This window comes from Aethalodelphis obliquidens, unplaced genomic scaffold, assembly GCF_003676395.1.
Source record: "Aethalodelphis obliquidens isolate GAN/ISIS:26980383/991018 unplaced genomic scaffold, ASM367639v1 scaffold15, whole genome shotgun sequence".
Taxonomy (NCBI): Eukaryota; Metazoa; Chordata; class Mammalia; order Artiodactyla; family Delphinidae; genus Aethalodelphis; species Aethalodelphis obliquidens.
The window spans coordinates 34,310,850-34,382,938 of NW_020837959.1; positions in this window are offsets into that span (position 1 = coordinate 34,310,850).

Sequence of the window (72,089 nt, forward strand, 5' to 3'; positions counted from 1 at the left end):
GCTTCTAAGGTTTTTCCCTCTTGGAATGATGCAATGTTGTAATTGGGAGTCCTTCTTGAAATGACCACTGTGTAATTCCTTCCCCTTGAGTGTGGGTTGGATCTAGTGACATGCTTCTAGCCAAAAGCATAGAGCAAAAGTGATGGGACATCACTTCCGAGAACTACATATAAAAGACTGACTTCCATGTTACTGGAATGTCCTGAGGCTCTTCTCCTTTGCTCATACTGCTAAAGCAGATTGCAGTGTTATGAGGTGCCATATGCATATGCCCATGTGGCAAAGAACTGAGGTCAGCTTCTGGCTAACAGCCAGCAATGAGCTTAGCACCTCAGTCGTGGGGAACCAAATGTCAACAAATATGTCTATGAACTTGGGAAATGTGTTCTTTCACAGTGAAGACCTGAGATGCCTGCAGTCCTGGTGTATACTCTGACCACAGCTTCATGAGAGACTCTTGAGCCAGAGGTCAGAGGTGTGCTTGAATTCCTGACCTACAGAAACTATGAGATAATAAATGTTTCTTGTCTTAAGATACTATCTTTCAGGGTAATTTGTAAGCAGCAATTGATAACTAATACTAAGCTTCAGCAGCATTGAGAGGAAGGATTTACTAATTCAAGTAGTATTCTTTGGGAGACTCCTATATGTTAGGTACTCTGTACACAATAATGGACAGAACAAAGCCCTGTTGTCATCCACGTTATGGCCTGCTAATAAAGTATCAAACAATAATTATGCAAATTTTTTATAATTTAAGTTGTGCTAAGTTCAGTGAAGGAAAGGTGCAATGTGCAGGGAGTGTGTCATATAAGGGTGCCCAGTCTAGGCTGGGGAGTAAGTAGTGACTTCCCTCAAGAAATTATATTTAATGCTCTGAAAAAAGTGGGTATGAGGGTGAAAACAGCATTTTAGGTAAGGAGCGGAAAACTATCCTTATTGAGTGGAGGGGAAGCATGTGCAAAGGCCCTGAGGCTGGTGCCTAGAAAGACAAAGACTTCAACATGTTGAGCCTTGTTCTATAGAACATTAAGTACTTGGGATTGTTTCCTAAAAACAATAAGATTTTGAAGTTTGAGCAAGGGTAATAACAATCATATTTGACATTTTAGAGGGACTGCTGTTGTTACCTTGTGGAGAAAGCATGGATACTGAGAGGCCATTTAGGGAGCTGAGAGAAGATGATGATGATAGTCATCAGATGACTATGATGGGTATAGAGGTTGGAGAAGGAATAAAATACTCTATAGAAAGTAATCAGGTATAATGCAACATACCTACTTACTCTATCATCTTCTTCTGCTGGAATTTTTATTGAGAGGGTATTGATTCTATAGATCAATTGGGAAAGAACTGATATGAAAACAATATCTTCCAGTGCAGGACCATAATATTTTGTTCCATTTATTTAGGTCTCCTTCATTTCTCTCTGAAACATTGTATAGTTTTCACTGTTCAGGTGTTGTGTCTAATTTGCTAAATCTGTCCCTAAGCATTTTGAGGTTTGTGATCCTCCTGTAAATGGTATTGTTTATTGTCATTTCAATTACCAACTTCTCCTTCCTAGTTTAATAAATTGTTTTAACATGAAAAAAAAAAGGAAAGAAAGTAATCAGGTGTGATGCTGCAACATAAAATTATAAAACCTCCAGATTTTACAGAGACACAAAATGTTTACTGAATGTGAATATATTTTGTTTCATCAATCAGAAGTACTTAATGACAGCTTGTAATGTATAAAAATATTCTTCATATGTGAGGAACTAATGCATAAAGGCAAAAAGAGATTAATTCTATTTGCTACATATTTCACTAGTAAAATACTGTTTTTATTCCTCTACAAAAACGCTCATAATAACTTATTAAAGGATTCATTTCTGCCAAAGATTAGCTAATGATTTTTATATTTCTATGTTCATCCATTCAACTGTTTTCTTTTCTAACATGGCTACAAAGATTGACACAGATTGAGAAAAATATTTTTTTCAAATCCATGTAAGGAAGAGATAAGTACACAGTACATAATAGCAGAATAATTTCTCTTTTATTTTCCAACATATTTTTCCCAGAAAGATCAAATTTCAGGTAATCTATGATGTAAAATGATATAATCCCAGACATCTATCAATGGATACTTGAATGAAAATTACCTTCTACTTTAATATGAGAGATTCCAGGAGGTAATTCAGTCTAATCACTTGAAGGAACACTTTCTTTCCAAACTAACTTTGTACAAAGAGAAATATTTCATGTTACTGAATATTCCATTTATTCTATTATACAAAATATTGTATTCAGGTCAAACGATTTCTATACCACATCTTTGATGATGAGTGCATATAGCAGCAGGATTCTTTTTTAATCCTATTGTGCAATCATAAGGGTCACTTATAGGAAAATTAATAATAGCATATTTTACTCTGATATGGTCCTTTGCTTTTCATCTTCTACCCTACCTCAAGTATATAAATAACAATTATGACTTTCCTCTAGTTAGATCGTATTTTGTAAAGATCCACTTATGAAAAAGAATATACCATGAAATGCAGAGTCAGTACTGTGCTTATAAAGTATTTTAAAAATAATATGCATTCACTCCACTACAGAGGACTATGAAATTATTAGCATTCCTAATGTACATACTTTTTCTGTAGCAAGTTTTAAAAAAGTATCATAGTTAACAATTTCCTCTAAAATGATACAGGGCAGCACCTAGAAATTTGACTTTATTTTGAATTCTGTACTACTTTCAGCTCCAAATTCTATGATTCTCTTAATAAAAACACATCTTGTTTTGCCAAAGTCTCGTGGTTTCCCAGGAGTCTAGTTCCCTGCCTCCATTTAATGATTATTGGGCATAATTGTTCAGGTTTCACTGATCAGCGTCTATCACCTTGACAGCCATTTTAACCTTATTCTGATAAAGGGTAAATACCTTCTCATCATCTTTGGGTTATTACACTTGGTTCATACTCAGTGATTATTGACTCCGTACCTCCAACTCAGATTTAAATAAAAGGCCACTTATACCATATTAGACAACCCATGCTCTAATTTTATGAAAGTCATGCTTATGTCAGGAGCTGTTAAGCCATCAACCTAGACTCCAAACATCTGCTCAGAGTTAGCATTAAATAGATTCCCAGAAAACCACAGTAGAAATACAATGAAGTTGTATATGGAAAAAAATAAAAAGATTAGAGTACACTTACCATTGTAATCAACATTGAAGAAAAGCTATTTAACAATTATATGTGGAGGATTGTTCTAGCCACTACAACTTAGGGTACATAGAAATTTGGTAAATACACATTTATTGATCATCCACTGAACAATTAAATACAGATTTCTGGAAACAAGAACAAAAGATGATGAATAATTTCATTCTTCTTTCTTCAGCACCTAAGGAGTTTTCTTAAAACAAAAGCAAAACTAAAACACTGTAATAGGAATATTTGTAAACATACTTTTTACAATGTGTGATGTTGAACACCAAATTTTACTGGGTACCTTAAAGGAAACACTTATGCAATGTTTTTCATATGATAATATCATTTTGTAACACTGCCAAAAACAGTAAGGAAGTCAGTCAAATAATATCTTCTTCCTCAATGCCTAGCAGGAGATCATGCCCTCTTCTTAAAGAGAAAAGCTGTTATTGAGACGTCTGTCTTTGTCATTTACAGACTGGTCTACTGTGAATTGTTTCACAGTGGAGCTCTTACACAGAGGATAACTAACAGAGGAAAGATAAAACAGACTGCTTGTCCTAGAACTGAGTTACCCCTAAATCACTGTTGCTAATTTTGACAAATTAATCAATTACACCTTCCACTCATTGTTGTCTTAACCCTCATATCAAAATTGAGTCATGGGCATTTTTATTTCCTTTGCACAGGAAGACAACTGAAGATAACAAAACCTCAGAAATTTACCCAGATAGTAAGAGTTGAAGCCAAAATTTGACACGGGTTTATCTAGTCACTGATTATGTAAATTTGGTGAAACTATTGATTTTAAAATTAAGCCTCTAATATGTTCTCTTTCTTAAGAAAAAAAAAGCCTATTATTAACCTTACTTGTAAAAACTGAATGGTGTAAATTCTTTTATACAAGTCCTCCAAGAGACAGACTTCTGACTCAGGTTATTTATCAGAGCATTTAAAAGACATGGGTTCCATGCTTTGTGACCACCTAGAAGGGTGGGATAGGGAGGGTGAGAGGGAGGGAGACGCAAGAGGGAAGAGATATGGGAACATATGTATATGTATAACTGATTCACTTTGTTATAAAGCAGAAATTAACACACCATTGTAAAGTAATTATACTCCAATAAAGATGTTAAAAAAAATAAAATAAAGTTATTACTAAATAATGAAAAAAAAAAAGACATGGGTTAACTCAAACATTTTGACCTCTATAGAAGACATTGCTTGGGATTTTTTGGTCCTAATGGTGCTAGAAGTTTAAATCAATTTTATAGTATTTACACTTTTTTGTATAAAAGTTTAAAAAATTTTAGTTAATGTATAAGTAATTCCAATTATTATATTATGAAAAATAGTGGACAATTATACCTTACTAAGATCCATGTATTTATGGGGACATGTATATGATATAGGTGATACCACAAATCAGTGGGGAAAATAAGGGCTGCTTTTGGAAAAACTGATTTACTATCTGGAGACAAAAAATAAAGCTGGATTCCTACCTTATATTTTACAAAGATAAATGACTGAAAGATTAAAGACCAAACTATAAAATGTCAAACTCTGAGGTTAATACAAAGAAATATAAGAGATCGGTGCTGGAAGGAACTGCTTAAACTTGACATAAACAACACAGTCTATGATGTGAAAATTAGATAGACTTGATTACACTGAAATTAAAGACTTCTATTGAATAAAGAACACTATGAATAAACAAAAGAGTCAGATGGCAGGTTTGTAGATATTATATACAACAATGAAAACCCACAAGAAATTGATATCCTTTGGCTCTACCTTCAAATTATATCCGGAATCTAACCACTTCTCACCATCTCTTCTGCTAACATCAAGTTCAAGCCGTATCCTCTCTTGCCTGGATGTTACATAGCTTCTTGAATGGTCCCCCTACTTCTATACCTGCCCGCCTACTGTCTCTATTCAACAGAGCAACCAGAATGACTTTTTAAAAATCATAAGCCAGAGCATGCCATTCTTTAACTAACAATTGCCACTGTTATCCCATCTCACTCAGAATAAAAGTTGTGTCACTTCTCTTACCAGATCTCCTACTATCATTTGTCTCTTCTCTAGCTTTCATGCTCTTCCTCAAACAGTTGGCATTATGAGCCCATCTTAAGTTTCTGGTTAGCTTCTCCCTGGAATGTTTCCTCCAGATATCTTGCCAGATAATAGCCATGACTTTTTCAAGTCCTTACTTAAATGTCACCTGCTGGAAGAGTTCTATGCTAATCACCCTTCTCCCAATATCTTTATCCTGTTCTACTTTTCTCTTTTTTCTCTACTTATCACCTTCTAACATACTGTTTAATTCTCTCATTCATCATTGCCTTCTTTATTGTTTTCTACTCACTACCATCCTCCTCTACTGCCAACTAGAACATAAGCTTCAGGTTAGGATATTTTTTTTGTCATCAATCTGTTGCTCACTAGTATATTCTAAGTGTTTAAAATCAATGCCTGCAACATGGTAAGTGTCAGTAAAAATCTAATTAGTGAATGAATTAATGAATGAATATATGAAAATAAGGAAATTATAAAATAGTTCTGAAAATCAACCAGGGAAAGATGAGAAATCCAATAGCAAAATGGACATGGGTGTGAACACGTTCTTCATGGAGAGTAAATTCAAATGGTTAACAAATGTAAGAAGAGATGTTCAAGTTCACTAGAGTAATACTAATTAAAACTATTATGAAATAAAACATTCCATGAAAGAGATTGGCAAAATTAGAAATTTGGATATCACCATCGTTTGATGATGTGGAGAGGGGGATCCTCCTGCACTATTAAGGAGTGAAGCTGTTATGGCTATTTGGGGATATATTCTGGCAGTTCTTTGTTAGGTTAGTTATATTTATCATCCATGGCTCAGTGATCCCTTGGCTTGTTAGTCATCCCAGACGAGGTGCCTATGCACATATTTGTTGCAGTATTTTTGGAGCCAGCAGGAGATTGGAAGAGACCTAGTTATATATGACTAAGGAGGTGGATAAATAAAATATACAAATGCACACCATGGAATCCTATGAATTAGTTACAAGTCAGGAACTAGCTATACATCATGCAAAGAAGAGGGACTATAGAAATAAATACTGAAAACTATGAAGTAAGAACATAAATGAAATACAACTTTAGTGCATGCAAATTAAAGACGCACAATGCTTATTTTCCAAGGACATACATGTATTCAAGAATATAGATCAGCCACATTGTAGTGGTTGTCTATTAGGAAGAAAGGAAAGGTCATGGTGACCAAAACCAACTGTAACAGTATTTCCAACAGCACAAGAGCAGGATCTGGCTCCCAGGCTTCCCTCCAGGGGCATTAGCAACTTCTGTTGTTTCTCCAAGCCCTTTTGAACCTTCATTTATCAAAGTCCTCCCAACAAATTTGCAACCAAACCCCTGTATTAAATTGCTCTGTAAAACATCTAGAATGGTTTCTCTTTTCTTGACTTTATGTTAACTGGTACAATACTTGATGACATTAGTTTGTAATGACTGAAGCTTATGATTAACTCAATCTCCAAAGCTGAGAGAAAAGAAAGTAAAATGGAAATGGTAGCAGGTATAGTGCCTAAAAGAAAAAAAAATGTTGAATTAAATATATTCATAAGCTAGAACTTATTTAAATATTGATATTTCTTCACTGATATTTGGGTTTTCCGATAATTTATTATTAGATGGTAACATCTGCGTGTGTGTGTGTGTGTGTGTGTGTATGTGCATTTAGAAAAAGAGAGAAAGGGAGAGAGCATGAGAGTGAAAGAGATATAGAAGGTCAAGGAAATAAACATGGAATATTGTACCAGTAGGCAGGTTGCCCCCAAGAAAAGGGCATACTTTGGGGTGAAGCAGCTCTTTTATATGAGGGAAATTTCTGGAAAGAGGGTCAGCTGTCTGGTCTCAATGGCCAACACCTCTGGAAGCTGAAGAATAAGTGCCTTGATCCTGAGGGGGAATCTCAGCAACACATGACAGTGGACAATTAAGGTGCCACTTTTCTGTCACACTGTCCATTACAAGGGATGACAATCCGTATCCCCTCCTTTACCATCAATGCCCCACTGAGAATGAGTGTGTAGGTAGAGTGATTGTTGGAAGAGTGACCCTTTATCTTCCTATCTCCCTCCCTCCTTCCCTCCCTCCCTTCCCTCCTTAATCACATTCTTCTAAAAATTTAAGGTGGAAATTGTGTTTCTTATTGACTTCAGATAAATTATTTCCCTTCCTACTTAAAAAGATTAGAACAACACTTTAATTCTTAAATTCATTTGTTCATCTATTTATTCAAAGAAATTTTATTGATTAACTGCTGTGTGTTTAGTAGTTAAAAAATAAACCTTAATTTTACTTTTAATTTTGAAGGCATTCTTATTCAGCTAAATAGTTCTCTGGTTTTCTTTATATAAACATGTATCTTGATATCAGGATGAAATAAGCACAATATGATGACAGCCTAATGACAGAATTCCAAGAGCTGCCAAGAGGAAATGAAATGTTAGATACAAAGCATCCAAATATTATTTTTTCTTCGCATCTAGTTTGTCTTGTGAGTGAAGAGTAGTTATCTTTCAAAAAGCAATTTGTAGGCAGAGAAGTTAAAACATTCCTGTCTTTTTCCAATAAATATGAATTATGATCTTATTCAGTGGACATCTTAAACTCATGAAAAAATGTAAATGTTTCTTATTAGAGAATCATAAAATGACGACTCAAACTTCAATTACACTAATATTGACAACCAACTCTACATATTAAAGTATTTGGAATGCATATTAGTATCTCTTGACTTTTTTAATGTATACAATAGTATAAGAAATTAATATTTCGGTGTGAGATAGTACTATTTTCCATCATAGTTAACTAATGTTGAGTAAGTTACTTAATCTTTTCAGTTCTGTTTTTTCCTCTGTAAAATGGAGGTAAGCATTCCCATCAGTATGTGTAAACAATTAGATTTATCAAGGCAGATTTGTTCGATTTCTTAATCTAAAGAAACAGAATTTAAATGTCTGAAACAGTTATTTATGTATGCTTTTCAGATAAATATAGGAAGAATAAACAGTCATTGTTCTAGAAATAGAGAATTATCAACTCTTTTGTATTTAATTAAATACCAAAGGGGATGCCTTCCTTGACATCCCTAAATTGCAAAGCTGGAGGGGATGTGGATCAGAGGGATCAATGACCTCGACTTTGTCATTCTAGGACAATGATGTGCCAGAGTGTTTCTTACCAATGAGCAGCTGCAAGCACAAACAGTGAGCATGTGAAAATAATTTCTCTTAAAGTAAATTTGTTCACTTAGATTCAATAAAGGACCTAAAGACCCATGGGCATGGACATAGACACACACAAGTTCTGTCCAATACTGAAAATTCTTCCAAACCTCTATACCTAAGGTTTAAGCTTTGTGGAGCAATGGACAACCACTGCAGTATCAGTTGAAAAAAATCCCAACTACCGACTCTCCTAATTGAGCTTGGATTTGAGGGACCTGTGGCCTTCCTCAAAGACCAGTGGCTCATTCAGGAGCTAGGCTTATGTTGCCATCATAGATCACACATCATTGGCTGGTCAGATAAGGAACAGATTTCATTTTGCATTCCTTTCTTTCTACCTTCCTTCCTTTGTTCCTTCTTTCCTTTCTTCCTTTTCTTTCCTAATAACAAGTGGTGACAAAAAGAAGCAGTGAAGGTAGTGCAGTTTTTTGGCTATCACTAGAAAAATAGACACTTGTAATTGTATTTACTCTCCATATATGGTTCAATAATTGCTCAAATGCTTAGTAAATTCATGTTACATCTATATATCATGAGATGAGATCATCAACGAAATACTCCAAAATTAATCATTTCTCCAAATTTTACTTGGTTACCACTATGATTTTAAAATTACCTGTATTCAGTAAGATGTAAATTCTGTACTTTTAAGAAAATCTACCTAAAATATAGTTTGTATTTCAATTGTACCAGAATATGTGGGTGGAGAGAGGAGCAGGAGAGACAGAGAAAAGAAAATTAAAAGCATGGTTCCTGCTACCATGGCAAGGGAGACCACATTAAGGCAATTATACCTGACATTGGTTTATTTGTGTTTATGAAGCATTTTATTTTTTATTTATTTACTTTTTTAACATCTTTATTGGCATATAATTGCTATACAATGGCGTGTTAGTTTCTGCTTTATAACAAAGTGAATCAGTTATACGTATACATATATCCCCATATCTCTTCCCTCTTGCATCTCCTTCCCTCCCACACTCCCTATCCCGCCTCTCTAGGTGGTCACAGAGCACCAAACCGATCTCCCTGTGCTATGCAACTGCTTCCAACTAGCTATCATTTTTACATTTGATAGTGTACATATGTCCATGCCACTCTCTCACTTTATCCCAGCTTACCCTTCCCCCTCCCTGTGTCCTCAAGTCCATTCTCTGGTAGGTCTGCATCTTTATTCCTGTCCTGCCCCTAGGTTCTCCATGGTCATTTTTTTCTTTTTTAAGTTTCTACATAAATGTGTTAGCATATGGTATTTGTTTTTTACTTTCTGATTTACTTCACTCTGTATGACAGACTCTATGTCCATCCACCTCACCCAAATAACTCAATTTCATTTCTTTTTATGGCTCAGTAATATTCCATTGTATATATGTGCCACATCTAATTTATCAGTTCATCTGTTGATGGACACTTAGGTTGCTTTCAAGTGCTGGCTATTGTAAACAGAACTGCAGTGAACATTGTGGTACATGATTCTTTTTGAATTATGGTATTACCAGGGTATATGCCCAGTAGTGGGATTGCTGGGTGGTATGGTAGTTCTACTATTAGAATTTAAGGATCATTCATATTGTTCTCCAAAATGGCTGTATCAATTTACATTCCCAGCAACAGTGAAAAAGGGTTCCCTTTTCTCCGCACCCTCTCCAGCATTTATTGTTTGTAGATTTTTTGATGATGGCCATTCTGACCAGTATGAGATGATATCTCATTGTAGTTTTGATTTGCATTTCTCTAATGATTAATGATGTTGAGCATTCTTTCATGTATTTGCTGGCAATTTGTATATCTTCTTTGGAGAAATGTCTATGTAGGTCTTCTGCCCATTTCTGGAATGGGTTGTTTGTTTTTTTGATATTGAGCTGAAAGAGCTGTTTGTAAATTTTGGAGATTAATCCTTTGTCAGTTGCTTCATTTGCAGATATTTCCTCCCATTCTGAGGGTTGTCTTTTCATCTCGTTCATGGTTTCCTTTGTTGTGCAAAAGCTTTTATGTTTCATTGGGTCCCATTTGTTTATTTTTGTTTTTATTTCCATTTCTCTAGGAGGTGGGTCAAAAAGGATCTTGCTGTGATTTATGTCATAGAGTGTTCTGCCTATGTTTTCCTCTAAGAGTTGGATAGTGTCTGGCCTTACACTTAGGTCTTTAATCCATTTTGAGCTTATTTTTGTGTATGGTGTTAGGGAGTGTTCTAAATTCATTCTTTTACATATAGCTGTCCAGTTTTCCTAACAACACTTATTGAAGAGACAGTCTTTTCTCCATTGCATATTCTTCCCTCCTTTATCAAAACTAAGGTGACCATATGTGCATGGGTTTATCTCTGGGCTTTCTATCTTGTTCTATTGATCTATGTTTCTGGTTTTGTTCCAGTACCATACTGTCTTGATTACTGTAGCTTTGTAGTGTAGTCTGAAGTCAGGGAGCCTGATTCCTCCACTCCGTTTTTCTTTCTCAAGATTGCTTAGGCTATTCGGGGTCTTTTGTGCTTCCATACAAATTGTGAAGTATTTTGTTTTAGTTCTGTGAAAAATGCCATTGGTAGTTTGATAGGGACTGCATTGAAACTATAGATTCCTTTGGGTAGTATAGTCATTTTCACGATATCGAATCTTCCAATCCAAGAGTGTTGTATATCTCTCCAGCTGTTTGTATCATCTTTCATTTCTTTCATCAGTGTCTTATACATTTTTGCATGCAGGTCTTTTCTCTCCTTAGGTAGGTTTATTCCTAGGTATTTTATTCTTTTTGCACAATGGTAAATGGGAGTGTTTCCTTAATTACTCTTTCAGATTTTTCATCATTAGTATATAGAAATGCCAGCAATTTCTGTGCATTAATTTTGTATCCTGGAACTTTACCAAATTCATTGATTAGCTCTAGTAGTTTTCTGGTAGCATCTTTAGGATTCTCTATGTATAGTATCATGTCATCTGCAGACATTGAGAGCATTACTTCTTTTTTTCCGATTTGAATTCCTCTTATTTCTTTTTCATCTTTGATTACTGTGGCTAAAACTTCCAAAACTGTGTTGAATAATAGTTGTGAGAGTGGAAAACTTTGTCTTTTTCCAGATCTTAGAGGAAATGTTTTCAGTTTTACAGCATTGAGAACAATGTTGGCTGTGGGTTTTTCATATATGGTCTTTATTATGTTGAGGAAATTTCCCTCTATGCCTACTTTCTGGAGGATTTTTATCATAAATAAGTGTTGAATTTTGTCAAAAGCTTCTGCATCTCTTGAGATGTTCATATGTTTTTTTCTCTTTCAGTTTGTTAATATGGTTTATCACATTGATTGATATGCATATATTGAAGAGTCCTTGCATTCCTGAGAGAAACCCCACTTGATCATGGTGTATGATCCTTTTAATGTGCTGTTGGATTCTGTTTGCTAGTATTATGATGAGGATTTTTGCATCTATGTTTATCAGTGGTATTGGCCTGTTGTTTTCTTTCCTTGTGACACCTTTGTCTGGTTTGGTATCAGGGTGATGGTGGCCTCATAGAATGAGTTTGGGTGTGTTCCTCCCTCTGATATAGTTTAGAAGAATTTGAAGAGGATAGGTGTTAGCTCTTCTCTAAATATTTGATAGAATTTGACTGTGAAGCCATTGGTCCTGGGCTTTTGTTTGTTGGAAGGTTTTTAATCACAGTCTCAATTTCAGTTCTTGTGATTGGTCAGTTTATATTTTCTTTATCTTCCTCATTCAGTCTCGGAAAGTTGTACTTTTCTAAGAATTTGTCCATTCCTTCTAGGGTTTCCATTTTCTTGCCATATATTTTCTTGTTGTACTGTCTCATGATCCTTTGAGTTTCTTCAGTGTCAGTTGTTACTTCTCCTTTTTCATTTGTAATGCTAGTGATTTGAGTCTTCACCCTTTTTTTCCTGATGAGTCTGGGTAATAGTTTATCAATTTTGTTTACCTTCTCAAAGAACCATCTTTTAGTTTTATTGATCTTTGCTATTGTTTCCTTCATTTCTTTTGCATTTATTTCTGATCTTATCTTTATGATTTCTTTCCTTCTGCTAACTTTGGTTTTTTTGTTCTTCTTTCCCTAATTGCTTTAGATGTAAGGTTAGGTTTTTTATTTGTGATGTGTCTTATTTATGGAGCTGGAATTATATTGCTATAAACTTCCCTCTTAGAACAGTTTTTGCTGCATGCCATAGGTTTTGGGTCACCTTGTTTTCATTGTCCTTTGTTTCTATGTATTTTTTGATTTCCTCTTTGATTTCTTCAGTGATTTCTTGGTTATTTAATAGTGTATTATTTAGCCTCCATGCGTTTGTATTACTTACAGATTTTTTCGTGTAATTGATATTTAATCTCATAGCTTTGTGGTTGGAAAGGATATTTGATATGATTTCAATTTTCTGAAATTTGCCAAGGCTTGTTTTGTGACCCAAGATATGATCTATCCTGGAGAATGTTCCATGAGCACTTGAGAAGAGAGTGTATTATCTTGTTTTGGGATGGAGTGTCCTATAAATATAAATTAAGTCCATGTTGTTTAATGTATCATTAAAGCTTGGTTTCCTTATTTATTTTCATTTTGTATGATCTGTCCATTGGTGAAACTGGGGTGTTAAAGTCCCCTCCTATGATTGTGTTACTTTCAATTTCCCCTTTTATGGCTGTTACCATTTGCCTTATGTTTTGTGGTGCTCCTATGTTGGGTGCATAAACATTTACAACTGTTATATCTTCTTCTTGGATGGATCCCTTGATAATTTTGCAGTGTTCTTTGTGTCTTGTAATAGTCTTTATTTTGAAGTCTATTTTCTCTGATATGAGTACTGCTACTCCAGCTTTCTTTTGATTTCCATTTGCATGGAATATTTCTTTCTATCCCCTCAGTTTCAGTCTGTATGTGTCCCTAGGCCTGAATTAGTCTCTTGTAGACAGCATATATACAGGTCTTAGTTTTGTATCCATTCACCAAGTCTATGTCTTTTGGTTGGAGCATTTAACCCATTTACATTTAATGTAGTTATAGATGTGTATGTTCCTATTACCTTTTCCTTAATTGTTTTGTGTTTGTTATTGTAGGTCGTTTCCTTCTCTTGCTATTCCTGCCTAGGTAAGTTCCTTTAGCATTTGTTGTAAAGCTGGTTTGGTGGTGCTGAATTCTCTTAGCTTCTGCTTGTCTGTAAAGTTTTTATTTACTTCTTTGAAGCTGAGTCAGATCCTTGCTGGGTTGAGTAACCTTGGATGTAAGTTTTTCCCTTTCATCACTTTAAAGATGTAATGCCAGTCCCTTTTGCCTTGCAGAGTTTCTGCTGAAACATCAGCTGTTAACCTTATGGGGATTGCCTTGAATGTTATTTGTTGTTTTGCACTTGCTGCTTTTTGTATATTTTCTTTGTATTTCATTTTGAATAGTTTGATTAATATGTGTCTTGGTGTGTTTCTCCTTGGATTTATCCTGTATGGGACTCTCTGCCCTTCCTGGACTTGACTATTTCCTTCCCCATATTAGGGAAATTTTCACCTATAATCCCTTCAAATTTTTCTCAGTCACTTTCTTTTTCTCTTCTTCTTCTTGGACCTCTATAATTTGAATGTTGTTGTGTTTAATGCTGTCCCAGAGGTCTCTGACACTGTGTTCAATTGTTTTCATTCTTTTCTCTTTAATCTGCTCTGCAGTAGTTATTTCCACTATTTTATCTTCCAGGTCAATTATCCATTCTTCTGCCTCAGTTATTCTGCTATTGATTCCTTCTAGAGAATTTTTAATTTCATTTATTTTGTTTTTCATCATTGTTGTTTGCTCTTTAGTACTTCTAGGTTCTTGTTAATGGTTTCTTGTATTTTCTTCATTCTATTTTCAAGATTTTGAATCATCTTTACTATCATTCCTCTGAATTCTTTTTCAGTTTGACTGCTATTTACTCTTCATCTCTTTGGTGGGTTTTTACCGTGCTGCTTCATCTGCTGTGTGTTTCTCTGTCTTCTTATTTTGCTTAGCTTACTGTTTTTGTGGTTTCCTTTCACAGGCTGCCCGTTCGTAGTTCCCGTTGTTTTTGTTGTCTGCTCCCAGTGGCTAAGGTTGGTTTAGTGGGTTGTGTAGGCGTCCTGGTGGAGGGGACTGGTACCTGTGTTCTGGTGGATGAGGCTAGATTTTGTCTTTTGGTGGGCAGGAATGCGTCCAGTGGTGTGTTTTGGTATGTCTGTTACATTATTACGATTTTAGGAAGCCTCTCTGCTAATGGGTGGGGTTGTGTTCCTGTCTTGCTAGTTGTTTGGCATAGTGGTCAAGCACTGGAGCTTGCTGGTCATTGAGTGGAGCTGGGTGTTAGTTTTGAAATGGAGTTCTCTGCAAGAGCTTTTGCCCCTTGATATTACGTGAAGCTGGGAGGTCTCTGGTGAACAAATGTCCTGAACTCAGCTCTCTCATCTCAGAGGCATATTCCTGACACCCAGCCAGAGCACGAAGACCCTGTCAGCCACATGGCTCAGAAGATAAGGGAGAAAAAGAGGAAGAAAGAAAGAAAATATATAACAAAGTTATTAAAATAAAAAAATTAAAAGTAAAACATTAAAAACTAAAAAGAAAAAGGAAAAAATAAAAGAAGAAGAAGAAAGAAGAGAGCAACTAAACTAAAAAACATATCCACCAATGATAACAAGCACTAAAACTATACTAAAAAAAAACCAGACAGGCAGGATCCTCAGCCAAGTAGTAAAAGCAAAGCTATACAGACAAAATCACACAAAGAACCATGCACAGAAACACTCAAAAAAAGAGAAAAAGGGGAATAATTATATATCTATACATTAAAAAAAAGAAAACAGCAACCAAAGCAATAAACATATCTACCAGTGATAATAAACTCTAAATGCTAAACTAAGATAATCATAAAACCTGAAACAAATTAGATGCAGAAAGCAAACTCCAAGTCTACAGTTGCTCCCAAAGTCCATTGCCTCAATTTTTGGATAATTCGTTGTCTATTCAAGTATTCCAGAGATACTGGGTACATCAAGTTGATTGTGGAGATTTAATCTGAGGTTTCTGAGGCTGCTGGGAGAAATTTTCCTTTCTTTTCTTTGTTTGCACAGCTCCTGGGGTTCAGCTTTGGTTTTGGCCTTGCCTCTGCGTGTAGGTCACCTGAGGGTGTCTATTCCCTGCCCAGACAGGACAGGATTAAAGTAGCAGCTGCTTAGGTGCCTCTGGCTCACTCAGGCTGTGGCAAGGGAGGGGTATGGAATGTGGGGTGAGCCTGCAGCAGCAGAGGCTGGTGTGACGTTGCACCAGCCTGAGCCATACTGTGCATTCTCGTGGGGAAGTTGTCCCTGGATCAAGGGACCCTGGCAGTGGTGGGCTGTACAGGCTCCCGGGAGGGGACGTGTGGATAGTGACACATGCTTGCACAGAGGCTTCTTGGTGGCTGCAGCAGCCTTAGTGTCACAGGCCTGTCTCTGGTCTCCGCATTGATGGCCATGGCTTGTGCCAGTATTTGGAGCTCATTTAGGCAGTGCTCTGAATCCCCTCTCCTCGCGCATCCCGAAACAATGGTCTCTTGCCTCTTTGGCAGGTCCAGACATGTTCCTGGACTCCCTCCCTGCTAACTGTGACACACTAGTCCCTTCAGGCTGTTTTCATGCAGCCAACTCCAGTCCTCTCCCTGAGATCTGACCTCCGAAGCCCGAGACCCAGCTCCCAGCCCCTGCCCGCCCTGGCAGGTGAGCAGTCAAGCCTCGCAGGCTGGTGAGTGCTGGTTGGCACAGATCCTCTGTGTGGGAATCTCTCCTCTTGGCCCTCTGCAGCCCTATTGCTGCACTCTCCTGCATGCCTCCAAAGCTTCTCCCATGCCAACCCCCATTTCTGCCAGTGAAGGGGCGTCATAGCGTGTGGAAACTTTTCCTCCTTCACAGCCCCCTCCCACTGGTGCAGGTCTGGTCCCTATTCCTTTGTCTCTGTTTTTTCTTTTTTCTTTTGCCCTACCCAGGTAAGTGTGGAGTTTCTTTTCTTTGGGGAGGTCTGAGGTCTTCTGCCAGCATTCAGTATGTATACGGTAGGAGTTGTTTATATATTTCTGATGTATTTGTGTGGAGGAAGGTGATCTCCACGTCTTACTCCTCATTCATCTTGCAGGTCTCCCCTCACCTAGTGTAATTGATTTGCAGGTCTCATCTTGCAGGTCTCCCCTCGCCTAGTGTAATTGATACAATTGCCTAATGGTAGCCTAGTTTGTACGCTAATGAAAGAATCTTTATAACATTTTTATGGGGGAGTAAGACGTGGAGATCACCTTCCTCCCCATTAATACATCAGAAATACATCAACATCTCCTACCGTATACTTACTGAATGCTGGCAGAAGACCTCAGACCTCCCAAAAGGCAAGAAACTCCCCACATACCTGGGTAGGGCTAAAGAGAAAAACAGAGACAAAGGAATAGGGACGGGAACTACACCAGTGGGAGGGAGCTGTGAAGGAGGAAAGGTTTCCACACATTAGGAAGGCCATTCTCAGGTGGAGACTGTGGGTGGTGGAGGAGGGAAGCTTCGGAGCCGCGAAGGAGAATGCAGCAACAGAGGTGCAGAGGACAAAGCAGAGAGATTCCCACAGAGAGGATCGGTGCCGACCAGCACTCATCAACCCGAGAGACTTGTCTGCTCATCCGTCGGGATGGATGGGGGCTGGGATGTGAGGCTCGGGCTTCATAGATTGGATCCCAGGAAGAGGACGGGGTTGGCTGCGTGAACACAGCCTGCAGGGGATTTGTGCGCCACAGCTAGCCAGGAGGGAGTCCGGGGAAAAGTCTGAAATGGCCGAAGAGGCAAGAGAATTTTTCTTGCCTCTTTGTTTCCTGGTGCGCGAGGAGAGGGGATTCAGAGCACCGCTTAAAGGAGCTCCAGAGAAGGGCGCAAGCCGCGGCTATCAGCACGAACCCCAGAGACCGGCATGAGATGCTAAGGCTGCTGCTGCAGCCACCAAGAAGCCTGTGTGGGGGCACAGGTCACTATCCACACCTCCCCTGCTGGGATCCTGTGCAGCCCGCCACTGCCAGTGTCCCGTGATTCAGGGACAACTTCCCCAGAAGAACACATGGAGCACTTCAGGTTGTTGCAACATCACTCCAAGCTCTGCCGCTGCAGGCTCACCCCTCATTCTGTGCCCCTCCCTCACCCTGGCCTGAGTGAGCCAGAGTCCCTGAATAAGCTGCTCCTTTAACTCTGTCCTGTCTGAGGAAAGAACAGATGCCCTCAGGTGAACTACACACAGAGGCAGGGTCAAATCCAAAACTGAATCCCAGGAGCTGTGCAAATAAAGAAGAGAAAGGGAAATTTCTCCAGCAGCCTCAGGAGCAGCGGATTAAATCTCCAAAATCAACTTGATGTACCCCACATTTGTGGAATACCTGAATAGACAATGAATCATCCCAAATTTAGGAGGTTGAATTTTGGAACAATGATATATATATTTTTTGCCCTTTTTGTGAGTGTGTATGTGTATGCTTCTGTGTGTGATTTTTCTCTGTATAGCTGTGCTTTTACCATTTGTCCTAGAGTTCGGTCTGTCCATTTTTTTTTCTTGGGGGATTTTTTAGTATAGTTTTAGTGCTTATTATCATTGGTGGATTTGTTTTTTGTTTGGTTGCTTTTTTCTTTCCTTCTTTCTTTCTTTTTTTTATTACTTTAAAATTTATTTTTAATAATTATTTTGTATTTAATAATCTTTTTAAATTTTATCTGATTTTTTCTTTCTTTCTTTATATATTCCCTTTTATTCTGAGCCGTGTGGATAACAGGACTTTGGTGCTGTTATCAGGGCAGGCATCAGGGCTGTGCCTCTGAGTTAGGAGAGAAAAGTTCAGGACATTTGTTTACAAGAGACCTCCCAGATCCATGTAATATCAAATGGTGAAAATCTCCCAGAGATATCCATCTCAATGCAAAGACCCAGCTCCACTCAATGACCAGCAAACTACAGTGCTGGACACGCATGACAAACAGCTAGCAAGACAGGAACACAACCCCACCCATTAGCAGAGAGTCTGTCTAAAATCATAATAAGGCCACAGATACCCCAAAGCACACCACCAGATGAGGACCTGCCCACAGAAAGAAAAGATCCAGCCTCATCCACCAGAACACAGGCACTAGTCCCCTCCACCAGGAAACCTACACAACCCACTGAACCAATCTAAGCCACTGAGGCCTGACATGAAAAACATCAGGAACTACGAATCTGCAGCCTGCAAAAAGGAGACCCCAAACACAGTAAGTTAAGCAAAATGAGAAGACAGAGAAACACACAGCAGATGAAGCAGCAAATAAGCCCCACCTCCAGACCTTACAAATGAAGAGGAAATAAGCAGTCTACCTGAAAAGAATTCAGATTAATGATAGTAAAGACGATCCAAAATCTTGGAAATAGAATAGAGAAAATACAAGAAATGCTTAACAAAGACCTAGAAGAACTAAAGAGCAAACAAACAGTGATGAAAAACACAATAAATGAAATTAAAAATCCTCTAGAAGGGATCAATAGCAGAATAACTGAAGCATAAGAATGGATAAGTGCCCTGGAATATAAAATAGTGGAAATAACTACTGCAGAACAGAATAAAAAAAAAAGAATGAAAAGAATTGAGGACAGTCTCAGAGACCTCTGGGACAACATTAAACGCATCAACATTTGAATTATATGGGCCTCAGAAGAAGAAGAGAAACAGAAAGGGACTGAAAAAATATTTGAAGAGATTATAATTGTAAACTTCCCTAATATGGGGAACAAAATAGTTAATCAAGTCCAGGAAGCAGAGAGTCCTAAGGATAAATCCAAGGAGAAACACACCAAGACATATATTAACCAAACTATCAAAAATTAAATACAATGAAAAAATAATAAAAACAGCAAGGGAAAAACAACAAATAACACATAAGGGAATCCCCATAAGGTTAACAGCTTATCTTTCAGCAGAAACTCTGCAAGCCAGAAGAGAGTGCAAGACATATTTAAAGTGATGAAGGGGAAAAACCTACAACCAAGATTACTCTACCCAGCAAGGATCTCATTCAGATTTGACAGAGAAATTCAAACCTTTGCAGAGAAGCAAAAGCTAAGAGAATTCGGCACCATCAAACCAGCTTTACAACAAATGCTAAAGGAAATTCTCTACGCAGGAAACACAAGAGAAGGAAAAGGCCTACAATAACAAACTCAAAACAATTACAAAATGGTAATAGGAACATACATATAGATAATTACCTTAAATGTAAATGGAGTAAATGCTCCAACCAAAAGATGTAGACTGGCTGAATGGATACAAAAACAAGACCCGTATATATGCTGTCTACAAGAGATCCACTTCTAACCTAGGGACACATACAGACTGAAAGTGATGGGATGGAAAAAGATATTCCATGCAAATGGAAATCAAAAGAAAGCTGGAGTAGAAATTCTCATAGACAAAAGAGACTTTAAAACAAAGACTATTACAAGAGACAAAGAAGGACACTACGTAATGATCAAGGGATCAATCCAAGAATAATATATAACAATTGTAAATATTTATGCACCCAATATAGGAACACCTCAATACTGTAAGGCAAATACTAACAGCCATAAAAAGGGAAATCAACAGTAACGTAATCGTAGTAGGGGACTTTAACACCCCACTTTCACCAATGGTCAGATAATTCAAAATGAAAATAAATAAGGAAACACAAGCTTTATATGATACATTAAACAAGATGGACTTGATATTTATAGGACATTCCATTCAAAAACAACAGAATACACTTTCTTCTAAAGTGTTCATGGAACATTCTCCAGGATAGATCATATTTTGGGTCACAAATCAAGACTTGGTAAACTTAAGAAAATGGAAATTGTATCCCATATCTTTTACAACCACAAATCTATGAGACAAGATATAAATTAGAGGAAAAAAATACAAACACATGGAGGCCAAACAATACACTACTTAATAACCAAGAGATCACTGGAGAAATCAAAGAGAAAATCAAAAAATACCTAGAAACAAATGACAATGAAAACACGACAACCCAAACCCTATGGGTTGCAGCAAAAGCAGTTCTAAGAGGAAAGTTATAGCAATACAATCCTACCAAAAAAACAAGAAACATCACAAATAAACAACCTAAACTTACACCTAAAGCAATTAGAGAAAGAAGAATAAAAAAACCCCAAAGTTAGCAAAAGGAAAGAAATCATAAAGATCATATCTCTAATAAGTCAAAAAGAAATGAAGGAAATGATAGCAAAGATCAATAAAACTAAAAGCTGGTTCTTTGAGAAGATAAATAAAGTTGATAAACCATTAGCCAGACTCATCAGGAAAAAGAGGGAGAAGATTCAAATCAATAGAATTAGAAATGAAAAAGGAGAAGCAACAACTGACACTGAAGAAACTCAAAGGATCATGAGACAGTACAACAAGCAACTATATGTCAAGAAAATGGAAAACCTGGAAGAGATGGGCAAATTCCTAGAAATGCACACCTTCTAAGACTGAACCAGGAAGAAATAGAAAATGTGAACAGACAAATCACAAGCACTGATATTGAAACCATGATCAAAAACCTTCCAACAAACAAAAGCCCAGGACCAGATGGCTTCACAGGCGAATTCTATCAAACATTAGGGAAGAGCTAACACCTATCCTTCTAAAACTCTTCCAAACTATAGCAGAGAGAGGACCACTCCCAAACTCATTCTATGAGGCCACCATCACCCTGATACCAAAACCAGACAAAGATGTCACAAAGAAAGAAACTACAGCCCAATATCACTCATGAACATAGATGCAAAAATCCTCAACAAAATATTAACAAGCAGAATCCAACAGCATATTAAAAGGATCATACACCATGATCAAATGGGGTTTATCCCAAGAATGCAAGGATTCTTCAATATATGCAAACCAATCAATGTGATACAACACGATAACAAATTGAAAGAGAAAAACAGTATGATCATCTCAATAGATGCAGAGAAATCTTTTGACAAAATTCAACACCCATTTATGATAAAAAACCTTCCAAAAGGAGGCATAGACGGAACTTACCTCAACATAAAAAAGGCCATATATGACAAACCCACAGGCAACTTCATCCTCAATTGTGGAAAACTGAAACCATTTCCACTAAGATCAGGAACAAGACAAGGTTGCCCACTCTCACCACTATTATTCAACATAGTTTTAGATGTTTTAACCACAGCAATCAAAGATGAAAAATAAATAAAAGGAATTCAAACTGGAAAAGAAGAAGTAAACCTGTCCCTGTTTTCAGATGACATGATACTATACATAGAGAATCCTAAAGATGCTACCAGAAAATTACTAGAGCTAATCAATGAATCTGGTAAAGTAGCAGGATACAAAATTAATGCACAGAAATCTCTGGCATTCCTATACTCTAATGATGAAAAATCTGAAAGTGAAATTAAGAAAACACTCCCATTTACCATTGAAGCAAAAAGAATAAAATATCTAGGAATAAACCGAACTAAGGAGACAAAAGACTTGTATGCAGAAAATTATAAGACACTGGTGAAAGCAATTAAAGGTGATACAAAGAGATGGAGAGACATACCATGTTCTTGGATTGGAAGAATCAACATTATGAAAATGACTACACTACACAAAGCAATCTACAGATTCAAAGCAACCCCTATCAAAGTACCTGTGGCATTTTTCACATAACTAGAAAAAAAAATTCACAATTTGTCTGGAAACACAAAAGGCAATGAATAGCCAAAGCAATCTTGAGAAAGAAAAATGGAGCTGGAGGAATCAGGCTCCTGGACTTCAGACAATACTACAAAGCTGCAGTAATCAAGACAGTATGGTACTGGCACAAAAACAGACATATAGATCAATGGAACAGGATAGAAAACCCAGAGATAAACCCACACACATATCGTCACCTTATCTTTGCTAAAGGAAGCAAGAATATACAGTGGAGAAAAAACAGCCTCTTCCATAATTTGTGCTGGGAAAAGTGGACAACTATATGTAAAAGAATGAAATTAGAACACTCCCTAACACCATACACAAAAATAAGCTCAAAATGGATTAAAGACCTAAATGTAAGGCCAGACACTATCCAACTCTTAGAGGAAAACATAGGCAGAACACTCTATGACATAAATCACAGCAAGATTCTTTTTGACCCACCTCGTAGAGAAATGGAAATAAAAACTAAAATAAACAAATGGGACCTAATGAAACTTAAAAGCTTTTGCACAGGAAAGGAAACCATAAACAAGACAAAAAGACAATCCTCAAAATGCGAGAAAATATTTGCAAATGAAGGAACTGGCAAAAGATTAGTCTCCAAAATTTACAAGCAAAACATGCAGCTCAATATCAAAGAAACAAACAACCCAATCCCAAAATGGGCAGAAGATCTAAATGGACATTTCTCCAAGGAAGATTTACAGATTGCCAACAAACACATGAAAGAATGCTCAACATCATTAATCACTAGACAATTGCAAATCAAATCTACAATGAGTTATCATCTAACACTGGTCAGACAGGCCCTCATCAAAAAATCTACAAACAATAAATGCTGGAGATGGTGTGGAGAAAAGGGAACCCTCCTGCACTGTTAGTGGGAATGTAAGTTGATACAGCCACTATGGATAACAGTTTGGGGTTTTCTTAAATAACTAAAAACAGAACTAGCATATGACCCAGCAATCCCATTATTGGGTATATATCATGAAAAAATCATAATTCAAAAAGAGTCATGTACTACAATGTTCATTGCAGCTCTATTTACAATAGCCAGGACATGGAAGCAACCTACGTGTCCATCAGCAAATGAATGGATAAAGAAGATGTGGCACATATATGCAATGGAATATTACTCAGCCATAAAAGAAATGAAATAGAGTTATTTGTAGTGAGGTGGATGGACCTAGAGTCTGTCATACAGAGTGAAGTAAGTCAGAAAGAGAAAAACAAATACCGTATGCTAACACATATATATAGAATCTAAGAAAGAAAAAAAAATGTCATGAATTGCCTAGGAACAAGATGGGAATAATGACACAGACCTACTGGAGAATGGACTTGAGGATACAGGGAGGGGGGAAGGGTAAACTGGGACAAATGAGAGTGGCATGGACATATATACACTACCAAATATAAAATAGATAGCTAGTGGGAAGGAGCTGCATAGCACAGGGAGATCAGCTCGGTGCTTTTTGACCACCTATAGGGGTGGGATAGTGAGCGTGGGAGGGAAGGAGATGCAAGAAGGAAGAGATATGGGGATGTATGTATGTGTATAGCTGATTCACTTTGTTATAAAGCAGAAACTAACACACCCTTGTAAAGCAATTATACTCCAATAAAGATGTTAAAAAAAATAAATACCTAAACTGTCAAAAAATAATTAATTAATTAATTAAAATAAATATATAATCTTATAAAAATAAGTGCTCAAGTACTGAATAGTTTTCAGTTATTGAAAGATCATTAGAAAATTCTGGGAAAATTGTTTATGCTAGAATTTTTAATACATGAAGAATAACAGGTGAAAATATTGGTCTTTTTATAGATCATTGTTTATTTTAAGACTTTTCTTGCTGAATTTTATTGATAAAGTAAATTATCTTGAAATGACTGTACTTATCCAAACCAGATAGTTTACATAAATTTTAAAATGTCACTCAAATATCAATTCCAAAATAAGTAAATAATAAATACTGTAAACCTAAAAATAATAATAAAAAAAATTTTTGAAAGTTAAATACTGCTGATTATTGAACAACCTTATGAATAATAATACAACCATTAAGTTGAATGGTTAAAAGAGTAACTTATATGTGAATTTTATCTCAATAGTGGTGTTATTTTAAAAAATAACTGCAAAGAATAGATTGAACCTTGGTAGAAATTTCAATTTAAATTCACTCCGTGAAATAAATATATTTCAATGTGGACAGTCATTTTCCTTCTGACTGTGTAGCACAGTGCTGTTTTGATAGTTTACTACATGGTAGTTAAGAGAACAATATCTCCTAATCCTCACTGAAGATTCTGGAAAAATCCCAAATGCATCAGCTACTTATATAGCCTGTTATCATTTACTCATTCAGAGCCTAGTGGACCTGTCTTATAATACAGGAAAAGAAGCAGTGGGTCTGTGGATATAATCTTTTTCCTGGCAGCTACTGAGCCTTGCATAATCAACTTCTGATGCAACACAGCTAAGGCATGGGTTATTAATATCTACTGGTGTCTTTTCCTCTAAAAGCAATCAATCCTGGTGTTGCCTGTCCTAAACACACTGTAAAATCAATTTATTGGAATGCCGTCCATATATAATTGTTGTAGAAATCTATCTATATTATGCTATTTAAAAATCCCTTGCTTTAATATATCCAAAATTTCCATCCCCCTGATAATGCAATTTTCAACATTAGAATTTCATTTTTTAATGTCAAAGTCTATAAAAATACAAATGTCTTTTCAGTGGTGCCAATATCTTTTAAGTTTTCCTATTAACGTAACAACAAAATCCAAATCATTGTTTCTCTCTTCTTGCTATGCCTTTTTTGTTGTTAAAATGTTTCTCATATATGTGTTTTCTATTTTTATCATCAATATTAACAAGTCCATACCTACATTTACTAAAACCTGTTACTGTTAGAGTCATTTATTTGATCTCCTGACTTCCAGTCTTCTGTTCTTCAACTTAATCAACATTCCACTGTTGTAATAATCCGATCATGAAAGCACGAGGACCACTATATTGCTTGCTTGTATCAAATCCAACTTCCTCTTCCAGATTTTATAACCCTAAAGCCAGTTCCAATAGTACATATTAAGTATATCTCCCATTAATCTCCAACACAAATTATTTCATTCAATTCTCAATGATAATATATTCATTCCTTTGGACTTACATTCTTTCATTGAATTATGTCTATGCTATCATTAACAAAAGAAATACTGGTTAAGAGAACATGGTAGATTCTGATGTGTTGCCCAGATCCCCTTTCAGGAATGAAATTATTTGTCCTCAACTGCTATTAGTATAATAGAAAATGTCTCTCAGATTCAGCCTGTTTGAGGACTGCTTCACCTAAATACATCTTCCTTATCCAAAGTCATACCTGTTTTCATGGGACAGTGGTATCCAGTGCCTGATCAACATAGATGACTCCCTTCTTTCCCCCAACTTAGGAAAACTCTGAAGGGCCATGCCAAGTTCAAGCTGCCTATAAGGTTGAAGTCAACATATAAGGTTGGCTAACTCATCATTGGGAATACATCAAGCTCAGTTTACTTCTCTGCCAAATCCCACTTCCTTCCTGGCCTATCCATAGGTGGTGATTCCAAAGGCACTCCCTGAGTGCATTCTAATCTCTATCTTAGAGACTGTTTCTAGGGGAAACCAACCTACAACAGAACTCTTAAGCAGTATATACAGTTGACCCTTGAACAACATAGATTTGAACTGCATAGGTCCATTTATACATGGATTTTTTTCAATAAATATACAAAAATGTATGCGTAGAATATTGTGTGCAAGAATGCCATTGAAGTGGGTAGCCTATCCTTACATAGACAAAAGGGGAGCTATATTTAACATAAAATTAATAATGGGTTAGTTTTATTATTGTTTTATTACTTTGTTTTCAAACACTTACGTTACCTTGTAGAATGCCTCTCTCTCTTTTATTTGGAGAAACTGTGTATGAGCCTATGATCACAGGTGTTTTTTTAAAAAAATATAACGTTTCCATTTTTAAAAAATATAACAATGTTTTCAATACTGTATTATTGACTGTAATATTGTATGCCATAAAAATTATTTTTTTCACAAAATTTCAATTGTTTATTATTCTTATTTGGATTTTCAATACACGAGTCTATTTTTAGCTATAACAAGACCTCATCCGAAATGCCATAATCCCAGCCTAGGGTTGTCACAACAAATTGTTTATGGTTGGATGTAAGAAATAACAAGAGATGCAGGTATTGTTAATTTCACCCATCTTTTTTTTTTTAACATCTTTATTGGAGTATAACTGCTTTACAGTGCTGTGTTAGTTTCTGCTCTATAACATAGTGAATCAGCTATACATTTACTTATATCCCAATATCTTCTCCCTCTTGCGTCTCCCTTGCACACTCCCTATGCCACCCCTCTAGGTGGTCAAAAAACACTGAACTGACCTCCCTGTGCTATACGGCTGCTTCTCACTAGCTATCTATTTTACATTTACATTTTACATTACATATGCCACTCTCTCACTTCGTCCCATCTTACATGTCCCCCTCCCCATGTCCTCAAGTCCATTCTCTACATCAGCATCTTTATTCCTGTCCAGCACTAGATTCTTCATAACCATATTTTCTTTTAGATTCTGTATATATATGTTAGCATAAGGTATTTGTTTTTCCCTTTCTGATTTATTTCACTCCGTATGACAGACTCTAGGTCCATCCACCTCACTACAAATAACTCACTTTTGTTTCTTTTTATGGCTGAGTGATATTCCATTGTATATATGTGCCATATCTTCTTTATCCATTCATCTGTCGAAGGACACTTAGGTTGCTTCCATGTCCTGGCTATTGTAAATAGAGCTGCAATGAACATTGTGGTACACTAGGTTTTTTTGAATTATGGTTTTCTGAGGGTATATACCCAGTAGTGAGATTTCTGGGTCGTATGGTAGTTCTCTTTTTAGTTTTTTAAGGAACCTCCATACTGTTCTCCATAGTGGCTGTATCAATTTACATTTCCACCAACAGTGCAAGAGGGTCCCCTTTTCTCCACATCCTCTCTAGCATTTATTGTTTGTAGATTTTTTGATGATGGCTATTCTGACTGGTGTGAGGTGATACCTCATTGTAGTTTTGAGTTGAACTTCTCTAATGATTAGTGATGTTGAGTATCCTTTCATGTGTTTATTGGCAATCTGTATATTTTCTTTGGAGAAATGTCTATTTAGGTCTTTGACCCATTTTTGGATTGGGTTTTTGTTTCTTTATATTGAGCTGCATGAGCTGCTTGTAAATTTTGGAGATTAATCCTTTGTCAGTGGCTTCTTTTGCAAATATTTTCTCCCATTCTGAGGGTTGTCTTATTGTCTTATTTATGTTTTCCTTTGCTGTGCAAAAGCTTTTAAGTTTAATTAGGTCCCATTTGTTTATTTTTGTTTTTAATTCCATTTTTTTTAAGAGGTGGGTCGAAAAGGACCTGGCTGTGATTTATGTCATAGAGTGTTCTGCCTATGTTTTCCTCTAAGAGTTTGATAGTGTCTGGCCTTACATTTAGGTCTTTAATCCATTTTGAGTTTATGTTTGTTCATGGTGTTAGGGAGTGTTCTAATTTCATTCTTTTACTTGGAGCTGTCCAGTTCTCCCAGCACCACTTATTGAAGAGGCTGTCCTTTCCCCATCGTACATTCTTCCCTCCTTTAATAAAAATAAGGTGAACGTAAGTGTGTGGGTTTACCTCTGGGCTTTCTTTTTTTTTTTTTTTTTTTTTTTTTTTTTTTGCGGTACGCGGGCCTCTCACTGTTCTGGTCTCTCCCATTGCAGAGCACAGGATCTGGACATGCAGGCTCAGTGGCCATGGCTCACGGGCCCAGCTGCTCTATGGCAAGTGGGATCTTCCTGGACCAGGGCACGAACCCGTGTTCCCTGCATCGGCAGGTGGACTCTCAACCACTGCGCCACCAGGGAAGCCCTACCTATGAGCTTTCTATCCTGTTCCACGGATCTATATTTCTGTTTTTGTGTCAGTATCATACTGTCTTGATTTCTGTAGCCTTGCCGTATAGTCTGAAGTCAGGGAGCCTGAGGCCTCCAGCTCCGTTTTTCTTTCTCAAGATTGCTGTGGCTATTTGAGGTCTATTGTGTTTCCATACAAAGTGTGAATTTTTTTGTTCTAGTTCTGTGCAAAATGACATTGGTAGTTTGTTAGGGATTGCATTGTATCTGTAGATTTCTTTGGGTAGTACAGTCATTTTCACAATGTTGATTCTTCTAATCCAAGAACATGTTACATCTCTCCATCTGCTTGTATTATCTTTAATTTCTTTTATCAGTGTTTTATTGTTTTCTGAATACAGGCCTTTTGTCTCCTTAGGTAGGTTTTAGCCTAGGTATTTTATTCTTTTTGTTGCAGTGGTAAATGGGAGTGTTTCTTTAATTTCTCTTTCAGATTTTTCATCATTAGTGTATAGGAATGCAAGAGATTTCTGTGCATTAATTAGGTATCCTGCTACTTTACCACATTCATTGATTAGATCTAATAATTTTCTGGTGGCATCTTTAGGATTCTCTGCGTTTAGTATCATGTCATCTGCAAACAGTGACAGTTTTACTTCTTCTTTTCCGATTGGGATTCCTTTTATTTCCTTTTCTTCTCTGATTTCTGTGGCTAAAACTTCCAAAACTATGTTCAATAATACTGTTGAGAGAGGACATCCTTGTCTTGTTCCTGATCTTAGAGGAGATGGTTTCAGTTTTTCACCATTGAGATCGATGTTAGCTGTGGGTTTGTCATATATGGCCTTTAATATGTTGAGATAAGTTCCCTCTATGCCTAATTTCTGGAGGGTTTTTATCATAAATTGGTGGTGAGTTTTGTCAGCAGCTTTTTCTGCATCTATTGAGATGATCATATGTTTTTTCTCCTTCAATTTGTTAATAAGGTTTCTCACATAGTTTGATTTGCATATATTGAAGACTCTTGAATTCCTGGGATAAACCCCACTTGATCATGGTGTAAATCCTTTTAATGTGTTGTTGGATTCTGTTTGCTAGTATTTTGTTGAGGGTTTTTGCATCTATATTCATCAGTGTTATTGGTCTGTAGTTCTGTTTCTTTGTGACATCTTTGTCTGGATTCAGTATCAGGGTGATGGTGGTCTCATAGAATGAGTGTGGGAGTGTTCCCCCTCTGCTATATTTTGGAAGAGTTTGAGAAAGACAGGTGTTAGTTCTTCTTTAAATGTTTGATAGAATTTGCCTGTGAAGACATTAGGTCCTGGGCTTGTGTTTTTTAGAAGATATTTAATCACAGTTGCAATTTCAGTGCTTGGAATTGGTCTGTTTATATTTTCTATTTCTTCCTGGTTCAATCACAGAAGATTGTGCTTTTTAAAAATTTGTCCATTTCTTCCAACTTGTCCATTTTATTGGCATATAGTTGCTTGTAGTATTCTCTCGTGATCCTTTGTATTTCTGCAGCGTCATTTGTTACTTCTCCTTTTTCATTTCTAATTCTATTGATTTGAGTCCTCCCTTTTTTTGTTGATGAGTCTGGCTAATCAACTTTATCTTCTCAAAGAACCAACTTCTAGTTTTATTGATCTTTGCTATTGTTTCCTTCATTTGTTCTTCATTTATTTCTGATCTGATCTTTATTATTTCATTCCTTCTGCTAACTTTGGAGTTTTTTTGTTCTTCTTTCTCTAATTGCTTTAGGTGTAATGTTAGGTTGTTTATTTGAGATGTTTCTTGTTTATGGAGGTAGGATTGTATTGCTATAAACTTCCCTCTTAGAACTGCTTTTGCTGCATCCCAAGGGTTTGGGGTCATTGAGTTTTCATTGTCATTTACTTCTAGGTATTTTTTAAATTTCCTCTTAGATTTCTTCAGTGATGTCTTGGTTAATAGGTAGTGTATTTTTTAACCTCCATGTGTTTTTGTTTTTCACAGATTTTTTCCTGTAATTGATATCTAGTCTCAGAGCAATGTGGTCAGAAAACATACTTGATAGGATTTCAGTTTTGTTGAATTTACCAAGGCTTGATTTATGACCCAATGTATGATTTATCCTGGAGAATGTTCCATGAGCACTTGAGAGGATAGTGTATTCTGTTGTTTCTGGATGGAATTTCCTATAAATATCAATTAAGTCCATCTTGTTTAATGTATCATTTAAAGCTTGTGTTTCCGTATTTATTTTCAATATGGATGATCTGTCCATTGGTGAAAGTCAGGTGTTAAAGTCCCCTCCTATATTTGTGTTACTGTCGATTTCCATTTTATGGCTGTTAGCGTTTGTCTTATGTATTGAGGTTCTCCTATGTTGGGTGCATAAGTATTTACAATTGTTATACCCTCTTGAATTGATCCCTTGATCATTATGTAGTGTCGTTTGTGTCTTTTAATAGTATTTATTTTGAAATCTACTTTGTCAGATTGGAGAACTGCTATTCCATTTTTCCTTTGATTTCCATTTGCAGGGAATATTTTTTTCCATACCCTCACTTTCAGTCTGTATGTGTCCATAGGCCAGAATTAGTCTCTTGTAGACAGCATATATATGGGTCTTTTTTTGGTATCTATTCAGCCAGTGTATGTCTTGTGCTTGGAGCATTGAATCCATTTACATTTAAGATAATTATCGATAGGTATGTTCCTATATCCATTTTCTTAATGTTTTTGGTTTTGTATTCTAGGTCTTTTCCTTTTCTTGTGTTTCCTGCCTAGAGGAGTTCCTTTAGTATTTGTTGTAAAGCTGGTTTGGTGGTGCTGAATTTCTTTGCTTTTGCTTCTCTGTAAAGTTTTTAATTTCTCTGTCAAATATGAATGAGATCGTTGCTGGGTAGAGAAATCTTGTTTGTAGGTTTTTCCCTTTCATCACTTTGAATATGCCCTGACAGTCCCTTCTGGCTTGCTGAGTTTTTGCTAAAGTTCAGCTGTTAACCTTATGGGGATTCCCTTCTTTTTTATTTGTTGTTTTTCCTTTTTAATATTTTTTCTTTGTGTTTAATTTTTGATAGTTTGTTTAATATGTGCCTTGGAGTGCTTCTCCTTGGATTTATCTTATATGGGACTCTCTGCACTTCCTGGACTTGATTAACTATTTCCTTTCCCATATTAGGGAAGTTTTCAAATATAATCTCTTCAAATATTTTCTCAGTCACTTTCTTTTTTACTTCTTCTTCTGGCACCCCTATAATTTGAATGTTGGTGCATTTAATGTTGTCCCAGTGGTCTCTGAAATTGTCCTCAATTCTTTTCATTATTTTTTCTTCATTCTCCTCTGCAATAGCTATTTCCACTAGTTTATCTTCCACGTCACTTATCCTTTCTTTTGCCTCAGTTATTCTGCTATTTATTCCTTCTAGAGAATTTTTAATTTCATTTATTTTGTTGTTCATCATTGTTTGTTTTCTTTTTAGTTCTTATAGGTCCTTGTTAAACATTTCTTGTATTTTCTCCATTCTATTTCCAAGATTTTGGATCATCTTTACTATCATTAGTCTGAATTATTTTTCAGGTAGACTGCCTATTTCCTCTTCATTTGTTAGGTCTGGTGGGTTTTTACCTTGCTCCTTCATCTGCTGTGTATTTCTCTGTCTTCTCATTTTGCTTAACTTACTGTGTTTGGGGTCTCCTTTTCACAGGCTGCAGGTTCGTAGTTTGTGTTGCTTTTGGTGTCTGCCCCTAGGGAGTAAGGTTGTTTCACTGGGTTGTGTAGGCTTCCTGGTTGAGGGACTGGTGCCTGTGTTCTGGTGGATGATGTTGGGTCTTGGCTTTCTGGTGGGCAGGACAGCATCCAGTGGTGTGTTTTAGTGTGTCTGTGTCCTTATTATGATTTTAGTCAGCCTCTCTGCTAATGGGTGGGGTTGTGTTCTTGTCTTGCTAGTTGTTTGGCATTGTGGTCCAGCACTGTAGCTTTTTGGACATTGAGTGTTGCTGGGAGTTAGCATTGAAATGGAGATCTCAGGGAGAACTTTCGTCATTTGATACTACATGGAGCTGGGAGGGCTCTGGTGTACCAGTGTCCTGAACTCGGCTCTCCCAACTCACAGGCACAGGCCTGACACCCGGCTGGAACACCAAGACAGTGCCAACCACACAGCTCAGAATAAAATGGAGAAAATATAAAGATAGAAAGAAAATAAATAAATAAAATAAAGTTATTAAAATAAAACATAAAAAAATAATTTTTAAAAATAAAAAATTAAAAAGTAATAAAAAAGAAAAAAAATGAAAGAAAGAAGAGAGCAGCCAAACCAAAAAACAAACCCACTAATGATAGCAAGTGCTAAAATCTATACTAAGAAAAAAACAAACAAATGTGCAGACAGAACCCTAAGACAAATGGTAAAAGCAAAGCTATACAGACAAAATTACACAAAGAAGCATGCACATACACACTCACAAAAATGAAAATGGAAAAAAAAATACATATCTTTGCTCCCAAAGTCCACCTCCTCAATTTTGGGATAACTCATTGTCTAAAGAGGTATTCCACAGATGCAGGGTACATCAAGTTGTTTGTGGAGATTTAATCCGCTGCTCCTGCAGCTGCTGAGAGAGATTGCCCTTTCTCTTCTTTGTTTGCACAGCTCCTGGGGTTCATCTTTGGATTTGGACCCGCCTCTGCATTTAGGTCATCTGTGGGTGTCTGTTTATCACTCAGACAGGATGGTGTTAAAGGAGCAGCTACTTAGGGCACTCTTGCTCACTCTTGCCAGAGGGAGTGAGGGGTACAGAATGCGGAGCCAGCCTGTAGTGGCAGAAGCCAGCATGATGCTGCAACAGCTTGAGGCACACCAGGTGTTATCCTGGGGAAGTTGTCCCTGGATCAAGGGACCTTGGCAGTGGTGGGCTGCACAGGCTCCCAGGAGGGGAGATGTGGATAGTGACCCGTGCTTGCACACAGGATTCTTGGTGGCTGCAGTAGCAGCCTTAGCATCTCATGCCCTTCTCTGGTGTCTGAACTGATAGCCATGGTCACTCCCATCTCTGGAGTTTGTTTAGGTGATACTCTGAATCCCCTCTCCTCGCGCTCTCTGAACAATGGTCTCTTGCCTCTTAGGCAGTTCCAGACTTTTTCCCGGACTCTCTCCCAGCTAGCTGTGGTGCACTACACCTTGCAGGATTTTTTCACACAGCCAACCCCAGTCCTTGCCCTGGCATCTGAACTCCAAAGCCCAAGCCTCAGTTCCCAGCCCCCACATGTCTTTTGTCTACTTAGGTAGGTTTATTCCTAGATATTCTACTGTTTTTGCTTCAATGGTAAATGGGAGTGTTTTCTTAATTTCACTTTCAGATTTTTCATCATTAGTGTATAGGAATGCAAGAGATTTCTGTGCATTAATTTTGTATCCTGCTACTTTACCAGATTCATTGATTAGTTCTAGTAGTTTTCTGGTAGCATCTTTAGGATTCTCTATGTATAGTATCATGTCATCTGAAAACAGGGACAGGTTTACTTCTTCTTTTCCAGTTTGGATTCCTTTTATTTATTTTTCATCTTTGATTGCTGTGGCTAAAACGTCTAAAACTATGTTGAATAATAGTGGTGAGAGTGGGCAACCTTGTCTTGTTCTTGATCTTAGTGGAAATGGTTTCAGTTTTCCACCATTGAGGATGATGTTTCCTGTGGGTTTTTCATATATGGCCTTTATTATGTTGAGGTAAGTTCCGTCTATGCCTACTTTCTGGAGGGTTTTTATCATAAATTGGTGTTGAATTTTGTTGAAAGCTTTCTCTGCATCTATTGAGATGATTACATGGTTTTTCTCTTTCAATTTGTTATCATGGTGTATCACTTTGATTGATCTGCGTATATTGAAGAATCCTTGCATTCCTGGGATAAACTCCACTTGATCATGGTGTATGATCCTTTTAATATGCTGTTGAATTCTGCTTGCTAATATTTTGTTGAGGATTTTTGCATCTATGTTCATCAGTGATATTGGCCTGTAGTTTTCTTTCTTTGTAACATCTTTGTCTGGTTTTGGTATCAAGGTGATGGATGTCCTGAACTTGGCTCTCCCACCCCAGAGGCACAGCCCTGATGCCTGGCTGGAGCACTAAGATCCTGTCATACACAAGGCTCAGAATAAAAGGGAAAATGAAAAGAAAGAAAGAGGGCTTCCCTGGTGGCGCAATGGTTGAGAGTCTGCCTGCCGATGCAGTGGACACAGGTTTGTGTCCCGGTCTGGGAGAATCTCACATGCCGCGGAGCAGCTGGCCCCATGAGCCATGGCCACTGGGCCTGTGTATCTGGAGCCTGTGCTCTCCAATGGGAGAGGCCATAGCAGTGAGAGGCCCGCATACCACAAAAGAAAGAAAGAAAGAAAGAAAGAATCAGAAAAAATTTAAGAAAATTGTTAAATAAAAATTAGTTATTAAAATTTTTTTAAAGTAAAATAAAAGAAAGAAAGAAGGAAAGAAGAGAGCAATCAAACCAAAAAACAAATCCACCAATGATAGCAAGCACTAAAAACTATACTAAAAAAATCCCTAAGAAACAAAAATGGACAGACCAAACACTAGGACAAATTGTAAAAGCAAAGCTATACAGAGAAAATCACACAGAGAAGCATACACATACACACTCACAAAAAGAGAAAAGGGCAAAAATATATATATATCATTGTTCCAAAAGTCCACCTCCTCAATTTGGGATGATTCGTTGTCTATTCAGGTATTCCACAGATATGGGTTACATCAAGTTGATTTTGGAGATTTAATCCACTGCTCCTGAGGCTGCTGGCGAAATTTCCCTTTCCCTTCTTTGTTTGCACAGCTCCTGGGGTTCAGTTTTGGATTTGACCCCGCCTCTGCATGTAGGTCACCTGAGGGCATCTGTTCTTTGCTCAGACAGGACGGAGTTAAAGGAGCAGCTGATTCGGAGGCTCTGGCTCACTCAGGAGGGGTATGGAGTGAGGGGCGAGCCTGCAGTGGCAGAGCCTGGAGTGACGTTGCAACAACCTGAGGTGCCCCATGTGCTCTTCTGGGGAAGTTGTCCCTGGATCATGGGACACTGGCAGTGGCCAGCTGCACAGGCTCCCAGCATGGGAGGTGTGGATAGTGACCTGTGCCCCCACACAGGCTTCTTGGTGGCTGCAGCAGCAGCCTTAGCATCTCATGCTGGTCTCTGGGGTTCATGCTGATAGCCGTGGTTTGCGCCCATCTCTGGAGCTCCTTTAAGTGGTGCTCTTAATACCCTCTCCTCGCCCATCAGGAAACAAAGAGGCAAGAAAAATTATCTTGCCTCTTTGGCCATTTCAGACTTTTTCCCGGACTCCCTCCTGGCTAGCTGTGGCTCACTAGCCCCCTTCATGCAGTGCTCATGCTGCCAACACCAGTCCTCTCCCTGGGATCTGATCTATGAAACCGGAGCCTCAGCTCCCAGCCCCCAGCCATCCCGACGGGTGAGCAGACAAGCCTCTCAGGCTGGTGAGTGCTGGTTGGCACCGATCCTCTCTGTGGGAATCTCTCTGCTTTGCCCTCTGCAACCCTGTTGCTGAGCTCTCCTCCATGGCTCTGAAGATTCCCCTCTCCGCCACCTGCAGTCTCTACCCAGGAAGGGGCTTCCTAGTGTGTGGAAACCTTTCCTCCTTCACAGCTCCCTCCCACTGGAGCAGTTCCCATCCCTATTCCTTTGTCTCTGTTTTTTCTTTAGCTCTACTCAGGTACGTGGGGAGTTTCTTGCCTTTTGGGAGGTCTGAGGTCTTCTGCCAGCATTCAGTAGGTGCTCTGTAGTTGTTCCACATGTAGATGTATTTCTGTGGAGGAAGGTCATCTCCAAGTCTTGCTCTTCCACTTTCTTGAAGCTCCTCCCTATTTAACTTTAGAATGTCTCATCTCCCTTCAAAGCTCCGTAAACATTAGTGGTCACTCCCCTTTCTCTCCTAGCAACCTCTGACGTTCTTTCTGTGTATATGAATTTCCTTATCTGGACTTCTCAGGTTTTTCATCCTTTTATACAGGATTTATGAGGTGTAAGGAAAACATTTGAACTCAAATCCATTTCATGCTAGGATGACTTTTTTCCCCCTTTATATCATCTTGACACAATTTGGAGTAGTTGACTTAATACAAACAATAAAATAGACTTTGTGGCAGCTCTCCCCTAATGTTCATCTAGGTACGTGTATAAATGGAGGGCAGTTGACTAAGTGTCTAAATATTTTCATGTTATAGATCATGTTACAAAGTTATCTATCAAAGGGGATCTTGACACCCCCTTCCTCTCTCCTTTATCAATAGTTTCTGGCCACAGTCACTCCACTTTGCTTCTCCTTATGGTGTGGTACAATCTGCCCTTTGTAGTGTAGACCCATGGGGAAAAGTCTGTACCTGCCCTTGAAATGGGCTCAGAGGTGCTTGGAGTGGGGTAGATGGGATTGAGTTGTAGCTGATACCTGTCCTGGACATGGGCTCGGAGACATTTGGTAGGAAATTCTGGAGTCCTAGGTGCTTGGAATGGTGCAGATGGGGTTGGGTTTCTACTAAGTAGACACAACCCATTGGCTCCTCTAAATTATTACTTCTATAGTGAATGGCAAAGCCAGAGAAAGGTCAGAGCAAGGTCCTCTAATGCATGGATCCCAGATGCTGTAACCTCTTGCTCAGCTCTGAGGGCAATACAGCAAATAACCCAAGTCTAAGGCGGGGGTTTGGGAAAAATATTGCCTTTCTAAGGGCCCCTAAAGTCCCTTAACTCAATCCGTACATAAGCTTACCTTAATTTAAACAATGCATTCATAAGAATTTCCTCCATCATTAAAATAACAAAGTGCAAAAAATAAAAAAATAAAATAACAAAGTGCATTCATGTTGTAATGAATGCATTTTTCTCATGTTCTATTTCTTGAAAGAATGATGAAACACAAATTATGGAAAGTTGTTCCCATAGTTAAGGAAGCTTAAGATAGCTAAACAATGCATTAAATTCAGGTAACTGTAAGTGATGAATTGGAATTTTATAAAGAACCAGGAAAACTTAGTTTATTTTCTAATTCTCTTTATGGCTAACAAAAAGAATATTAAAGAAAGAAAGGAAGAAAGAAAAGAAAACAAAAACTAAACCAATGCAAACAAACCCCTCCTGATTCCTTGATTTTTAGAGTAAGTAGAAATCAATGAAGAGAAATAAGTGATAAATTCTTAAAATGAGATGTTAATATTACATTCACCTCCAGTATAAAAGGTGAGAGCGAGACACCTCTAACACATATGCCAACAGTGAAGCAGTTCAGATTTTTCTATTCCTACAGCAGTGCTGAGACAATGATATATGAAAATGTATTGACTTGAAATAGAAATGTTGGGGTCTTCCCTGGTGGCGCAGTTGTTGAGAGTCCACCTGCCGATGCAGGGGACACGGGTTTGTACCCCAGTCCAGGAAGATCCCACATGCCACGGAGCGGCTGGGCCTGTGAGCCATGGCCACTGAACCTGCGTGTCCGGAGCCTGTGCTCCACAACAGGAGAGGCCAAACAGTGAGAGACCCGCATACTGCAAAAAAAGAAAAAAGAAAAAGAAAAGAAAAGAAATGTATAAACGTGCAGTTTGAAGAATTCTCTCGGGTCACTCCCTTCCTGCAAGTAAAGTTTCTTCAGGCTCTCTCTGAGTTAGACTCCCTCTCTGCCACTTAGTGTGACTGAAATGGTTGTTCCAACCAGCATTGTGGCTTGCCTTTTTTTTCACTACCTGTTCAGGTACTCAATCAGAGAACAATGTGAATGCTGTTGCCTCTGTCAATTAAATTAGGTCAAAAGTGTAACAGCAGTGGGGAAAAAAAAAGATCTGACAGTAAAGCAAAAGCCCAAGACACTGGAGCACCTTATGGTATGAGCAGACAATTCACTACCCAATTTCTAGAGAGAAGAAGCTCACAAACTGTTAAATACTGTTTTCCTTTGGGTAAAATTTTAATTAAAAAAGCAGCATGGATGCAGATTTCAGATCCTCACTATTCAAATAGCTGAGAAAGCTGTTTGAATTTTAAAACCTCATAGTATGTCATTTAAAAGATTTTTTACATGTATTTAAATATGATTTGATCAATGTTTATAAGGTCACAGTAGAAACAGAAAAAATCAGAATAAGGTTGATCTTTGCATGTTATATTGTGGGGAGCTGTTAGAAGTTGGTTCACTTAGGTTTTGGTGAGATTGGTTGTTTCCTGAGAAAATTATATTGGTAAGTAAGTATTCTTAAAATTGCTGTAAGTAACCCAGTCAAATATCTTTTTTCTTTGTAAATCAGTTATTGAATGAAAAGAAATTGGTAAGAAATCAAATAACCTCAAGGAGATCTTAGGAATGAACTATGTAAATAACTGATACTGAGGAAGAAGAAACAAAAACAAGAAACAAAGCAAAATAAATAGAAATTGTCTAAATGAACAGTTTCTTTATTGCTGAAATTATATGCTGTGGCATTATTTATAAAGCTGGGAGTTTGAAAGTGGCTCTTGTTGAATGATATGTAAGTTTCCAAGTAATTTTTTTAAAAAGCACCTTCAATAGTTAGAATTGCATTTACAGAACTCTACTTTGTTTTATTTTTATATAGTTCTTTTGAAAATACTATATCTAGAAATAAACCGTAGGATCAGCCAAAAAACATAGGCTTTATTCTTCACTTTCAAAACATTTCACTATTATGCCCCGAGAAATATTTATCATTTCAAAAAATGTAGTACATAAGCATTTAATTTAGTGTATATATTATAGAGCTTTCCTTGTTATTCCTTTGATATCATTGCTAACAAAAGCATTTTCCACAATGGAAACTGTAGGTAGTCAAAAATTTATTTATATGAATTATACACAAACATAAACTAGGCATACAGATTTATGTTTTGTGTGACCCTTTTAACTCTCTGTGCTTGCTGTTAAGTTGTATATTTTTCCATGGGAGCACGTAACTCATGAGAAAATGACTAACATTGAAAACTCAGTTAAGTCTCAAAAATAGGCATTAGTTCTCAGACATGACTCTCCTTTTGGGAAATCAAAGTTTTTATAGCTGGATAAATTAATGTTTCAAATGTATGAATACAGATGCTGTTTGCAAATTTGTCACAATCTGTCTTCCAGCAGAAGAATTTATACTGTATACAGTAATAGAAAACAGAAAACTGCATATTTTACTAAATTGCAGCTGTGTGTGGAAGATTTATGTGATTATTTTTTGTCAGTGAAACATGTCGTGAAACACCCATGTATTTCACTGGAGTATTGTAACTGAACCATGTATATTTATTTTAAAACTTATTCTACATTTATTTCACAAAATATATAATGCCCTTACATTAAAAAGAACAAGTGTATTAAATCTGTTCAGAGTAATTTCATTACTTCAAAAGCCAGTTTATATTTTAAACATTGAACAGGATTTTAACTTTCAACCTTAGGAGAGTAATCCATATGTTTTTCCATCCAAACATTTTCTTAGATCTTGAAAAGGTGTCAACACTCAACAAAATGAATTGTAAATGTATAAAATATGTCATGAATTGGATTTTTATTGGTAAATAAACCTGAGCATTGCAGGTCCAAAGGCAAGCATTATATAAAGAATTACTTAATTGTCCATGTCATTGTGCATGTACATGTAAAACCCACAAAGTCATTTTTACATAAAATGGTTACATCCTGTGTTATTATTGTGTGGGAAAAGCTTAATATTATAAGGTATGTCTCAAGGTGCTAGGATAACAGAAAAAATCTGCTTTGGGGTTATATTCCAAACTAGAGGAGAAGAGTAGTCTCTTTCCAAAGAAGTTTGGAAATTAGCCCTTCTCCAGTCTCCCATAATATTTACCTATAGATGAAACTGATGACACTAGACCATCAACTCAACAATGACATAAAGTCCAAGAGTCATGGAGCATTCTGACTGGAGAGACAATAACTAAGTCTTTTCTATGGTTAAAAAAAAAAAAAGATGGTCAGAATTTATACTTTAAATAAATTGAAGTTAAGCTTTCAAAAATTAATTTGAAGTTTGAGAGGGAAATTTCTATAAAACCTATAATAAAATAGGCCATAAATATTTCTTGCTCCAACATCTAATAGAAATTAAAAATAGCACTAATGGAAAAAGAAAAAGCAGAAGCAGCATCCAAGAGAGGAATGGGGCAACATCATGCCATAACATTTCAAGGACAACAGCAAAAGAAAACAGAATATTCTAGTTTCCAGAGACAAGGTTCATTTCCCAACCCAAACTCCACTCTCCAGAACAGAGAATACAGAGTCAACAGAAACCTGAAAGGTTTCATTAAGGCCCCTAATATGGAAAATGATGAGCCATCAATATTCTTTATTGTTTTCTTTCTGTAACCTTGGGGCAGAAGGGAAGGACCAGATGGGAGAAGAGACTGATAAAACAGGGGATGTGACAACCTAAATTTACTTGCACTGATGGAAGCACAGGATACAGTGTATTACAATGAAGGGAAAAAATTCATAATTCTATGAAATTTTATCTTTTGTCTTATAAATATGAGATACAGGCCATACTAGAAGAATACACCAAACGAGAAGGACCTTAGGCCTCCAAGAAAGTTTGGGTTTGGGCTGTAGAAAAGTGACATAGGTAAAGAAATTTGTCTCAGAAAGATTTAAGGGAACCAAATAGATTCTGGTTGATGTATCTTCTCAGTTTAACCACAAGTAAGATACAGGATATGATATGACAATTATATAAATCAAGCAAAGAAAAAGACCAAGCAAATGTAGCAAGAATAAGATGAATTTGGAGAAAAGAGAGGAGGGAAAAGGAGGAGAAAGAAAGAGAAAGAAGAAAAGGATGGAGGAAAATACATAACATAAAAAAATTCACAAAATAACTAATTTTCAAAGAAAATATAATCCAAAGTAAGAAGAAATTTTTTGATGAGTGTTTTGTAATATAATTGGAAACATTAAGATAATTCAGTGTAACAATAATTTAAAAATCACATTACAAACAAACCAAAAAACTGGAATAAAAGGGAAGATTGTGAAGCAAAATAAACTAAAGGAAATTGATATCAGCATAATAAAATTAACATACACATTAGAAAAATCTAGAGGAACTACAATTCAAATTACTGACATAAAGTGTTTGTGGTAATAAAAGGGAATACCCATGAATAATATTGAGAAATTAATGTAATGAGGAGACAATACAGATATGAGGCATAAATAGAGATAAAATCTGGAGAATGAAACAAAAGTTGTTCAAAATTCAAATAGAAGAAAATTTAACTGCAATGTAAAAAGTTAGTATAGTATGAATAATAATGTGAAAGAGAAACAGTACTCCCAAGCAGGTGAGGGGGAAGCACAGACACTACTGGTTTAGCCACAATAATTAAGGGTAATTTTGCAACTTTCTTGAAATGTTCTGATAATGAGAAAAAATTTTTTAAAAAGCTCATGGAGAATGGAGAAGCAATGTTGGTAAATACCAAATCCCTTTGTGAGTGAAATAACTGTGGCAATTGTGGTTTCAGGACCTACTGTGAATGTTTAAACCTTGTCAGTAAATAATAAAATCATATGTAACCAAAAATTTGTGGGTCAGTAAGTGGAAGATGTGAAGAATTCTAATATTCTCCTCTTTTCAAACATAAATCAACCAATATTATCTGAAATTGAAATAATTTTTTTAAAACTCCTTCAACTTCTGAACACTTTTTGCAATTTCTTTTCCTATCTATCCTTGTAAATTTTAGGAAATATTTCTTATATACAGAAACTTTTTTTAATTTGGGGAATTTATTCAATGTAATTCACCTTTTTTTGACTTTGATAAAGTGGAAAAATATTACATTTAAATATTTTATTAAAATATAATATACAAATATTTACCCTCTTTCTAGTATTATTTCTTTCCTTCTTTTCTTTCTTTCCTTCTTTTCCTTCTCTCTTTCATTTTCTTTCTCTCTTTATTTCTTTCTTATTTTTAAAATATGTTAGCATACCTACTTATTCCAATGGTTCTCAAACATTTTGTTCTCAGGAACTCTTTCCACTAAAAAATTATTGAGAACACCAAAAATCTTTTGTTTATTATTGAGAACACCAAAAATCTATAGTTATTTATCATATTGGAAAACAAACCTGAGCATTCAAAAATATATTTTTTTAATATATGTAATCTATTTAACCTATGTAAAATTAAAACCTCAAATGTTAACATATTTTTTATGAAAAATAACTATATTTTCCAAAACAAAAATATTTAGTAAGAAGAGTGGCATTTTCTTATATTTTTATAATTTTCCATAATGTCTGATTAAAAAAAAAAAAAGCTTCTGCAATGAATTTGTTGCAACCTTTGTGTGTATCTGAAGTAGATAAAGAAACTCCAACCTCATAGAGATATGTAGTTGGAAAAATGAGAAAAATAATTACATCTGATACTACACTAAAACTCAACAAGAGGAAGTTTCTCAAAGACTAGTTGCAATGTGAAATGATATCAATGAACTTTTCATAATCTGTCACATTAAAATCCACTTGTCTGTCTTATACTTTGAATAACTCTAAAATGCAAAATTTTGTAATACCATGTGTTGATCATTTTGAAAATATTGATAAGTTATATAGTTCTTAATATTAACATTTTCCTAAACAAAATAAAAATAAATCACATTAATTTTGCCTTCATCCTCATCAGATATATCTACAAGGACAAGGATGCTGTAAGTTTCACAGAGGCAGATTTCCACATATTTTGTCTGTCAGTCATTCTTTTAGATAAAAAAAAAATTCCATGGAAAATGGGGCTAGGGTAGTGCAAAACTCATATAAGTACACAAAAGCTTTACTTTGAGGTAACGAGGATATTCAATATGCTCCTTTTTCAAGAACATTTTTAAGTGAAGCTGGATTTGTTTTTAACTGCTAGTGCATTGTGGTGAAGAATACAATGACTGCAAATGCTGTTTGGAGACACTGCCTTAATTTGTGAAAAGGAGGCAACAGTTTCATTGATCCCTGTTTTAACATCATCAGTTCAAAGACCATACAGTAAAAAAGGCACATATTGTCTCAGTGTTATAATAAAAATGGTTTGGGCTTTTTTATTCCCTAAAATGATCCCTGAAGATACACACGGCATTGCAAAGTAAACTTTAAGAACTACTAATCTATTTTATTTATCCATCCATCAATTTATTAGGCATTAAGACATATCTGTCTTATGTCTTAATTTTAAAATGGTTTAAAGATTTAATAATGGTTAAAAATTTAATAATGGTTATTTCTGTTTGGTGGGATTGGGGGTGTCCTTTATTTTCTTCTTTGTACTTTGCTATACTGCTTGAATTATATATAATAAGTAACATTTTTTAAAAAAGATGATCTCATGCTCTTAAAAGCAAGGAGAAATTGTGAGAGATTCATTGCTTACAAATTTATTTAAATGAGGGAAACAATAAAAACAAAGATATAATAAGAAAGGTGAGGCAGGAGGAAATGATTATTCTAGAAAAGACAAGACTAAACGGGACAAGGGCAATATGAATATGCAGAAGAGATACCAAACCAGAGAGAAAGTAAAGGACTGAACTGTCCTGCACACACTGGGACTGGTCCCTGTTCTCTTATGGAAGGAACTAGAATCTGTTATCAGAACCACCTGTGTATCACCTACAATTTCGTACACAGGAACCAGCATACATTTCTCCTTACAGAATATGTGTTCAGTCATTTTAAACAAAAGTTTTTATTCCCTTCACAAAGATTCTGGCAAAAAAAAAAAAAAGACATTCTAAATGTCAAATATTGGTGCACACAGTGAGCAAAATCAAGGTAAGTCTTTCTTTCACACAAGTATCCACACAGACAGTACAGAATTATGTTTAAATCAGGCTATTTGTTAGGATATGAAACATACAGCACAAAGATCAGCATTAGATTCCTTATTCTGGGCCTAAAAATGTGTTGTTACTTTATTGACAGAAAATTAAATAGAAAAAGTGCAGTATTCATTTTATTTATACCAAACAAAAAAGTACTGTTGCAAATGGTTTTGAGTTGTCCCTTACATATAGCCAGACACAATTTACAAACTGAGTTGACTATTTCTACACTTTATTTCAACAACTGCATCTTCTAGAGTACTTACAGCACTCTTGTTTTCTAGTGTCATCTTTTTAGTAAAAAAGATTAAAATTGGAAGCCAACAGTTTTCAATTCTGAAGTACTGGATCCAATTACTCACAGCAACTAAAAGCGGAGTTTATTTTAATAGGATTTGCAGTAAAACAAGGCATATAAAAATCAAATGCATAGGCGAAGACTTTTTCATCTTTAATCATTAAGCTACCAGTACAAATTGAGCCCTGAAGTTCTTTCATTCCCAAAGGAGATCAGAGATCTAAAGAATTCAGGGGGATTAAACATTTGTGTTTGAGTGAACATGCTAAGTGTTTTTGTGCTTGCTATCATTAAAATAGTATTTTCAATATTTTAGTTTCATATACCATATTTTTTCTTCTTTCTTAAATGATAGCTTGTAACTCTTTCTAGGAAGTGGCATTAAGAGCTGGTACAATTAATATTTTATTATTAAATTTCCCAAATACTGCTTATATATAAAATTTTGTTTTGTTTTTGTTTTTATTCAGGACATCCTTCTTCCTTAGACATTTCTGAGTATCTAATTATCCTGTTTAACTTTGATCTTAAATTAAAGAAGGAAAGTTAACAATAGTAGAATAACCTCTCATTAAGCTATGGCTTCGGAGGATAAGTTTTAGTGTGTGACTATATCAGAATTGAAGAACAAACTTGTACAAAGATTCAAAGTTTGTATGATAAAATATTAGCTTTTAAAAGCTTTTGTATCAGTAAATATATAATTAATTATCCATTTCTTTCATTTCCAATATAGGATACTATGTATAAATAAAATATTTCCATGGAGGAGGCTTAGTAAGCTAGATGTAGGCAAATAAGACCATTCCTTTAAAAATATATATTGAATGCTTTCTTTGTGTCCAGTACTATTTCAGCTACTGAATTACAAAATACAAGCTAACTGCATGTCAATAATAATGTTTATAAAACATAATATGTATAGTGACAGTTAAAACTGAGGAAGAAGGCAAAGGTTATATGAAGAACAGGCTAAGTGATAGAAGCTACTTACCTAAAATTCAGAAGAAATGTGTTGACAAAGGAGGGTTAAAGGCCAACCTGTTCTAGCTAAAAATAGCCATGTGCTGAGCACATTGCTGGGTGCATTTGAAATTTTTTCTCATTTATTTTTTCAGTTCAATATATGAGATAGTGTATCAGTTATTGTGTTCTTCTGCAAGTAACAGAAAAGACTAAGTCAATTGGTTTAAATATTAAAGAAATTTAATATCTCACCATAATTGGAATTTCAGAGATAAAGCAGACTTTGGGTGCAGTTCTGTCTGGGGCTTACTTATATCATCAAAAACTCACAATCTTTCTGCCCCTCTGCTCTGCTTTGTTAACCCTTCATCTTACTTCAGTCTAGTTTCTTTCATGGTAGAAGGTGATCACCAATGGAAATTGAAGGCAAATGTCTCCATGTAGGAAGGACAGGAGGAAGTCAAGTATATATGGTTGACCCTTGAACAACATGTATTCTAACTGCACAAGTTCACTTATACATGGATTTTTTCAATAGTAAATACTGCAGTACTACATGGTCCATTGTTGTTTGAACTGCCGATATGGAACCATGGATATGAAGGAACTGCAGTATATGGAGGGCTGATTATAAGTTACATATGGATTTTCCACTGCTTGGAGGATCTGTGCCCCTGTTCAAGGGTCAATGAAGTATAATGCTTTCCTTCAGTATGATTTGGTCTGCTTAGGCTATAGGCTCACTATGGTTGAATAACAGAGCCTAGAGAAATACCATAGCTTGACTTAGAATAACCAGTTTTTATACCAGGGGTTGGGAGTGGGCTTACTTTTCTCTGATTTGGGGAGTGAGTGGATTTTTGCATAAAACTGGAAACAAAGAAGGTGGTTAAAGTCAGGGATGGAGATTGACCAGGAGCTTATCCAAGGAAGAAAGACACTTTGACGCTGTTACCATTTTACAACAATGTGAGATGGGCCATAAAACTGTTAAGTAACTGGCCAAGGGATACATAGCTAAGAAAAGGAAGGCTTGGGTTTCTAATCCACGTGGTCTTGTTTCAGAGACTATTACCTGGAGCAGCATGACAATTGCTAGAGGACAGCCATTTTAGTCATGATCTTATCCTCAGATGGCTCTGGATACCAAGACTATAGCAGCCAAAGCCAAGGGATCTTAATTTCTCAAGAGAGGAACAGAATTCTTTGGGTGCAGAAAAAGTCTGGTTTGCTCCGATTACCACATTATGCCACACTAAAAGGATTAAATCTGTTTTATATCTTATGCTGTCAAGTGTGGTGATTTCAAATCTCCACCTACAAATTGATACCTAGCTTTTTCTTTACAATGAAATATTTCAGTAAACAGCAAAATATATATAAAATGCCCAGCTTTTATTTTTACTTCTAAACATGCAACTTTTTTTGATTTGCTTCTAATCTTTTAAAAATATTAGGAATTTAATGAGAAGCTTTACTTACCCCAAATCAATTTCATTCATCTTTCTCCATTCTAAATATAACCACTTCCCTAAGTTTGATATTAATCACTTTTATGGATATTACATATTTTACCATGCATGCAAGCATTTATAAATAATAATTATTATTTTGTATGCTCTAAAGTCTTATATTTTTCCATATGTTTCTATTTCCCTCATCATTATGCTTTTGACATTTGCCCATGTTAGCATATGTAACATTTATTTATTTTGACTGCTCTATGGTATTAGGCTTTTTGAATATTTTTAGTATAGTTTTAAATTTTCCTTCTGGTACACATTCCTCCACCTTCTCTTACCATCACCTGATACTTTCACAAATTTTAAAAATTCGCCAAACTTAAAAATATAAAATAGTATTTCATAAACGTTTACCTTTCAATTCCCTAAATACTATTGAGTTTAGTAAACATTGTATATTTATTGGCCATTGCGGTTTCTATTTCTTATTTTATTTTCATCTTTTTCACTCCTGATTTATATGTATTTATCATATGGTTATATGGTTTCTTATTGATTTTTAGAAGTTCTTTATTTATCATGATTATTAATCCTTTACAAATATTTTTGTACAGCCTGTGTTTGTCTTTCATTTTATTTGTCTTGAAAGACAGCTAGTCATCTGTCAATGCCCAAGTTACTCTATCCAACCAGAAAAACAAATGAATAAGCAATCAATCTATCAATAAATACATAAAAGAATCATGAATCCTTTACTGGAAAAATGAAGGCTGTTTGTATCTCATATTCACCTAACACACTCATTTATTAAATCTAATACTAAAAATCACAATAAAACTGGGGGCTGCTCACTTTGAAACAGGGGGTAGCAGTCCATTTGTTCAGGGTGCTCTGATCCACACATTCCTAACTTTCCCCAAATTTCTCCTTAACAGCACAGTCAAACTTGTAGAAATAACTCAGAAATAACACCACTAAATGCAAATAACTCAAATCAATTATGTGACTAAGGACAAATTACACAACTCTCATTAACATTTCCTTATCCTTGCTGGAGTTACAATTTTAGTCTATGTATTGGTAGTGCTATTTTAGGTTCAAATAATGTATGCATATTGAAAATCTTCGAAAAAAGAAAGGCACAAACAAATGGCAAATATCTTCACCATCATTAGTATCATTATTATTATTAGCTTTCTCCATATTATTATCCCTCTTCATCTCTATCACCTAAGAGCGGTTAAAATGTGGAATCTCAACCATGAGCACATAACCCAAGGTGAGCTGAACAAAGTACATACCCAGGACTTTCCCTCAAACTATCAAAAAAGAGATGTTTCTTTTTTCTGGGGATACTAGTTACAAGAAAAACATAAATTTAGATCTGCAGGTGGTCATATTAGCCACTGCAACAAGAGAGCTTGCTTAAGAATAAAGCTATCACAGAAGAAAGCAGAGAAAACAGAGGGAGAGAGAGAGAGAGAGAGAGAGAGAGAGAGAGAGAGAGAGAGAGAGCATCACAGATCCTGGAAGACATACTTGAAGTACTTTCTGAAGCCAGATCCTTCTTTTGAACATCTTAGGTATATTAATAAATCAATAAATTTACTTTAGTTGCTGCTATTTAACTAAAGTTGAATTTTAAAAAAATTATTTTCCCATGAAAGTTGAGATAAAGGTCAGACTCTTTTATAAAATCTTCTTAAAAATAAATATCCTCATTCCTAGAAGGAAACATCAAAGCTCCCTAGAAGTTATGATGATTTAGTCAGGTATTTTCACACAGATTTAGAAGCTACCACCTACTCTCCCATGTTCTAAAGTGACACAAAATTAGGGCATGGCTTTGAGAATCTTATTCTTGCATATTACTGAAAAAAGAATGTTAGTAAAAGACTGTATTTTTTGAGAAACATGTACTCTAGTTAGAGGAATAAGCAGTATTTCTCCTGCTTATTATTTATTCTGGAGTAAACGCATTGGCAATATCTGGAGACAGAGAAATGGAGGATCACTGTAGATGGAAGGCCCTAGAAAACCCTTCTGTGTCCTTGATGTGTTTAATGCTTCAGTGATTGTGTTTGAGTATGTTGACTATCTAGGAAGTATGCATACCAGCTCTTTGGGCATTTAGCAGAAGGCTAAAATAATATGTCTACATCTGGTTTGGTGTTTGACAATGTCTGGAGAAGACATTCTCTTGTTCAAGGATCCTTACATCCAGAAGTTGTGGGTAGGGCCTGCTTAGAGCATATGGGAACTGAATCTACTCTTGGTAGACGTTTGTCCTAATCTCACAATGACTATCTCAGCATCTGAGTATATCTTAGGAAGGAGAAAGGAGCAAGGGAAGTACAACAGGGAAGAAACATGTTGATGTCATTGATCAAGACATGGGTGAGTAATGTGGATACAGATCAACATAAGAAGTTCAAAGTTTTGCAAGTAATTTTAGAGGGCTTTGGGAAATTGGCTAGGAACATTTTCTTGTAGACCCTTGCAGAGGAGCATGCTGACAAGTGTGTATCCCACTCTCACATCTCTTTTAACATTTATTTATTTTTAAAATATAAAGAATTTTCTACAACTTTTCATTTTACCTTGTACAGGGACACTATTAATCTCTGCACCCACTCAAGTTTTAGTTTGTCCTGAAGAGCTGATGTCTCTATTCCTCATTTCATAGATAATGAGACTGAAATTTGGTGAAATCTGGTAAATTCTGAGATTTCAAATAGCTAGTAAGGATAATACAAACACACGATAATACATACGCCAAAATACCTTGAAAAATTGTAAAAACCATAGGTCAACTGCAAGTCTGTCCTTAGTTTAAATTTTCATTCTAGAATTTCTTTTGTATTAGTTCCATATTGCTTAAATATGGCTCAAGTCATGGGTAATATGGGTCTCTGATCTATTATCCTAAGATAGCAAGAATTTTGAGGAAGAAAGTTAGAAAACTCAACAATTTCTACACAGGAATCATAGTGGATCTAGATCTAATATGAAGCAAATGGAGTAATTTGAAATCATCAGTGTTATCTTATGTTTAAAAACTGGTCTAGATCAATCTTCTGTATCCGGGGGTAAAAGATCCCAACTCCTATGAATTATATATGTGAACAACCAAACTGAGGTAATAGGAACCATAATAATACTGCACAGTTAACATTCTTCTGGCATTTTGCCCTAATGTATAACAATGTGTCCTTGCCTACAATACTCTAAAAAAATAATCTGTCAGGCAAAAGGAAAAGATTAATTAAACCAAAAAGCAGTTACAATTGTTATTTAGAATTAAGATTAAAAGTTGTAATTTTAGGGATATCTTCAACGTTCTACATGAAAGATCCAAGACCAGTGAGTAGAGGACATGTGAAAGATTATTTTAAACACAGCTGTTTTCTTTAACATTTAAAATTGTCCAGTAATGACATGAACAAAAAGCACATGAAAAGATGCTCAACATCACCAATTATCAGAGAAATGCAAATCAAAACTACAATGTGGTATCACCTCACACAGGTCAGAAGAGCCATCATCAAAAAGTCTACAAATAGGGGCGGAGGGGAAGATGGCGGAAGAGTAAGACACGGAGATCACCTTCCTCCCCACAGATACATCATAAATACATCTACACATGGAGCAACTCCTGCAGAACACCTACTGAAGGCTGGCAGAAGACCTCAGACCTCCCAAGAGGCAAGAAATTCCCAACGTACATTGGTAGAGCAAAAGAAAAAAAGAAAAAACAGAGACAAAAGAATACGGATGGCACCTGCACCAGTGGGAGGGAGCTGTGAAGGAGGAAAGGTTTCCACACACTAGGAAGCCCCTACGCGGGCGGAGACTGTGGAAGGCGGAGGGGGGAGCTTCAGAGCCGCGGAGGAGAGCGCAGCAACAGGGGTGCGGAGGGCAAAGCGGGGAGATTCCCGCACAGAGGATCGGTGCTGACCGGCACTCACCAGCCCGAGAGGCTTGTCTGCTCACCCGCCAGGGCAGGCGGGGCTGGGAGCTGAGGCTCGGGCTTTGGTCGGAGCGCAGGGAGAGGACTGGGGTTGGCTGCATGAACACAGCCTGAAGGGGTTAGTGCACCACGGCTAGCCGGGAGGGAGTCCGGGAAAAGGTCTGGAGCTGCCGAAGAGGCAAGAGACTTTTTCTTCCCTCTTTGTTTCCTGGTGTGCGAGGAGAGGGGTTTAAGACCGCTGCTTAAAGGAATTCCAGAGATGGGCGCGAGCCGTGGCTAAAAACGCGGACCCCAGAGACGGGCGGGAGATGCTAAGGCTGCTGCTGCCGCCACCAAGGGGCCTCTGTGTGAGCACAGGTCACTATCCACACCCCTCTTCCGGGGAGCCTGTGCAGCCCGCCACTGCCAGGTTCCCAGGATCCAGGGACAACTTCCCAGGGAGAACACATGGCGGATCTCAGGCAGGTGCAACGTCATGCCGCCCTCTGCCGCCACAGGCTTGCCCCGCACTCCGCGGTCCTCCCTCTCCCCGGCCTGAGTAAGCCAGAGCCCCCGAATCAGCGGCTCCTTTAACTCCGCCCTATCTGAAGGAAGAACAGATGCCCCCCAGTGACCTACATGCAGAGGCGGGGCCAAATGAAAAGCTGAGCCCCTGTGAACAGTGAGAACAAAGAAGAGAAAGGGAAATCTCTCCCAGAAGCCTCAGAAGCGCGGATTAAAGCTCCACAATCAACTTGATGTACCCTGAATCTGTGGAATACATGAATAGACAACGAATCATCCCAAATTGAGGAGGTGGACTTCGAGAGCAAGATCTATGATTTTTTCCCCTTTTCCTCTTTTTGTGAGTGTGTATGTGTGTGCTTCTGTGAGAGATTTTGTCTGTATAGCTTTGCTTTCACCATTTGTCCTAGGGTTCTATCGGTCCTTTTTTTTTTTTAATTTTTTTCTTAATTAATTTTAAGAACTTTATTATACTTTACCTTCTTTCCTTCCTTCTTTCTTTCTTTCTTTCTTTCTTTCTTTCTTTCTTCCTTTCTTTCTTTCTTTCTTTCCTCCCTTCACTCCTTTAGGCAACAAATCATCCCAAATTGAGGAGGTGAACTTTGAGGGCAAGATTTATGATTTTTTCCCCTTTACCACTTTTTGTGAGGGTGTATGTATATGCTTCTGTGTAAGATTTTGTTTGTATAGCTTTGCTTCCACCATTTGTCCTAAGGTTCCATTCGACCTTTTTTTTTTTCTAAATAATTATTTTTTATTTTAATAACTTTATTATATTTTATTTTATTTTACTGTATCTTCATTCTTTTTTCCTTCCTTGCCTCCTTCCTTCCTTCCTCCCTCCTCCTTCCCTCCATTCTTTCCTTCTTTCCTTCTTTCCTTCTTTTCTTCTTTTTTCTTTATTTCTTCCTTCTTTCCTCCCTTCCTTCCCTCCTTTATTTCTTTCTTTCCTTCTTCCTACTTCTACTAAATCTTTCTCTCTACTTTTTCTCCCTTTTATTCTGACCGTGCAGATGAAAGGCTCTTGTTGCTCTAGCTAGGAGTCAGTGCTGTGCCTCGGAGGTGGGAGAGCCAACTTCAGGACACTGGTCAACAGGAGACCTCCCAGCTCCATGTAATATCAAAGGCAAAAATCTCCCAGAGATCTCCATCTCAACACAAGCACCCAGCTTCACTCAACGACCAGCAAGCTACAGTGCTGGACAACCTAGGTCAAACAACTAGCAAAACAGGAACACAACCCCACCCATTAGCAGAGAGGCTGCCTAAAATCGTACTAAGTCCACAGACACCCCAAAACACACCACCAGAAGTGGAACTGCTCACTAGAGAGACAAGATCCAGCCTCATCCACCAGAACACAGGCACTAGTCCCCTCCACCAGGAAGCCTACACAACCCACTGAACCAGCCTTAGCCACTGGGGGCAGACATCAAAAACAATGGGAACCACGAACCTGCAGCCTGCAAAAAGGAGACACCAAACACAGTAAGATAAGCAAAATGAGAAGACAGAAAAACACACGGCAGATGAAGGAGCAAGATAAAAATGCACCAGACCTAACAAATGAAGAGGAAATAGGCAGTCTACTAGAAAAAGAATTCAGAATAATCATAGTAAAGATGATCCAAAATCTTGGAAATAGAATGGACAACATGAAAGAAACATTTAACAAAGACCTAGAAGAACTAAAGATGAAACAAACAATGATGAACAATACAATAAATGAAATGAAAAAGACTCTAGATGAGATCAATAGCAGAATAACTGAGGCAGAAGAATGGATAAGTGACCTGGAAGATAAAATAGTGGAAATAACTACTGCAGAGCAGAATAAAGAAAAAAGAATGAAAAGAACTGAGGACAGTCTCAGAGACTTCTGGGACAACATTAAACACACCAACATTCAAATTATAAGGGTTCCAGAAGAAGAAGAGAAAAAGAAAGGGACTGAGAAAATATTTGAAGAGATTATAGTTGAAAACTTCCCTAATATGGGAAAGGAAATAGTTAATCAAGTCCAGGAAGCACAGAGAGTCCCATATAGGATAAATCCAAGGAGAAATACGCCAAGACACATATTAATCAAACTGTCAAAAATTAAATACAAAGAAAGCATATTAAAAGCAGCAAGGGAAAAACAACAAATAACACACAAGGGAATCCCCATAAGGTTAACAGCTGATCTCTCAGCAGAAACTCTGCAAGCCAGAAGGGAGTGGCAGGACATACTGAAAGTGATGAAGGAGAAAAAACTGCAAACAAGATTACTCTACCCAGCAAGGATTTCATTCAGATTTGATGCAGAAATTAAAACCTTTACAGACAAGCAAAAGCTGAGAGAGTTCAGCACCACCAAACCAGCTTTACAGCAAATGCTAAAGGAACTTCTCTAGACAAGAAACACAAGAGAAGGAAAACACCTATAATAATGAACCCAAAACAATTTAGAAAATGGGAATACGAACATACATATCGATAATTACCTTAAATGTAAATGGATTAAATGCTCCCACCAAAAGACACAGATTGGCTGAATGGATACAAAAACAAGTCGCATATATTTGTTGTCTACAAGAGACCCACTTCAGACCTAGAGACACATACAGACTGAAAGTAAGGGGATGGAAAAAGATATTCCATGCAAATGGAAACCAAAAGAAACCTGGAGTAGCAGTCCTCATATCAGACAAAATAGACTTTAAACTAAAGACTATTAGAAGAGCCAAAGAAGGACACTACATAATGATCAAGGGATCGATCCAAGAAGAAGATATAACAATTGTAAATATTTTTGAACCCAACGTAGAAGCACCTCAATACATAAGGCAAATGCTAAAAGCCATAAAACGGGAAATTGACAGTAACACATTCATAGTAGGGGACTTTAACACCCCACTTTCACCAATGGGCAGATCATCCAAAATGAAAATAAATAAGGAAACACAAGCTTTAAATAATACATTAAACAAGATGGACTTAATTGATATTTATAGGACACTCCAACCAAAAACAACAGAATACACATTTTTCTCAAGTGCTCATGGAACATTCTCCAGGATAGATCATATCTTCGGTCACAAATCAAGCTTTGGTAAATAAGAAAATTGAATTGTATCAAGTATCTTTTCCGACCACAATGCCATGAGACTAGATATCAATTACAGGAAAAGATCTGTAAAAAATACAAACACATTGAGGCTAAACAATACACTACTTAATAACGAAGTGATCACTGAAGAAATCAAAGAGGAAATAAAAAAATACCTAGAAACAAATGACAATGGAGACACAACGACCCAAAACCTATGGGATGCAGCAAAAGCAGTTCTAAGAGGGAAGTTTATAGCAATACAAGCCCACCTTAAGAAGCAGGAAACATCTCGAATAAACAACCCAACCTTGCACCTAAAGCAACTAGAGAAAGAAGAACAAAAAAAACCCAAAGTTAGCAGAAGGAAAGAAATCATAAAAATCAGATCAGAAATAAATGAAAAAGAAATGAAGGAAATGATAACAAAGATAAATAAAACTAAAAGCTGGTTCTTTGAAAAGATAAACAAAATAGATAAACCATTAGACAGACTCATCAAGAAAAAAAGGGAGAAGACTCAAATCAATAGAAATAGAAATGAAAAATGAGAGGTAACAACTGACACTGCAGAAATAAAAAAGATAATGAGAGAGTACTACAAGAAACTATATGCTAATAAAATGGAAAACCTGGAAGAAATGGACAAATTCTTAGAAATGCACAACCTGCCAAGACTGAATCAGGAAGAAATAGATAATATGAACAGACCAATCTCAAGCACTGAAATTGAAACTGTGATTAAAAATCTTCCAACAAACAAAAGCCCAGGACCAGATGGCTTCACAGGCGAATTCTATCAAACATTTAGAGAAGAGCTAACACCTATTCTTCTCAAACTCTTCCAAAATATAGCAGAGGGGGGAACACTCCCAAATTCCTTCTATGAGGCCACCATCACCTTGATACCAAAACCAGACAAGGATGCCACAAAGAAAGAAAACTACAGGCCAATATCACTGATGAACATAGATGCAAAAATCCTCAACAAAATACTAGCAAACAGAATCTAACAGCACATTAAAAGGATCAAACACCATGATAAAGTGGGGTTTTTTCCAGGAATGCAAGGATTCTTCAATATACGCAAATCTATCAATGTGATAAACCGTAATAACAAATTGAAGGAGAAAAACCATATGATCATCTCAATAGGTGCAGAAAAAGCTTTTGACAAAATTCAACACCCACTTATGATTTAAAAAAACCCTGCAGAAAGTAGGCATAGAGGGAACTTTCCTCAACATAATAAAGGCCATATATGACAAGCCCACAGCCAACATCATCCTCAATGATGAAAAACTGAAAGCATTTCCACTAAGATCAGGAACAAGACAAGGTTGCCCACTCTCACCACTCATATTCAACATAGTTTTGGAAGTTTTAGCCACAGCAATCAGAGAAGAAAAAGAAATAAAAGAAATCCAAATTGGAAAAGAAGAAGTAATGTCACTGTTTGCAGATGACATGATACTATCCATAGAGAATCCTAAAGATGCTACCAGAAAACTACTAAAGCTAATCAATGAATTTGGTAAAGTAGCAGGATACAAAATTAATGCACAGAAATCCTTGGCATTCCTATACATTAATGATGAAAAATCTGAAAGTGAAATCAAGAAAACACTCCCATTTACCATTTCAACAAGAAGAATAAAATATCTAAGAATAAACCTACCTAAGGAGACAAAAGACCTGTATGCAGAAAATTATAAGGCACTGATGAAAGAAATTAAAGATGATACAAAGAGATGGAGAGATATACCATGTTCTTGGATTGGAAGAATCGACATTGTGAAAATGACTCTACTACCCAAAGCAATCTATAGATTCAATGCAATCCCTATCAAACTACCACTGGCATTTTTCACAGAACTAGAACAAAAAATTTCACAATTTGTATGGAAACACAAAAGACCCCGAATAGCCAAAGCAATCTTGAGAATGAAAGAAGGAGCTGGAGGAATCAGGCTCCCGGACTTCAGACTATACTACAAAGCTACAGTCATCAAGACAGTATGGTACTGGCACAAAAACAGAAAGATAGATCAATGGAACAGGATAGAAAGCCCAGAGATAAACCCACGCACATATTGTCACCTTATCTTTGATAAAGGTGACAGGAATGTACAGTGGAGACATGACAGCCTCTTCAATAAGTGGTGCTGGGAAAACTGAACAGGTACATGTAAAAGTATGAACTTAGATCACTCCCTAACACCATACACAAAAATAAGCTCAAAATGGATTAAAGACCTAAATGTAAGACCAGAAACTATCAAACTCTTAGAGGAAAACATAGGCAGAACACTCTATGACATAAATCACAGCAAGATCCTTTTTGACCCATCTCCTAGAGAAATGGAAATAAAAACAAAATAAACAAATGGGACCTAATGAAACTTCAAAGCTTTTGCACAGCAAAGGAAACCATAAACAAGACCAAAAGACAACCCTCAGAATGAGAGAAAATATTTGCAAATGAAGCAACTGACAAAGGATTAATTTCCAAAATTTACAAGCAGCTCATGCAGCTCAATAACTAAAAAACAAACAACCCAATCCAAAAATGGGCAGAAGACCTAAATAGACATTTCTCCAAAGAAGATATACAGACTGCCAACAAACACATGAAAGAATGTTCAACATCATTAATCATTAGAGAAATGCAAATCAAAACTCCAGTGAGATATCATCTCACACCAGTCAGAATGGCCATCATTAAAAAATCTAGAAACAATAAATACTGGAGAGGGTGTGGAGAAAAGGGAAGACTCTTGCACTGCTGGTGGGAATGTGAGTTGGTTCAGCCACTATGGAGAAGAGTATGGAGGTTCCTTACAAAACTACAAATAGAACTACCATATGACCCAGCAATCCCACTACTGGGCATATACCCGGAGGAAACCAAAATTCAAAAAGAGTCAGGTACCAAAATGTCATTGCAGCTCTATTTACAACCTAAATGCCCATCATCAGATGAATGGATAAAGAAGATGTGGCACATATATACAATGGAATATTACTCAGCCATAAAAAGAAACGACATTGAGCTATTTGTAATGAGGTGGATAGACCTAGAGTCTGTCATACAGAGTGAGGTAAATCAGAAAGAGAAAGACAAATACCGTATGTTAACACATATATATGGAATTTAAGGAAAAAAATGTCATGAAGAACCTAAGTGTAAGACAGGAATAAAGACACAGACCTGCTGGAGAATGGACTTGAGGATATGGGGAGGAGGAAGGGTGAGCTGTGACAAAGCGAGAGAGAGGCATGGACATATATACACTAACAAAGGTAAGGTAGATAGCTAGTGGGAAGCAGCCGCATAGCACAGGGATATCAGCTCGGTGCTTTGTGACGGCCTGGAGGGGTGGGATAGGGAGGGTGGGAGGGAGGGAGACGCAAGAGGGAAGAGATATGGGAACATATGTATATGTATAACTGATTCACTTTGTTATAAAGCAGAAACTAACACACCATTGTAAAGCAATTATACCCCAATAAAGATGTTAAAAAAATAAAACTCAAAAAGTCTACTAACAATAAATAATGCTGAGGGTGTGGAGAAAAGGGCACCGTCCTACACTGTTGGTGGGAATGCAAATTGGTGTAACCACTATGGAGAACAGTATGGAGGTTCCTTAAAAAGCTAAAAATAGAACTACCATATAATCCAGCAATCCCATTCCAGAGCATTTATCCAGAGAAAACCATTTTCTAAAAGGATACATGCACACCAATGTCCAGTGCAGCACTATTTACAATAGCCAAGACATGGAAGAAAACTAAGTGTCCATCAACAGAGGAATGGATAAAGAAGATGTGGTAAATATATACAATGGGCTACTACTCAGCCATTAAAAAGAATGAAATAATGCCATTTGCAGCAACATGGATGGACCTAGAGGTTATTTATCATACTAAGTGAAGTCAGACAGAGAAAGGCAAAGGTCATATGATATCACTCATATGTGGAATCTAATCTTAAAAAATAAAGATACAAATGAACTTATTAACAAAACAGAAACAGACTTACAGATATTGAGAACAAGCTTATGGTTACCAAAGGGGAAACATGGAGGAAGGGAGATAAATCAGGAGCTTAGGATGAATGCACACACAATACTATGTAGTATGTATAAGATAGATAACCAACAAGGACCTACTGTATAGCACAGGGAACTCTACTCAATATTATGTGATAACCTATATGAGAAAAGAATCTAAAAAATAATGAATATATGTATATGTATAACTGAATCACTTTGCTGTACATCTGTAACTAACACACATTGTAAATCAACTGTGCTCCAATGAAATTAAATTTTTTAAATATTGTCCAGTTATGTAAGAAATTGCTTTGCCATCTCTGAATTTCAGAATGTTGGAAATAAGATTTTTACCTTAAATGGGAGATTGCATAAAATGTCTCCAAGATCTTTAAAAATTCAAGATTATTTTGGCATGTTCATTTTTTTTTCTCAGAAAGATTGCAACCTATAGAACTAATTTTTGTAATTTTGTAACCAGGTGTAGGTGCAACTGAAATCACCTGTCTATGCTGAAAGCTCATTCTGGAAAATAACAGTTTCCAGAATAAATGGAACTAAATATTCTGGTTGACTGGAAGAGCTGGTGGCCATTCAATGAGTGAAACTTAATCAGTATAAGGTTATTAAACTCAATATCTGATTCTAAGTAAAATGAGAAGTATATTAAGAAAACTCTTTTGTTAGGAATATTGAGCCTTTCAAATTTTCTTAAAACATTTTTTTTGGTTTGCTTTTGACTGTGAGAGAATTTTCAGAAACAATGGCAAAGCCAATCACTCACTTTGATAGTTTGCATAGTATTATCATTAGGGAAAGGTGAAGACTAATTACTAAAATTTATTGGAATAAGGTTTAAATCCTGAATAGTTTTATTCATCATAAGTTATGTACATATTTATTCTTTACAATGCTTCATAAATAATTTAACATTTAAACAACTTGCTTTGGGAATTCTTTGGGAATTCAGCTTGACATTTCATTCAACAGCAATCTTGGCCAATGTTTCTAATTACATTTTTCAAAATTCTTGCTTGTTCTGTTTTCCACTTCTAAAATTATTTCTGAAATTTAATTGACATCTTAATGAATACATTTTTATACCCTTTGAACATAAGCCAATTATAGAAACTTTCCTTAAAATATTGAGGCACAAAAAATGATTATAATTTTTAAAATTTGAGGGAATAATAGTAACTTTCTCATAGAATAATACTATTTAGAATTTAGTCATGTGACTCTGTTTAAGAGAGGAAAACTGCAAATTATTGCTAAAATGTTGCTTTTTGAAAATAAAAAAAATGGAAAATTAATTGAAAGATAATGCTACAGAGATACCTGATCAAATATATTAAAATCTTTAAAAATGATTATCTACTTCACAGGAAATATATAAGATTAGAGCTAAGAGTCCTAATAGTTGCAATTTATGATTACAACTCTGGTTTCCACATTAGTTTGAGCTGAAAACAATTTGAAATTAGTATTCATCAGTTGATGGTTCATATTTGTCTTTTATACCTGATGGGAATATAGTACAAAAAAATTATTTCTTGTAAGAGATATATCACAGAAACACGTTATTAGTAGCCAAGTAAACAGTAGTTAAGCTAGAAAATTCTGTTTAGATATTTTCTCATAGCCTAATTCAAATTTCCTAACTAAATAACAACAGGCCATTTTAATACTTACAATTGCCAATTCCATTCCTTGTACACCCATACATACACGTGTGCAGACACACACACACACATTTTAAGACCATTTGAGTGTTTCCACCAATGAAGCTAATATTTTAGGTAGCCTGGGGATCTGAAACATTTTCTTCTGACATAACACATATAGAAATTGGTTGATTTTTTTTGTTGTTTTTTTTTTTTGGTTCCATAACAAACTGTCCAGGAAGAGACATTGGTAGTTACATTGTAAAAACTGCTTTGTTTTGTAGAGCACCTTACACTTTTCAAAGCCTTATCATGTTATCAAAAAATAGTACATCCATGAACTCATGGACTTGGGTAACAATTTGTTTACAGGATTCTTTCTTTTTCATTCTTTCATTTCATTCTTTCTGCATTTTTAAGTCACATTCATTCTTTTTTATTTGTCTCATGTATGAATGTGAGCAATGAACATTTACTAGCTAACAAGTTTGGGGAGGCAAAAATAAATAAGAAAATATGTGTTCGTTTGAGAAACTTGTAATCTTGTATAGGGTACAGTTAAATAAATAAGTGAAACAAGAGAAAGCAAAAAATTTACATTGGAAGCCCAGAGCCTGGACTCTTCATTTGTCATTGAAAGCCCAGGAAGGGCTTCACAGAACTTATATTTAGGGTGCATATTAAAAAATGGGTAGCTGTTGTCCAGGCAGATGAAGATGGATTAGAACAGTGATTCACAACAATCTGCAAATCCAACATTTCAAAAGATATTTGGCATTGTCTGGGGACATTATTGATTGCCAAGAGTGAATGGTTGTGTGTGCTACTCTCATCTACTGGGTAGAGGCCAGGGATGCTGCTAAACATCCTACCACCCTAAAAGCAGATCCACCTATCCCCCCCCCAATAAAAACAATTACCTGTTCCAAAATGTCAATAGTGTCAAGGTTGAGAGGCATATAGGTTAGAGGCATTATAAACAAAAGGAATAAATACATGGAGGAAAACATTCTACTGACTTATGAAATTATAAACTGCTAGATGGGTATAGAGGGATTGGGCACAGAAGGAGCAAGAGTGCCCACTGAATTATAGAGAGGAAAAAAGAGCCTGTGTTTTAGGGCAGCATAGATTTTAATAGACACATCTTTGTTTCTGTACAGTAGAGCACTTTTTGTAAAGTAGTAGAATGTTAAAATAAGAATGGGTCTTTAAGTCCTCTAAAGAAACAAAAATTAACAGATATATAAGTAGTTCAGTAAAATGATACCATGATCTTAAAATATAAAGAAACTAAATGAGAAGTGTCATTAATAATATGTAGTCTATTATTTTTGGTCAAAAGTCAATAGAGGTGTGTGTGTGTGTGTGTGTGTGTGTTTGTGTGCACTTATTCAAATTTTATTTTATTTTATCAGAAATAGATCATGGGCTCCCACATCACATGATAACATCTACTCCTGCTTCACAATATGCAATCTTAGAAGAAGCTGATCTGATGAACTGCTTATTAGGCCCCAGATAAAGAGGTGGAAGGAAAAGCACTTCTCTTTTAGCCCATAAAATTTTTAAAAAGTGATTCTATATGTGGCACATGTACTTAAAACACTACTAGTTACCTTCAATGGTGCTATATTTTAAGTTAGTGTCTTACACAGTGCCTGGTAAATACTTACTGAATGACTGTATAAATAAATAAATGATCAGTAAAAAAAAAAGAGAAAGGAGAGGAAAGGAAATTTAAGGAAAAGAGGAAGAAAAGAAGGAAGGAAGGAAGGGAGGGAGGAAGGAAATGGAGAAGTTATATCTGTTAAAAGCTCAGAATTAAGCTCTATGAGGGCAAGCTTTTCACTCCTTTGAGTACTGCTGAATTCCCAGTAACTAGAAGTATGTCTGATACATGTTAGTGTTCAATAACTATTCATTAATTGAATGAATAACCCAGCCTCACCCAGCTTCCCATACTTTAGTGAGCATACAAAAAATTTGCCAGGGGTAGGAAGGGGCAACAAAATAATCAGTAATTACATCACTGATGACTGCCTATTTGGGTAACAAATGTATTAACTATACAATAAGTTACATTATGTACAAGTGATTCAAAAAGAATATGAAGATAACAATTTAGTCATGCTTGGATCTTTGGGAATAAATTACCTCAGCTAAACTATGACTGTGATTTTCAGGATCATGAGTGTGTGTGTGTGTGTGTGTGTGTGTTGGGGGAAGGGAGGGGAAGAGAGAGAGAGAGAGAGACATAAAGACATGCTCTGATAAGAGAAATATAGAAAAAAGAAGATATAAAAGCAATAGGAAATATCTTCTTTCTTTCTGCTAAGTACACTCTATAGGCATATTATTGTGTATTGTATTAGGGACTTGCAAAATATAGACATTGGGTATACATATTGAAGAGATCTTATCACAGCAATGCTATCATACTTTAATTTACTCTTTATTTAATTCCTCAGTCTTGTCTTAAAGGAAATCTTTCTAAGAAATTTTTCCTCTTATAACACTATTTGTAAACTTATCCTACTTTTTAATTGAAAAGTATGGTACACTTTGATATTTTATATAGCAAATTAAATATTTGATTTTTGTGTATTAATTTTGGCTTTTTATCCAAAAAAAAGTGTGCATTTTTGGCTTGTTACCAAAACAACAACAAAAAAAAAAAAAAAAAAAAAAAACAAAGAGCTATGTTCCAGGAGCCAGAACAATTAAGGTACTACATTTTGCCTATTTTTTTCTGGCATAAAGATACAAACAACAATCTACTTTGCAGATCAGGTATTTAACAATTCTTATAGAGTGTCCATTTAGAGATTCTAATTCTTAAGATTTAAGGAGAAACTCTTGGCAGTGTGTCCCCTGAAAGGAGTATTAAAGAGAAGGTCAGAAGTGTGTCAGCACAGAACCTTAACATGACTCTGTGACCTTTCTTTCTTTCTCCCTCAATGTCTTCATCTGCTGAATGGGTATAAAAATCTGTCTCTATTAACACAAAGACTGACTGGATTACTGGATCCAAAAATAACTTTTAAAAGTAGATGTTTATATTTTAAATGCTTTATAGTTAAGTTTATGAGCATACAGTTATACTGTATATTAAACCCATTTTCTGTGTTAGAGTTAATTTTCACTTTTCTGGGAGACAGCAGTTAATTTACCTGAAAATGCTATATACAATTTTGTGATTTTTGGATTGTTTAGCACTTTAAATGATTTTATAATTGGGAAGCTTTTTGTCTTTGGCTATAACTGCCCTTTCAGGTAGAGTCTTTAGTATTATTAAAGGAAGAATTCTGAAAGTTAGAAACTCATTTAGCAAAAAAAGAAAATAAACTATTGATATATTTTTTCAAAGCTCTTAAAATCTGAGAGGTCACTCCTGGTAGCATTTAGTATTTTTCTCATAGTTAGATATATCTGAATTATTCCAAGAGTAAATTATTAACATGAGACCTAATGTGAAATTCCATAGTATTTAAAATTACTGGTCTGGGATGATAGTTTTACCTTGGTGTTCCTTTTTTTCCAGCATGGAATTTGCTAATGGAGAAATAACAATTTGTTTACTATTTCCTTTTGTTTTAGTTGTCACTACAATATCTATTGTGAATAAGTGTTTAGGAGTAATTTTGCCTTTTAAGTATCAAAAACATTAACAAATGCTGTTTGATTCACTTACAAATTATAAGAGAAGAGGCATGAAATTTTCCTAACCTTTTCTGTAGCTCAATAAATCACATACAGACAAGAAAGTTAAGCACTACTTCAGTGGAATATCAGCAGACAGATGTAGCACATATTCCCCTCAAAATAATTCAGAACCTGTTTCAATTTATCAAATGCCTACTTTATCTGTCAAAACAATGTCCTTTCTCAAATAAAGGGCATTGTTTCTGTTGCAAGAAAAAGGTTCTGATGTATTGTTATCTGCAAATGGATGGCGGAATAATGGAACAACAGGCAATGTTTCAAACTAAGAGATCAAAGGCCAGAATGCATTACAAATCTTGTTAAAATAAATGAGGGTAAGAGCATAATTCCAATAAAGATATTTATAGTCTTAAACAATCTCTCTCTCTTTTTAAAAGAGATCTTTAAAAAGGAACCTAGGGCTTCCCTGGTGGCGCAGTGGTTGAGAGTCCGCCTGCCGATGCAGGGGACATGGGTTCGTGCCCCGGCCCGGGAAGATCACACATGCCGCGGAGCGGCTGGGCCCGTGAGCCATGGCCGCTGAGCCTGCGTGTCCGGAGCCTGTGCTCCGCACGGGAGAGGCCACAACAGTGAGAGGCCCGTGTACCACAAAAAAAAAAAAAAAAGGAACCTAAATCCCCTCATAAACACAAAAAGATTTTTGCTCCTTCTCTCAAAGAAGTTCAGCATTCAAAGAAATATAGATTTGTAGAATTCTCACGCAAGCTGGATATAAGGACTTTTCTAATGTGCTGACATTGTAGAATTTTACTGACACTGCTAATCTTTCTATTTGTTGCCTTTATCCTCACACATAGTATTTGAGGAGGAAAACACTTGTTCATAAAATATCCAAATCTAAAACACATTTTATTATGAAAATGCTTAACTAAATAAATATTTATTTGGCAAAATTAAGCGAAAAAGACAATCTCTCTTATTGTAAGCAATGTTTCTTCTTAAATAATCTCATTACTTGAATATCTAACATCTAATGTAAATCTTTTAACTCCAATTTAAGATGCAATATTTCCTTCTTTAAGAGTATCAAGACAATTCTAATATAATTATGACAATACTGAGCATTAAAGTTGTACTGTACATGTACACAGTCAGCTGTTATTTCCTAGCCATTGTCATGTGCAAACGTTTGCTTTAACCTAAACATGTCAGATATTTATAATGATTCCTGCAGCCTAGTTGATCCAGAGCTGAAATCTGACAATGCAGCCTGATGGATCTGTCTTCTGTGTGATTGCAGGTTGCTCTCCTTTACATTATTCTCTTTGTTTTGTTTAGTTTTGCTTTTAAATGCAACCATGACCTTTGTCAGATGCCAGAGTATCTTTTTAAAACAAATCTGTAACTATCTTATCTTGAAAAGAGGTTCTATATTCAGTAATAAACTTTGGAATTGATGATTATAAAATACATTAATTCATAATCATCAAATGATAAAATAGGCATTTGTGACCATATATCCACACAATTCTATCATTGAGTAGTTTTTAAAAACTACTGGAGAGTTATTAAAGTCTATTGAAAAAACTACTGGAGAGTTATTAAAGTCTCAGTTATCTGAGAACTATCCCTGGAAATGAAAAGCCTTTTGTTTTACATAATGTAATATGGATTGTGATGTTTACTGCCTGACACTAAGATTTGAAGATACTGTGATTAAACATAGTTTTGTCATCTAAAACTTAGTTTTCTCACTTATACCGATAAATATTGGAATTAAATAATAAATATGTAAAACAAATGTGAATTAAGCAGGCAGGAAAAGACCGGCATTAGGTAAATGGTATTACTTTTCTTACAAAAATGCTTCTGTACTCACCAAATAGAGGATCCCATGAACTCAATTTCTGCTCACATTTTTATATAGCCTATAAAAGGATAGTATTAATTGGAGTCCCTTTGGAATATTCAATTCAAAATTACTAGTTAGCCTGTAGAATTTGTTCCAAAGTGTTTCAATAGACAATATAATCACCAGTCTATGGGGGTCCAAATATCCTTTAATTTCCTGTTATATGTCATTGACTATGCTGGACATTAGAGGCAGAAGGAATGCTAAGACATTATCCTGTGTTCAGGGAGGTCACAAGCTTATATTATAAAAACAGCTTAAACACTTCAATTATTTTGTTCACATTTTCCCTACCATCTCATACCCTCTAAATCATAGACTTAAGTAATAATAATTGAAATTACAAACCAGGCTTCAAATATGTTTAAATATAACTTGTTCAAAAAGTATTTATTGTTCATCGTATTACTTTATTCTGAAAATATATAAATATGCTATATATCCATAAGCCCATTTATAGATCTATATATTCCAGGAGTGTGTATCTGTGGATGTATACAGATATACACAAATCTATAGTCATCTGTTTATCCTTCAGCCTATTCCATTTATCTATCCATCCAAATCAGAAATTAAGACTCTTAAAGCCTGAGTCAAACACATTTGAATTCAATTTCTGTCTTACTTGTTATAAGGCTGAAGAAGTCAGTAAACCTCTCTATTCACTTTTGCTCAGGACACTCTTCTGTGACATGAGGCACTGAGGGGTTAGAGCAACAGGCCCTGCTTTCTGCTTCAGTAAGCCAAATTTGGGTGCAGAGAGATTGTTCATAGGAACATTATAAAATGTACTAATTTATTGCAATATGTGAAATTTGTCATCTTGGAGATCTGTGTACACAGATCATCACATGATGTTTTCAATCTCTTTTGTTTCCTATTGTACAGTGAGTGTTAGAAAACTTTACACTTATGAGGGTGATTTTGACCAAGGATATCCAAGATTATGCCTCTAGTTAACAGAATATGTTTGAAAGAAACACTGGGTTTTCTTATTCATTATCATAAACACTGAAGATCCAGGTCTTTTTTTAATGCTTTACACAGAATCTATCTATATTTAATACATGTTATTTAAAGAAGAAATACATGTGAGAGGATAGAGCAGTTAATAAGACAGGACGTGCGTGAGTCTTGATCATGGTGAAGTTTCTGTCTTGAGGACCTCCCATAGTGCATGCTGACTTCTGTCTTAAAACTCTCCCAGACACTAGGGTTGCCTGACAGCAGTACCAATATCTCTAAGTACCTGAGTATGGGGTATGGGGTAGAGCAAGGAAGGAGTCTCCAGTCTCCAAATACTTCTCCTTACAGTTTACCTTGATTCTATCCAAGGACTAGGAATAAGTTAGATACAAATATAAGTTAGAGCAAATATGTTACTGCTTCAAATGATATAGTAATCCATTATAAACATTAACATTTAGAAACACATAGGAAAATTAATCATATTTAAAAAATAAGTTCAAAATAAAATAAATTCCAGTAGAATTCTCTACCAATTCAAGGTTAGAAAAAAATTAGAGAAAAAATTAAATCCCCCCTACAGAACACTAGCACTGGAGGAGACCTTAAATAAAGTGGAACATAATGACACTGAAGAGAAAGATGAGAGAAAAGATCATTCAGGGGACAACGTTTGTCTAGGGAAATGCTTGTGCATAATATGTGTCTACAAACCAAAGAGACAATATTTGGGTTGAATCTGAACCTACGTAGTTTAAATAAACAGTAGTTTCCTTGGTTGATTGGATCATTTGGTCAATACAGAGAACCCAATAGAGGGAGAAAAATTAATCATAAAAGTTTGAAGTATTTTGCAGTGCAAATTATTCATTGTTTCTTCAAATTTCTCATTTTTAATAATAGTTACTGTAGCAGTTTAAAATATTATTTTATTTAAAAGAAGACATTTATTTACAAAAAAATGAGTTATTTAGAACAATTAGTGTGGGATGTTGTTTAAACTGATACATTTTGTGATATGAACTGAAAATGTATAATAGTATAAAGACTATTAAAGATATTGCTTATTTTTCCCAGTATTATACATCTTTTAAAAAGCCATCATCTTTTTGATTTCTTTATCACTTAACTTTGTTTTTAAATTTCTGCAACAAATTGAAATATTATCAAATTTTAAAAGTCATAACCTTGAGAAATATTTCCTAATAAACTGTAGAATAATATTATCTTATTAACTATAAGGGAATTTGATAGTAAACATATTTAATATGCAAGCTTCTGATTAATATAAAGAAAACATTAACAGACTATAGCAACAGTGATAATACAATGATTTGAAATGAAAAAAGTGCCTCTATGAATATTAAGTCAATAACTTTCTTCTGAAATATAAAATGTTCATGGCACTGAAAATTAATGATTGCTTGCATGTAAATTACCATATTTTAAAAGAGATATCTTCAAGAACCATTTTAATCTTTGCTATATTTTCCATATAGTACTTTTATATTCATATTTCAGTGTTGACATATTTCAAATAAAGAAAATGGACTATTGTAATCCTTTGTATGGTGTTTTCATTCAATTAGCTCTATCTTTCTTTTTCTAAGCAAACAAGATGGCAATTTACTCAAAGTCAACCCGTAATAACATATATCAGCCAGAGTCGAACACACACTGTACTGCTCATGCTACACCTTTTAAAATCAAACAATTTTAAATAAAAGCAAACATGAACATAAATAGCATTTCCCTTTGGGATTTGACTGTTGACAGAAAAATGATAAAAACATAAAAATGGTTTGAATTTGTAAGGAAGTTAAATAATTCAGGAAATGTTTTATTAACTGATAGTAGAGAGAACAGGATTTTGGTCTGTACATTATGCAGTAATGAAAGAATAAAATATATGATATGTGGCTTTTTTTTTAAACTCTTCCTAACCGTATTAAAATTTCACAAGGTAGTTGAAAACCACATTCTTATCAAGCACTCACAAAAATATAATTATGTTTAATATCTTTTTTTCTTAGATGTTAGTTGCAACATTTTCAAAGGTGAAAGAAAAAGCCTTGTGGTTTACATTTTCAACATATTATAACAGAAATTCAAAAGAAGCAGAATCTGAAACCACAAATAGATACTTTTATCCCTTTTAATATTTTTTCTTTGCAATCTTGGACTGTTAGCTGCATAAAAATATTACTCACATAATGAAAATAAAAGGTTATCATCTTTAAAATATTATTGCCAAGGCATTTGTTTTCCCTTAATTTAGAAAAAATATAACAAAATATAAAGGAAGATGTCATTTGCAAATGGAAAGTTTATAAAGGTTCATAATTGTATATTCATACTAAATTCATTAATTTAACATTTCTTAATATTTAATGATTATTTGATATAATCATGTACCAAATCATGTAGACTTAGCAAATGAATTAAAAATTAAAAGTTATATTGGTTTCCCACCTACTTTCAAATAATTGAAATTACATATTTGTGTAGAAGTGTGGAATTATGTATTCCTGGGCTTGGATTCTAGATCTTCTATTGACTAGTTATGAGACATTTGGCATTTTGCTTATTTTTTATTCCAAGTTTCTTTATTAAAAAAGAACAGACATAATACAATGGCTATGGTGAGATTGAAATAGTGAAATGGATTTAGGAGATTTAGCATAAGAGAGGCTTGATTAGCTGGTCAGCCTTTATTACTCATTTTAGTTTTTCCTGCATACTGCACAGTCCCTATTCATGATGGCACCAAATGCCCAGTCTTTGAAAAAACTAAGTAAAACCAAAAAAATGTTAACTTTACAACAATTTAAGTAAAGTGTATATCTTTCCTTCAGTGACCTAGGTGTTTTCATTGAAAATATGATCTGAATTGTTCATATATTTATAGAACTTTATTTATTTTTTTTTTTGTGGTACACGGGCCTCTCACTGTTGTGGCCTCTCCCGTTGCGGAGCACAGGCTCCGGACGCGCAGACTCAGCGGCCATGGTTCACGAGCCCAGCCGCTCCGCGTCATGTGGGATCTTCCTGGACCGGGGCACGAACCCGTGTTCCCTGCATTGGCAGGCGGACTCTCAACCACTGCGCCAGCAGGGAAGCCCTATAGAACTTTACTTTTGAACTTGCGAAACATTTGGAATAAAAAGTAGTAAAGCGACTCCATTCTGAAGGAGAAGCTGCGAGGCCTCTTCACGCAGCTCCCTATGAGCAAGTGAAACTAGAGTAACTACAAAGGAATAAAAGGACATCAGATAGTCCAGGAGTCTACGTGACCTGGTGGGAGCCCTCGCCCAGGATCTCCCTTGCCTTGCTTATGCCTGACATGCGGGATCTAGTCCCCTGACCAGAGATCTAAGCCAGGCCCCCTGCACCGGGAGTGTGGAATCTTAACCACTGGACCACCATGGAAGTCCCGAAATTGCCACTCTTAAGAAACATACAGTCTACTGAAGGAGTCAGAGTGAAAAAATACACAAAGACATAAATAAATTAAAAATGCAATAACTGGTATGAGGGGAAATAGAGGGCTGAATTAGACCTATCTTCCATAACATTCTTCAAAAAGCATCTTTGAGGAGCCCAGCCTCGCCACCCCAGCCCACCACGTCCCGGCACTCAGCCGCCAAGCCAGAGGCGAGGGCTGTGCTCAGGGAGCCGCAATCCTGAGGACACGGCCTATCCGACACCTCCAGCCCAGGGAAATTGGCAGAATCCACGGCACTAGCAGCCGTAGCTGCCTTGGCTCCTCACTCAGGTCCTTCCCATAGCCTCTCTGACAGCCTGACCCAGCCATGGGGACACCTCTTTCGTCCTCCCTCCAAGGCTCGCAGGACATAAGGACAGCAGCGGCAACCGAAGGCTGGACTGCAGGCAGCAGCAAGATACTGTCAAAATGGCAGAAGAGTAAGATGTGGAGATGACCTTCCTCCCCACAAATATATCAGAAATACATCTACATGTGGGACAACTCCTGAAGAACACCTACTGAATGCTGGCGGAAGAGCTCAGACTTCCCAAAAGATATATATATATTTCTTTTTCTCTTTTTGTGAGTGTGTAGGTGTATGCTTCTTTGTGGGATTTTGTCTGTAAAGCTTTGCTTTTTTTTTTTTTTTTTTTTTTTTGCGGTACACGGGCCTCTACTGCTGTGGCCTCTCCTGCTGCGGAGCACAGGCTCCGGACGCACAGGCTCAGCTGCCATGGCTCATGGGCCCAGCCACTCCGCGGCATGTGGGATTTCCTGGACCGGGGCACGAACCCATGTCCCCTGCATTGGCAGGCGGACTCTCAATCACTGTGCCACCAGGGAAGCCCTTTTTTTTTTTTTTTTAACATCTTTATTGGAATATAATTGCTTTACAATGGTATGTTAGTTTCTGCTTTATAACAAAGTGCATCAGTTATACATATACATATGTCCCCATATCTCTTCCCTCATCTCCCTCCCTCCCACCCTCCCTATCCTACCCCTCTAGGTGGTCACAAAGCACCGAGCTGATCTCCCTGTGCTATGCGGCTGCTTCCCACTAGCTATCTATTTTACGTTTGGTCATGTATATATGTCCATGCCACCCTCTCACTTTGTCCCAGCTTACCTTTCCCCCTCCCTGTATGCTCAAGTCCATTCTCTAGTAGGTCTGCATCTTTATTCCCATCTTGACCCTAGGTCCTTCATGACCTTTATTTGTTTTCTTTTTTTTAGATTCCATATATATGTGTTAGCATACGGTATTTGTTTTTCTCTTTCTGACTTACTTCACTCTGCATGACAGACTCCACGTCCATCCACCTCACTACAAATAACTCAATTTCGTTTCTTTTTATGGCTGAGTAATATTCCATTGTATATATGTGCCACAACTTCTTTATCCATTCATCTGTTAATGAACACATAGGTTGCTTCCATGTCCTGGCTATTGTAAACAGAGCTGCAATGAAAATTTTGGTACATGACTCTTTCTGAATTACGGTTTTCTCAGGGTATATGCCCAGTAGAGGGATTGCTAGGTCGTATGGTAGTTCTATTTTTAGTTTTTTAAGGAACCTCCATACTGTTCTCCATCATGGCTGCAGCAATTTACATTCCCACCAGCAGTGCAAGAGTGTTCCCTTTTCTCCACACCCTCTCCAGTATTCATTGTTTGCAGATTTTTTGATTATGGCCATTCTGACTGGTGTGAGATGATATCTCTTTGGAGTTTTGATTTGCATTTCTCTGATGATTAATGATGTTGAGCATTCTTGCATATGTTTCTTGGCAATCTGTATGTCTTTTTTGGAGAAATGTCTATTTAGGTCTTCTGCCCATTTTTGGATTGGGTTGTTTGTTTTTTTGTTATTGAGCTGCATGATCGGCTTGTAAATTTTGGAGATTAATCCTGTCAGTTGCTTCATTTGCAAATAATTTCTCC